This window comes from Furipterus horrens, unplaced genomic scaffold, assembly GCF_987537825.1.
Source record: "Furipterus horrens unplaced genomic scaffold, mFurHor1.1.pri manual_scaffold_5, whole genome shotgun sequence".
Taxonomy (NCBI): Eukaryota; Metazoa; Chordata; class Mammalia; order Chiroptera; family Furipteridae; genus Furipterus; species Furipterus horrens.
In genome coordinates this window covers 43919354-43974004 of record NW_028327175.1, presented here as the reverse complement: position 1 = coordinate 43974004, position 54651 = coordinate 43919354, and the positions used below count along the sequence as shown (strand labels likewise).

The following is a 54651-nucleotide window of genomic DNA, read 5'->3' as shown; positions in this document are numbered from 1 at the left end:
AATAAGCAGCTGAGAGAAGAGGCAAGAGAAGCAAGAATTACACGAGGCGCCACGGACAGGAACTCGAACCTATGTTCTGCCCAGACAATGATTCCGAAGCCTCACCAAAGACAGGTCTCACAAGTCAAACCTGATTACTGCCAGGAGACCAGAGACCTATTGTTGCCACAACAGTGATGGTAAATATTAGACTCTCACTAAAGGTTCTGCTCAGCTCTGAAAGCGCTGATTATTTCCTCACCATTTGAAGTTCAAATATCAAGCTTCTAAAATCACCTAAAAATTACCATAAAATTTAAACATACATATAATTTTCAATCATGAATCTCCCCAAATCATGGCCCAGCTCCTTGCTGTTCTCCCCTACCTAGTATCTGTGTAAATATATATTTACATACATGTATACACATTGATTACCATCTCAGGGTGATACTGAAGTTACCTCTGAAGAGGGACTAGAAGACAAAGGCAGGTGGAGGAGACTTCACAGTATATATAGCCTTTTGTACTTTTTTCTGTTTTGTGCTGTGTACATTTATTGACAATAAAAAGTAATATGTAATTAAAATAAATCAGATAATGATATGTCTATCATTGTTATTCTTATAAACTTAATTTTTTGTTTTTATAGGTAATTCATACAGTGTTCTTTAACAGGTAAGTGCTTTTTCCTCTATTTTGTGTTTATGTCGAGATCCATATCAGTATATAAAGCTGTCTTGTTTTTAACAGCTGCAGGATATTCTTATATATAGATGTATGTCATATTTAATTAAGCTTTTATGGATCAAAGTTTAGGTTGTTTGCAATTGTTTGCTATTTAATACTATAGTCATTCTTTTACATAATTCTTTTTGTAGATATGTGAATATCTCTAGGATTATCTAAATAAATATAATTAGAATCTAGAATTTCAGTCTGGAATTACAACTGCTGGATTGAAAAGATATGCATTTATAATTTTAATAGATTTTTGTTAAATTGCTCTAAGACATTATATTAATTTATATTGTATTTCCACCAACATTGTTTGAGAGTTCCTATTTCCCAGTCTAGCCAATAATTTACCAAACTTTCAGGTCTTTGTCAGTCTAATAGTTGAAAATGATTGTCTCATTGTATTTATAATTATTTTGTGAAGTTTAGCACCTTATGTGTTTAAGAGCTATGTGTCTTGTCTTTTCTGAAAAGTTGATGAACATCACCTTGGCCCTCTTTTCAACTTGGATATGTGTTTTTTCTTTTGATTTGCAATAATTCTTAAATGTTATAGTAATCATCCCTTTGTGATATAACTGTAGATACTTTTTTCCTCATTTCTGTCATTTCATTTGACCTTGCTAATAGTGATAGACAGTTTTTATTTGAGAGAAATGTTTGCTTTTTATGTAATCAAATTGCTTTATTTTTATGTAATCAGATTCATTCCTTTTCTTATAGTTTTTGGGTTTTCTTCTAATGTTTCTGTTGTTTAATTTTTTTCTGTATCTGTATTGTTATTTCCCCATTATTTTAGGTATTTGTGTTTCATCTTTTTTTAATTTTTGCTGATAAAATTTTATCTACTGTAAATCCTCCTTATTCATAGATTCTGTACTTGCAAATTTGCCTACTTACTAAAATTTATCGGTAACCCCAGAGTCAGTATTCGTGGCACTTTATGGATAGGTACAAAAAGGGGACACAGATATTCCCAGCTCAGGCTGAGCAATGCTGTTTTCTTGTTGCAGCTCTCATACTACAAACACGTGTCCTTTTCACAACCTCAGGGCCACATTTTTGCACCTTTGGATTTCGCTCTTAAAATGGCCCTCAAGCATTGTGCTGAAGTGCTGTCTAGTGTGCCCAAGTACAAGAAGGCAGTGATGTGCCTTATAGAGAAAATACACGTGTTAGATAAGTTTTATTCAGGCATGAGTTATAGTGCTCTTGGCTGTGAGTTCAGTGTTAATGAAACAACAATGTATATTTAAGTAACGTGTCTTTCAACAGAAACACATAAAACAAGGTTATGTATCAGTTGATAAAAATGTGATCAGAGGCTTGCAGAAACAGCTCCGTGTTTCTTCTAGGAGTGACATCTTAATATTTGTAAATTCGGTGTTTTTAGAATATAACTGCTGTGAATAACGAGAATCAACTATTTCTTTTTAATTCATTTTACGAACAGTATATAGAAGCATAGATTGTGAAAATAACTTTGTTAGCAATTTTAATGAGAATTCAAATATAGCAAAGCCATTTTTTTCATATTTTCCTAGTTTTGAATTTATACACACACACACACACACACATACATTTTCATCCCAAATGTATAATGTTCTTTGAGTGCACCTAACTGCATATTTAGCCGTAATGCGTGAACCTGGAATATATTTATCTTATAAATACTGATACTAGATTTCAAATGCATCTGTACTACTATGTTGTGGCTTTAGCATTTTTTTATTGTTCATGCACTTTATTAAAACACAATACTTTGAAAATTTAATGGCTCATAATTTTGTTGATAGATGATAGCTATCGATGCAAAACAGCAAAACCTGTCGTTTTTTACATTTATAGACACCAGTTAGAATGATCAGTCAGTCCAATTATTGTGTTTTATTTCTGTATCATCTGTTACCTTCCAATTACTTTGTATATACATCTCTCTTCCACATTTGTCCACTTACAAAGTGTGTCAAATAAATTTTGGTGCACAAGCATCATAAAGGATGAAAGAATACTGTCACGTGTTTGAGCAAAATTCGATTGAGTGTGTGATTCAGTAGAGAATGAGCAACACCATCTCACTCCTATAACTTAGTCTCTGAATCACACATCATCACTTTCAGCTTTTCTATTATTTAGAAGTTCAGTCCATCCTGCAGTCAACTGGAGGGGATTGATTGCACAAGGGTGTGCATAGTAGGAGGCAGGAATCACTGAAGTCCTCAAGTCACAATAAACTAAATCCTGGGAAGAAGAATAACAATGTTTCAAGAGAAGAGATAATAAAAAACATTCAGATTCTATATTTTAGATTTATGAGAGTTTAGTAGAGTTACAGCATAATTACAACATAGGAGTTTTATTACTTTTTGAAGTAAGTAAATCTTCTCTTTGTTCTTTGGCAGATCTCTAAGAAACTGAGTTATGAATCTTACAAATAGGGCTGCTTGAAAAAGAAACTCAAAATCTAAAATTGGGTTCAGTAGACCCAGATGATATCTGAAGGGTTAATTTCTTCTTTCTACTTTTTAAATAAGTTTTAAAAAATTCCTTCTTATCTATTATTTATTTAAAAGGCTATTTTAAGACCACAAACTTTCCTCTGAACAGTGTGTTAGTTGTATTCTTTAGAGTCCACTGTGTAGAATTATAATTTTTCAGATATTCCAAAAGTTTATTTCAAACTCTAGAAATGTTTAATGCTTTAATGGCTAGGTAGTTAGGAATAATTTTTAGTTTTATTGTATAGTTGGAGAATGTTATTTGTATTGTTGTAATCACTATTATTTTTTACACATGATTTTGATCATTGTTTTGTAAAAAAGACCAAATACTGGTGGTCCTTAAATTAAAAAAAAAAAATTATTCTTGCCCACTTACTCTCCCAAATGAATTTCACAATTAATTTTTCTATTTAACTATTCCATAAAGATTGAACTTAGTTTTATGTTAAGTAATTATCAGATTTGTATTCTCTCTCTATGATTTTTATAAGAAAACAGGTTTTTAGAATTTCATGATTATATCTGGACTTTTTTTATTTCAAATTAAGGTGCAGCTCTCTCCCAAAGAGAAGAGAGTATTTCGATGCGCCCTGGTCGATGTGAACGGTTTTCATCATTTTCTTCCTGAACCCTTGGCTGAGAGGCATGAGCATCTGCATCTGCCCTTGCCATGTGTGACTCGTTCTTAAGTAATTAGCCAGGTGTTTCTAGGGAATAACCAGTTGGAATAACTGAACAGTGGAAATGTGAGTAATTAAAAGAAATTCAAGGTCACATGTAATGCAGAAAAGTCTTATCTTAACACATTTGTATATTGTAACTTTTTTGTAAGTATGTTAAGCTTTTTATTAATGCCTTTAAAAATAAATGACAAATGTTTTTAAATCTTGACTAGCTGAATGTTTTTCTTTGGAATATATGGTGAGGTAGTCTGTAGAAAGAAAACTACTCTGGTTAAAGGGGTAGTATTGTAAATATACAACCACTTGTAAAACAGTGTTGCTGATAATCTGTGGTTAAGAAACAAGGCCCAGCTGCAGCCGACTGCCACCAGGGCTGGACCTGGCCAGTCAGGAACCAAGGCTGCACTGTTTCTTGAAAGGCATGTGGTCATTTTCCTCCCTTCTCTGGCCTCATGTGGATGCCCAGGCCGTTCCCTTCATCACTGCCTTGTTCCAAAGTCTCGGGAGAGGCTGGAGATCATGTTGTTTCAGTTTAGTCTAAGGTTTGGTGTCCATGGCACCTGGGATTCTTCTAGTCCATTTAGCTGCAGGAGAGGAGGTTAATCGTCGGCAGCCGTCCGTCTCGAGAGACGATGGTGTAGCTTCTTAAGAGTCTATCTGCACCGCCAAGAATGGCTGTGCAGTCCGACTCGGGAGTGACACGGTATCTGTCTCCTCCCGTGTTGAATCGACATCTTGTGATGACTCTGGAGTGTCCTCTCCAGTGAAGCTGAAGCTACAGAGCCTGGGCAGGGTGATATGGAGGGTCTGCTGTTGCCCATGCAGCAGACCCCCCTCTCTTCGCAGCTGAAGGGTCCAAGGGAAAGACGGAGTCAATACAGCTTGGCTTCAGGTGCGCCGCAGGAGTTGCCGGTGTTGACTACAACGTCGAACCGCCTTAGGGACTCCGGCTCCGGATTTTCTGTCGGGGTTTACTCCCTTAGCCTTTCCCCTGAAGAGGTATGCCGCAAGGCAGCGGAGGTTTTTTGGAGTCAGAGTTTTCCTTCTCTGATGTGCCCTGACTGGAAGATCGAACCAGCGACACTAGAGGAGGTTAATATGTGTGGGAAAATCAAATATGCCCAGCATATCAGTAGCTGCCCAGTACATGGTTAGAGAATAAATGAATATTCAATGTGTGGTAAGTGCACTTTGCAGAATGGGTTGTTCTATGGCTTAAGCTTTCTAGTACAGGTTAAGTGTATTTTTACCATTTTTCATGACAGCCAGTATTTTATATATTTAGCATATTTTAATTGCCTAAATATGAGCTGGGTTGAATTTAGTTATGAAGGCAGCTTACTTGCTTTCTAAGATATTATTGGATGTTACCTCTCTTAATACCTGCTACAGTTGGGGAGTAGTAATAGGTTAAGGAAGTTACTCAGCAAATCTTACTTTACTTTGTGTGCTGAGCACTATTCTAGTTTCTTTGGAGACAGACAGCAATGAACAAGACATGAAAGTTCCTGCTTGTAGTGGTGTGAACCAGCACTAGTAGTGAGCAAGTGAACTTCACAAGGGGACAGATAGTGATCCATGCTGTACAGAAAAGTGAAGCAGGGGAAGGGGTCAGGCAGAGAGAGATTGGAAGTGGGGATACTTTTCTAAAAAGAAAGGCCAGGAAACTCATTGAAGTGACATTTGAGCAAAGATCTGTAGGAAATGAGAGCCATTCACATAGGTAGAAGGTGAACCTCCCAGGCAAAGGAAATGAGAAGTGCAAAGGCTCTAAGATGAGCAAAGAAACCAGTGTGGCTGAGTGGAAGTGAGCTAAGAAGAGAGATTAAAGAGACAGAGGTAAGAGAGGTAGCCAGGGGTCGGGCCATTTGTAGGCCATGGTAAGGTCTTCGGCATTTACTTGGAGCTGGGAATTCATTGAAGGGTTTTGAACCAAAAGTATAGCATGATCTGACTGCTGGGTTGAAAAGAGATCAACCCTGGCTGGACAGCTTAGTTGGTTGCAGAGTCATTCCAAACACTGAAAGGTTGTAGGTTCGATTCCCAGTCAGGGCACATACCTAGGTTGAGAGTGTGATCACCAGTCAGGGCATGTACAGGAGACAACCCATCAATATTTCTCTCTCACATCAATGTTTCTGTCTCTGTCTCCTCTCCTCTCCTCTCCCTTCCTGTTTCTCTAAAATCAATTTTAAAAAATAGTAAATCCTCGGGTGAGGATTGAATATAAAGAAAATAGGTCATAAGATACAAGAGAAGGAGCAGGCCAACTAGTTAGGACTAGTGGATAGTAGTGGTTGGATCTGAGTGTATTTTGCAAGTGGAGCTCAGGACTTGTCAATAGATTATATGTGGAGAATGAAAGAGAGGAGTCAGGGTGACTCAACGTTTTTGACCTAAGCAAGTGGAATAATAAATAATAAAGCGGGAATTTAATGAGATGGAGAAATCTGAATCAAGAGTACTTTGGTAGGAAGGAAGATGGATTTGGACATATGAAATTTGAGCTGCCCTTAATAGGAGTCGGATATGAGTAAAGAGTCTAAGGAGAGATCTGGACTAGAGATAAAAATTCAGAAGTTAGCATAGATACTGAGTTTAAAGCCATATTCAACAGGATGAGATCGCCAAGGAAGTGCATTTAAATAGAGATGTCAGAGAAGAACTCAGGTATACTCCTGATGTTCAGAGATCAGTTATAAGGAGAAGCAATAAAGGAAACAGAACTCATTTAATGAGTTAGGAGGAAAGCCTTGTTTTTTTTAAGTATTTTTAATAGTACATATACATGATACAGAATTCAGATTGTACAAAAGGATATGCAGGAGAGAAGAAAAGCAACTTTCCTCCCTCTCCTGTCCACTAGCTATCCTGGTCTCCCTGAAGTCAGTCATCATTACCAGTTTCTTACATATTTAAGTTTTCAGTGCATATATAAACATGCATGTGGCACATATCCTATCAGTCCATCTTAATATATTTAATGAAGTTCTTTCTGTTTATATATGAGCAATAGATCTGGACCCAGTAAATACCTCTCCCATCAGCAGGCACAATGTAAAGCTTGTCATTAGAGGGTGCTGGTGAGCACAAGAGGATCAAGGGAACTTTCTTTCCTGGTTAGTTTCCCCTTCCAGCAGTTCCCTGACATAAGTGGCTTCCCCTGACACCTGCAAGGCACCTGCTCAGCAGAGTACCCCAAGCTTGCACCTCCTCAGGCTGCACTTCTGCAGCCTCAGTAAACTGTTGTCCTCTCCTTCGAGGTCTGGATCGCAGCCCTGGGGTTCCTTTTGTAGGTGCTCTGTCTCAGGCTAAGGTGAAGAGTGTACAAGCTGTTCCCTGTATCTGCTTAGAGGTTTCTTAATTCCTGTTACAGTCAATAACTTCATAGTAAATTTGCCCATTCAAATTAGTGTGTGGTTTCTGTCTCGTGATTGGACTCTGTTAAGTACTTAAAGCTTTTCTGATTACAAAAGTATTACACATAAAATCAGATAAGCAAGACGATAACCCATCTCACCCTTCCAGTAATCTCACCCTCCCAGAGGTATGTAAACTCCTCTTAATATTGTAAACTAGTTTATTTTATTTTAAATATAAAAATAGTACAGGCAGTTGTAAAACTGACCATAGAAAAAGGGAGAAAGCAGAAAGAATGCCATCCAGTCCCACTTCAGAGTTAACCACTATCAATATTTTATTGTATAGTCTTCCAGAAAAATGTTTTTCAATTACAGTTTACCAGTATTATTTTGTATTAGTTTCAGGTGTACAGCAAGTGGTTAGACAATCGTATACTTCACAAAGTGTTCCCCCTGATAGTTCCAGCACCCACCTGGCACCGCACGTAGTTAAGCACAATATTATTGACTATACTCCCTATGCTGTGTTTTACATCCCCAAGACTACTTTGTAACTAACAATTTGTACTTCTTAATCCTTTCACTTTTTTCACTCAGTCCCCTAACCCCCCTCCCCTCTGGCAACCATCAGTCTGCTCTCTGTGTCTATGAGTCTTATTTTGTTTGTTCATTTATATTCTTTAGGTTCCACATATAAGAAAATCACAGAAATTCTTAGTGCATCTAGAAACATGAGAGTATTTATTTTAAATAAATGGGGTCATACCATACATACTGTCCCTATGTTTCATACTTGGGGTGGGAGGGAAGGATTGGGTTTTTCCTTGATAGAAATAAAGATAAGGGTTAAAGACTGATTGTTTTCCAACTTACACTAGCATCATGGATTGTGAATGGTCTTCTGGCCATTCTGAAAATTCTCCTTAACTAGTAGGACTGAAATTTTGGAGACAGACAGACATGTAGACATTCACATCAAATTTAATACCTTGAGCCATGTGAAGTCACTAAAGAGACAATATATGCTCCCTGAGTAGAGTGGATTATAAGAAAATCCTAAGGCCATTATAGCATATGTTGAACTCTTAAACACTGTCTAAAAAAGCATTGATAATCAATTTTCTGGAAAACAAATTTAGCTAATGTTCAGTAATGCTAAATTCTGCTTTTTTGCTTATACAGTAATGTTGAATCAAAAGCCTCTAGAATTAAAAGTATTTTCCCCTAAATCCTATTTCTTCTTCCCATTGGCAATGGATAAATAAACTCAGCTACACCAAAGTTAAATATACAGAACAGACCCTACAAGGATTAAGGAATATCTTTGGCCCACAAAAGATATATCTGCACCCTCTGTTAAAGTGAACTCTTGTTTCACCCATGTGTGAAACTGATTCAATCTTTAAGTTAGTCATTTCATATATAACCTGAATTCTTCCATATTGTAGCTTTAAGATAGATCAGTGGACCTTCCTCAACACCCTCCCTGTGGCTTTGTTATTCTTTACCATAATTAGCTTGAAAACCTGATGCAGATGCCAGATGATGGAGGGTTAGATGCATAACTAGTTAGGAGGATCATTCAGAGACTTCAAAGGTACTGATGATAATGTTTATTTTTTTAATTTGTTTCTTAAGCTCAGTGATGTGCATGCAGGGTTATTGTTGTCTACATGCCTTTATATGTTTTATAAATTTTTTATGCAATATTTAATAAAATGTTTTTGGATAATTAGGTTTTTAGAATTTTTAACCAAAATTTTCTTGATTCAACAGTTTTTAGCTAAACTATTTCTCAATGATTGGACTGAATGGCAATATCCATTTCCAGTGGATAGTTAAGTGTTCAGATTGAGGATGTTTTTCTTTCACAGAAGTAAGCAGTGTGACATCTTCTGTATCCAGGAGCCAACTCAACATGTTAATTCTGGTGAGGCTTGGCAGCCGTAACATACATTGACTCAGAGACTTGACTGTTGCGGCCTGAGCTCTGATACAGTCAGTGAAGTACCTGGAAATAGTCAACTCTTGCAAATTTGGCAAGTTGTCCAGTGCTTGAAAGAAATTTCTGTATCCTTCCTCCGTGATCTTGTGATTCATTGGAAGATATAATTTCTCAAGTTTCTGGAAACCTCTATTGAGTGCTACTTTGGCTATAAAAGCAAAATATGAAATCAGAATTATAATGACTTTTAATTTCAATAATGGTATACTAGGTTATTTGAACCAGCCTGTTCTCCCATCACCACCACCACCACTGAAAGTAGAAAATACCAATAAAATGTTTTCAGAATATCTTCCTAAAGGTCCCAAAGAGCTAACAAGTTAATAAAGAACTGGCCAAAACTCCAAGGAAAAGCAGAAACCAGAGGAGTAAGGCGAAGCCACTTTTGCTGCAAGAGTTTTGTCATTCTGTGCTTATTTGGGCTTCTCTTTTGGTCTCCCCAGAGGACAGATGTCAAAGCGTAACACAGCTTAAGTTATATGGGACATGAGAGATTGTGGCAACCCCATCATCTTCCTTTTCACAGAGAGTAAGATTTGACATTCCTCAAACCATGTCTTCTCACCATCTACTGCCATCCACTGCACCCATTGCTCTGAGGGGACCCTTCTGGTATTGAGGGTTCTGAAGAATATGGGAGCGTAGCACAGAGTAAGTTCTCAATGTAGGTTGACTTCCCTTTGGAAGTGGATACCTAGCAAGGTTTTTGTTTTGTTTTTAATCACTAAATCTCTTTTTCCTAATTTGGGCAAAGTGTAGGTTTGGTTTCACTCTAGAATCCATGGCTGTAGCGTGACTAACTTTAGAGACTGAGGTACTGAGAAAATGAAAATTCACTGAACTTTGCACTTATGATTTGTGTACTTCTCTGTATCTGTATTATTATTCAATTTTTTTTTAATACTGGAAAAAGAAGCATAAGGAAGGTATGTGGCCAGGTGTCTAAAGCTCTAGGTGTAAAGAACACAGACTTGAAGGCCTGTATGGTCTCAAGTGGGAGGACATCTTTATTTCCAACTCTGACCAGAATGAACCTAAATCGACAGAACATAAGAGGGAATGATGATGGTGAAAATGAGGAAGCGGGTTGAGCATTTTTAGACAAAAGATTTTATAGACATTTTGCAGCAGAAAACTTGATTAATATCACTGGCTTCATGCAAGGTGAAACTATTTGAGGGTAACTCACCGATTTCCATGACACTGACATCATTTAAAGTCTTGGGGAATGAGAGCACTCGCAGATGTGGAAGATGCTGACACTGCTGGATGATCAGATTGGCCACTTGATGAATCCCATCTCCAGTAGGAAGGAACAGTTCTTCCAGGTTATTAAGAGACCCTAAAGTGTGGGCTATTGGAAGAGACAAGAAAAAACCTCCTTTTCATACTATGTTCCCAAACAGTAGTTTCTAGCTTCAAAATCATGCACAGCCCAGGAGGTCCCAGGTAGCATAAAGACTGTTCCTCTTCCTCTCCAAGGAAAGGGGTCAGCCTACACCTTGATCCTCGTTGCTGCTTGCAGACAACCATTTTTCATCCTCCCCAATCAATCTTTCCTGCACTGGAGTTCAGAATACCTACCACTCACCCATTTCCTCTTTTAGACTGTATCTTCCTTCTACTGGCATCCTGGATCCTCTCCTAGCTCAAGGCCTTCATCCCCCTTCTCTTCAGTCCGACCTCCTGCTCCTACCTCTGATTTCTACCTCCACCTCACAGCACTAAAGCTTCACAATCCACCACTCTTGTCTTTCGATTCCTCCATAACATGGTACATTACAGATCACTTGATCCCTAAAAAGTTCTCCACTCCTGAAGCCTCACACCTGGAGATGTTTTGAACACGTTCAAGCATAACGTAATGTTTCAGGCTTATTTTTCACTTTCTCTGTCCCTGTTCTTGTATCAGCCATTTCTCCAAGAACTTTGGTTTCTTTCAGGGAAGCCAGTATTTAAAAGTCAAGATCTGGGCATTTGGTGCACTCATTGCTATTAAGGTGCTTTCTAGTCTCTCAGTTGACTGAGCTTAGAAATATTGGGCTGACCAAAAAGTTAATTCAGTTTTCCCCATAAAATGGCTTTAGTAGTGCTTGGTTGTCTTTTAATTTCATTTGAAACAATATTGTTGGGATTGTATTGAGACAGCTTTCATATCAGCGTGCATTTAAAAAAAAAATTCAAAATTGGTGAATTTTTTTGTAGGCATTTTAATATTGAAGATGGAAGAAAATATGCAACATTTTTGGCATATTATGCTTTGTTATTTTAAGAAAGGTAAAAACACAACTGAAATGCAAAAATAGATTTGTGCAGTGTATGGAGAAGGTGCTGTGACTGATCAAACGTGTCAAAAATGGTTTGCGAAGTTTTGTGCTGGCGATTTCTCACTGGGCAATACTCCACAGTGATGTAGACCAGTTGAAGTTGATGGCGATCAAATTGAGACATTAATTGAGAATAGTTAATGTATACCATGTGGGAAATAGCATACTCAAAATATCCAATAAAGTTATTTGTAAAAATGAAAAATGTGTCTTTTATTTTATGCAAAAACTAAACAGATTTTTGGCCCACCCAATATATATGTGTTTGTATATAGAGCTACATAGATAAATGTATATATCTGTGTGTATTTTGATCTGTTTATGTAACTAGGTTAAAAACCATGAGTCCACACCAATATTTCTGATTCTAACTTAATACCTCAGAGCTCTTCCTAACCTCCCCTTTCAATATTTATAATTTCCTTCTCTTAACAGTGAGGAAACTTGGCTCTCATTGTACTGAATGTATTTGCTTAATCAACCTGTTGTATGTACCAGGCACTTCCTTGACCTGTGATTCTGCCTCTGCCCCTTAAGCCTCCTTCTCCTTCCCCACCCACTCAGCTGCTTCCTAAGAAGAAAAAGGGAAGAGGAGTTCCAGGTGATCCTTAAGCACACTAAAGTTTAAGAGGCACTAACTGCTCAACACTCACTATCTCCATTCACCTTATATTTTCCTGTGTTAAAAATAAAAATGAAACATAAGCCCCAAATGGAGTCACTTATGCTAAGCCCCACGCCACCAAACCAAAACTTAGACTTTGAACTCTCTCAGAAATGGAATCTTAATCCAGTCTCTCGGGAATCAGCTGATCAGCACTAGTTAGGGAATCTGCCTGATAGACCCCTGTCATCCCCTGAAGGGAAGTAACCTTGCAATCACCAGCCTACTTTTTTGCCTCATAAAACTTCCTTGTTCCTGCTCCCACCTGCCTGTGAAAGTCATTCTGTATAGCTCCTCAGTGCTTCTTTCTGTCTCCTAAACTGGATGCTGCGCAATTCAAACCCATTTTTGCTCAAATCAACTCTTAAAATTTTTATCATGCCTCAGTTTATCTTTTTTCCCCGATGGGCATACATTAATTTTGTAATCATAAAAAAAATGAAAAAGTATTAAAGCTCTTTCTATAGCGAATCATTAAATCTGGGTTTTCACATACTGAGTTTTCCTATACTTAAAAGATAGTTTTACCTATATTCCAGAAACACCTTAAACAATACAGACTTAACTGTTTGGAATGGGTGGGTACCTGCCAATGAAATTGCATCGTGCTATAATGAGCAACTATGTATTCCAAGAAATAAGGCACTCAGAACATTCGAGGCATTTGAGGGTAAAAGTTGAACAGCACTGTTTTCCTCCTAATTAGCTAGGGTAGTTAATACCATGACTTGTGGTAGCTAATGCAAAAGAGATGAAGGATTTTAGGGGGAAGAGAATAAAGAAATTAAAAGGCACAGTTTTCTAAACATACCAAATTTTTCAGATGTTTCTTTATCAGGAAACTGTTGATATTCAAGATTTAATATCTTCAGAGAAATAAAATTTGGCAAAATGGTGACTATAAAAGGGAAAATAAAAATTAGTTCTGTCAGCTACAACTCATGACAAAAAGTAATACAATAATTCAGATAGAATCAATTATGACTAAGTAGATAAATCTTCACTCAGGAAATAATTATAACTAGAAATATTTAAGTTTCTACAATCAAGTACAACTTATTTGATATCTCATTTAAGATCATCTGTCTATTACAATAGTTCTTTTACATCAATTGCATGTTTAAAATGTGGCTATTTTTTAAAAGTATTAACATGACTGTCCACAGAAGCATCTTAAACCAAAATTTTACAGTTGTATCACTTACCAAATGGGATGGCGTTAAAAAATGTTCCAGAAAACTTAATTTCTTTGAGTTTCTTACAGGAAGCAAGTACAGTCATAAGAGATTCAAAATCCGAAAACACATTACATTGCAAATGGAAAACATGAAGGTTTGGAGAATTCTGAATTAATTTAACTGTAAAATATAAAAGATTTAAGAAATTAGAGAAAATTTCAAATTTCTATCAGGATTAGCCACCTAATTTGTTATTTTGGTTCGACAATATTGAATTAAAGCACCACGATGTAATGATCCAAGAATCAGGCCACTGTGGACTTCGGTTCAGGCTCTGCAACTAACTAGTGAGCTATGTGAACTGGGACATTTAGTTATTGACCCTCTCTGGGTATCAGTTTTCTAATAAGGGTGTTGACTCAGTAAAGTCAAATTCAGCTTTAGCATCGTAATGTTTTTAAGTTTGCACATGACATTTACACAATAGGAGTACTATACAAAGAAATAAAAGTAATGACAACTCAAACAAAACCTACATTTGATGCAAAGATGGCTAACAAAAAAACTACTTTCAGCCTCAGCTCAATGAACTCTTGCGTGCACCTCTGCATGTCAGTTTCATAGAGATTTACATTTCCTCAGTGCTTAACGTTCAATCTTTACCAAACTAAGGAATCAATGGTGCCTAAGTTGTTTTGCTAAGTGATTTATTTAAGAAAAGTGGCCGCACAAGCCGTCCATTAGCCATTAGGGTAGGATAGTGAGAAAGAAAGGGAAATGCATATTTCTTCCACCTAATCTGGCAGATCTGTAACTTGAAAACAAAATAAAAGAACTCTAGAAATTAATTTGGAGAGGCAGTATACCAGTGTTTAAAGCTCAGACTTTGTGCTACTCAGAATTCCTGTGTGTAAATCACAGATCTACCATTTCTTTAGCTGAGTAACCTTGAAAAAATTACTTAATCTCTTTACATCTCAATTTCCCAGCTGTAAAATGAGCATAATAATAGTTCTTTACGTCACAAAACTGGTACAAAAGTTAAGTGAGTTAATATTTGTAAAAGTACTTATAACAATTTCCTAGCATGTAGTAATAGGACAAAAGCCCCCCCCCCTCCCTTTTAGGTCCTCTTTGCCAGAGCTAGCTTGACTAACTCTTGTTTTATGAGCCTCTATCCTCAAGACTAGAAGACTGACTTCCAGCCAAGATGGAGGCATAGACACACGCGGTGCATCTCCCTCCACAACTAAGAAGGAATGCAACTACCTCAAAATTAGAAACAACCATTAGTTCCAGAAAATCAAACTGCATGGAAGTCGAACAAATAAAGATATAAAGAAGAAATACTCATCCAGACAGGTAGGAGGGATGCAGCCGGGGTGAAGAGAATGTAATGTGGTGGTGGCAGCAGTGGCAGGCCAGAGGAAAGCACAGTTACACGTTTTAAAAAGTCAGAAGGGACACTTGCGGAGCATTCCCAGCTCCTCACTGGACCTCGCAGCTCACGGTCCCAGCACTGGGGAAAATCAAGCCTCATTGCTTCTGACCATGCAAACCAGTGGGGGTTGGGGTGGAGGCAGAAACTACTCGTGTCTCAGCAGAGTCTGCTTGTTTAAAGGGCCCCCACAGTCCTAGAACATCTGCAGACCCATCCACTCTGGGAACGACAGCCAGGGCAACAGCTAGAGAAGCACCAGTCCCATACGGAAGAGAGAGATGTGCCTGGAAAAGGGGCGAGTGCTGGGCGAGTGCTGGGCAAGCGCTGGGCAAGCGGCAATGTTCCCTCTCAGACCCCTCCCCCACACACAGCGCCATAACATGGGGAAACATGTCTCCCTGTATTGATGAATACCTAAGGCTTTGCCTCTTACAATGTAACAGGACCGACAGCTCTACCTAAGACACAGAGGCAAACAAACAGGAGCGTGTCACGATGAGGAGACAGAGAAGTATGGCCCCAAAGAAGGAACGGATCAAGGTTTCAGTGGGAGAACTAAGTGATGAGGAGATAGCCAACCTCACAGACGAGGAGATAGCCAACCTTACAGATGCAGAATTCCAAACACTGGTGATAAAGATGCTCACAGCCTTGACAGATATGCTTGAGTACAGCAAACACATAAGAGAAGAAGTAAAGGCTATGCTCAGTGAAACAAAGGAAAATCCACACAAAACCAATGGTGAAGGGAAAAAACTGGGATTCAAATCAATGATTTGGAACATAAGGAAGAAAAAAACAGTCAACCAGTACAGAATGAGGAAACTAGAATTGAAGAAAATGAGGAGAGGCTTAAGAACCTCTCAGATAACTTTAAACGTGCCAACATCCGAATCATAGGGGTGCCAGAAGGAGTAGAGGAAGAGCAAGAAATTGAAATGTGAAAAAATAATGGAGGAAAATTTCCCAAATTTGGCGAAGGAAATAGATATACAAGCCCAGGAAGCACGGAGAGTCCCAGGCAAGCTGGATCCAGAGGGGACCACACCAAGATACGTCATGATTAAAATGCCAAAGGTGAAAGAAAATCGTAAAAGCAGCAAGAGAGAAGGGGAGAGTTGCCTACAAAGGGGTGCCTATAAAGCTATCAGCTGATTTCTTAAAACACTTTGCAGGCAAGGAGGGACTAGCAAGAAGTATTCAATGTGATGAAAAGCAAGGACCTACAACCAAGATTACTCTATTCAGCAAAATTATCACTTAGAATGGAAGGGCAGATGAAGTGCTTCCCAGACAAGGTAAAGCTAAAAGAGTTCATCATCACCAAGCCATTATTATATGAAATGTTAAAGGGACTTACTTAAGAAAAAGAAGATCAAAACTATGAACACTAATATGACAACAAACTCAAAGCTTTCAACAACTGAATCTAAAAAATAAAAACAAAATCCAACTAAGCAAACCAGAATAGGAACAGAATCATAGTTATGAGGATCATTTGGAGGGTTATCAGCTGGGAGGGGGGAGGGGGAGAAATTGGGAAATGGTGGAGGGATTAAGCATAATCGGTTGGTACAAAATAGGGGGAAGTTAAGAATAATATAGGAAAGGGTGAATCCAAAGAACTTATATGCATGACCCATGGACATGAACTAAGGGGGGTGGGGTGGGATTGCTGGAGGGAAGGGGGGTACTGGGCAGAGGGGAGCGAAGGGGAAAAAATTTGAGCTACCGTAACAACATAATCAATAAAATATACTTAAAAAATGAAAGAAAAACAAAATAAGACATGAAGATTACTGGAAGCATCCTGAAGGCACAGAGGCTCTGAGAACTGACAAAACTGGATGCTGGACTGCAGGGACAGGACCCTGTGTGCACCCAAAGATAACACTGAACAAAGCTGCAGCCTATACAAGACCAACTGAAACATCCTGCTCCACAGCCACTCCGATTCCCCGACTACCCGATAAAAGCTCAACACCCCCACCCCTCAGTGCTGGTGTCCCTCTCCACACCAAGCCCCTCTCCAGTCTTGGAAAGTGAATAAAAAACTTTAATCTCTGCACTTTCTTCTCTCTGTGAATTCTTTCACAGCTCACATCATCAACCACCCTAACATGCATAAGGGCTCAATAATTACAAATAGCTCTCTGCTTTCTTAATTGGCTATACCCACAGATCCACAGAAGCTTTACCTCAAACAGATCATTGGCCAAGTGATGTAAAAACAAGTAAATCAAAGTGCCATTCTTACCTATTTTGGAAGGACTATACTCAGCTGAAATTTGGATCAGTAATTTCTCCATATGGTGGAGATTAAGGAATTTTTCAGGAATGACTGAAAAAATATTTTTTTTATCTATATTCAGAGACAATTCTTTCAGGTACAGGAACTTGTCCAAATTAGTTAAGAGTTGATCTAGAAAGAAGCATACAGATTTTCATTATTAATCTGAAGAGTTCTAAATGGAAATATTAAAACTATAATTTTGATTTATCAAGCTATTATTACATAAAAACTTCTCACATACCATAAAACATTCTTTTCTAGAAAGTTCCTATATGAAGATACTGCTTTATGCAGCATTTATTGATTATCTACTACTGTGTGGGAAGCCTTGTACTACTGTCTGGACTCACAGAAATCAGACCTCGTCTCAACAAATACTGCTGGGAAAACTGGATTTCTACATGCGAAAGAATGAAGTCTGACCCCCTACCTCACACCATATACAAAATGAATTCAAAGTGGATCAACAACTAAATATAAGAACCAAACCATACAACTCTTAGAAGAAATCCTAGGGGTAAAATCTTTATGACTTTCGATTTATCAATGGATTCTTAGATATGCTACCAAAAGCACTAGCAACAACAAAAAGTTGAATTTCATCAAAATTTAAAACTTAGCACATTGAAGGAAATCATGGAGACACTGAAAAGACAATCTACAGCCCTGGGTGGTGTGGCTTAGAGGGTTAAGTGTCATTCTTGCAAACTGAAAGGTCACCAGTTCAATTCCCACTCAGGGCACATGCCTGAGTTTCAGCCCAGGTTCCCAGGTTGGGGGCGTGTGAGAGGCAACCAAAGTTGCTCTTACACATTGATGTTTCTCTCCCTCTCTTTCTCCCTTCCCCTCTTTAAAAATAAATAAATAAGATCTTTTAAAAAGAGAGAAAATCTACAGAATAGGAGAAAATATTTTCAAACCATATGTCCAATAAGGATTTAATATCCAGAATATACAAAGAACTACAACTTAGAACAAAAAGACAACGCAATTTAAAACTGGGCAAAAAACTTAATAGACATGCCTTCAAAAAAAAGGCACAAACAGCCAATAAATAAGCACATGAATACATGCTCAAATCATTAGTCATTAGGGAAATGCAAATCAAAACCACAATGAAATACCACTTCACATCTACTAGGATGTTTTCTGATTAAAAAAACAACAAGCAAGCATTGATGAGGACATGGAGAGCACCTGGAGCCCATGTAAGTTGCCCGTGGAAATGTTAAATGGTGCAGCCACTGTGGAAAAAAGTTTAGAGATTCCTTAAAAAATAAATAAAATTACTATTATTAATATTATGCAGCAATTCCACTTCTCAGTATATATATAAAAGAACTGAAAGCGTGCACACATATATACATACAATGGAATATTATTCAGCTATAAAAGGAATGAAGTTCTGATTCACGTTACACCATGGATGAACCTTGAACACACTAAGTGAAATAAACCAGACACAAAGGACAAGGTATTGTATGATTCCATTTATCTGACATATCTAGACTAGAAAATTCAAAGAGACATAAAGTAGAATAGGCATTATCAGCAGCTGAGGAGAGGAAGGAGTTACTGTTTAACAGTTACAGAATTTCTGTTGGGGATGATGAAAAGTTTTTGGAAATGGATACTGGTGATGGTTGCACAACATTGTAAATGTATTTAATGCCATTGAATTATAGAGTTAAATAGTTTAAATTGTCCATTTTATGTGAATTTTACTATAATAAAGGAAATATTGAAAACAGGAAGCAAAAATTTTAATAAATTTGATGATAAATAACTCACAGATCCAAAAATGTTAAGTAACCCTCAAGCAAGACAAATACCAGGCAAAGCACACCAAGGCATATAACTGTTGAAAAACCAAAGCCATAGCAGCAACAACTAGAAAATGAAAAAATATATATATATTGTTTATACAAGTATCAAAAAACACAAGTACCTAGGAATAAATTTAATGAAAGAAATATAAAGCTCACACTGAAAACTTTCAAACATTACTTAAAGAAGTGAAAGGATAAATGGGAGATATTACTTCTCATTTATTTATTTCCCATAAGGTATAAGCCCTTCTTCCCATTAAGCGGGTAGGGTGGGGGTAATCTTCAAGCATCATTTTTACATATAGCTCATTATTTACTAATAACAAGCAACTTGCGTGTTTATTAATATTTTTATTATTTTATGTTTATTGATTTTAGAGAGAAACATCGAGGTGAGAGAGAAGTATCAGTTGGTTGCCTCCCATATGTGCCCTGACTGGGGATCAAACCCACAACCTAGGTATGTGCCCTGACTGGGAATCGAATCCAACCATTTGGTGTATGGGATAACACTCCAACCAACTGAGCCACACCAGCCTGGGCAATATTTTATTATTTCTTATCAGAGGTGTTTGAAAAGTTAATTTTTATTAATTTTTTATCTGAATTGTTTGAAAATCATTCTGTTTAGAGGCCTTTCACTAATTCATACTACTGACAAAAATAAATTAGTGACGGTTTATTTTGTATCTATTCTACCAGCAAACATTTATGATCTCATGCTTTCAGAAGTTTTACCCACCTAAAACTAAGAGTGAACAAATAAAATTACTGTCAGAATAGCCAGCTAAAATATATTCAGGTATACCTTGTACCCGGGTTGTTCCCGAGACTTCAAGAGATTCCAGGAAAGGCAGGTTTAGAAGCAATTCCTGTTCTACAGCATTCAGCTCAGATTCACTTAGGGAGCACTTGGTGAAAGAAGCCTTATACTGCTCAAGAGCTGGGCGAAGTCTTTCAATAAAGCCTCTGCTGTCCCTTAAATGAAGCTCAATGTGCTGTGATGCTGAGAAAACTACCATCAGAACCCTGAGCATGTTTTGGTCCACACCATCCATACCAGTCACATGGACTTCCAGAAGGGGAATCTTGTACGGTTTTGGAGAAAGTTTCCAATAACCAGTGCTGATGCCTGGTGGTGCATTGACTTTCATACTCAGAAATGTCATTATGTTTTGTTGTTTTTCAGCTAAATTCCACTCCCATTCCTTCATTGGTTCAAAGGCAGAAGCACAGTCCTGATGTATAGTTGGTGCCTGTGATTTGTCCCAACATGTTTCCAGGACTGAACTATCTGTTATGGGTGTCCTGATATTTACTTTTCCTCTTATGGAGATTTGGATGCTCTTCAACAACAACAGGCTTTCGGGGTGGTCAAAAAAATACTGTAGCTCAAGCACATCCACATCCAGTGTTTTCCCTTGAAGGAATTGCAAAATAAATGAAGAACATGCAGCAACACTGTTGCTTTGATAAGCAATTTCTATGGCAAGACTCAGTAAACGTTTTGAAACCATTGAAAAGCAATATTGTGGAGATGATTGCATCAACACCCTAATTAACTCAACTGTCTCCAAAACATTCGAATGGTGCTTCAGATTGTCATCTTTTTCAGATATATTCTCCAATGACTCCTTATTATCCAACAAATGAAGCAAATGAGATACAATTTTTGGCCCTGCCTTTGTTGAAGGGTAGCAGGAGATGTACCTCATAAAATTGTTCTTGGGTCTTTTAATCACCATGGGTAAGTTAATTTGTTTTAAATAATAGAGTCCCAAATTTTGATCTTCTTGCCTATCTGAACCCAGGAGTACAATCAGCCTCATCCCAGCAAGAAATTCTTGGAAGGTAGGATCTAAAAACCGATAAATTGGTTTTAGTCTCTGGGCTGTGAATTTACTCATCAGGCACATGGTGAGATCTTCATCTTCATCAACTCCTGCTTCTCTAAGGTCATCATCACTAAACTCGAAGCAAGATGAAAAAAAACCTTTCAAAGCTAGTTTACCACAGGAGGACACAGTTTCTTTGAGAAGTTCAGCTGACATTTTGTGCTTTAAGAAAAGGCATTCCATATAGGACTTGAAAATAGTGACATCATTCAAGGACTGGTCAAAAGGATACTGAAACCAATTAGCACAGACTGCTGCTACAAAAAGAGGAGTTTTCTGAATTCCCTGCATATTTGAATTCACTCTAAAATCAACCATAAACTTTCGCAGACGAGTGATATCATGAGAAAAGAACCTCCGTAATATGTAGACAGCATTATGGAAGGGAAATGCTTTGATCTCTAGAATCATGTCTAGGTATTGGCGGATGCTCCTGGCCCTGTTTGTACGGACAGCAATCAATAAACAGGTCCTTGATGAGTGGTTTTTTTGAATCAGCTTTTTTATGACTTGAGGGACAGAGCACATTTCTTTGTAGTCATCCAAAAGGAATAACACCTGATTCTTTAACTGCTGGATGATATTCCTCAGGCATGTTTCAGTAACAGATCCTTCTGTCTCTGGGAGTTGGTCACAAATGATGTTGGCCAGCCCCTGGTCCAATCTGGTGGAGCTGAGGGAGAGATAGAAGACCAGCTGGAACCTGTTTAACAAGGGGCAGCATCCTGATGCCCATAGAAGAGCTATTTTCTTCAGGAGGACTGTCTTTCCACTACCAGCCTCACCCTCCACACACATGACAGAGTTCAAGTTGGTAAAGACATCAGACAACAGCACAGGCTGTTGCACAGGACTGCTGATGTGTTTTGAAGCAAGGGATGGGTCACAACCCAGCAAGTCGTCTGTGGCTAGGCGGGAAGAGACCTCAAGCAAACACATACGGCGGAAACTGGCATTGATGTAGGCTTCTCTCAGTCGCTGGTTCAGAAGCTTTGCCTCCAGAAACCACTGCGCTTCACTCTGGGCCATCTCTGTGGAGAGAAGAAAGGAGGCACAATTACAAACCCTCTCGCTTTGAAAAATCCCCTAATATAAATATTTGTACACATATATGAGAGGGGACCCCCAAAAAAGGAATTTATTTATAAACATTGTATATTTATTTTTAAACATCAGTCACCTTCAAAGTACTCTCCATGTGATGCAATACACCTATCGAGACTTCTGTCTCAACAGTTTTTGAACTCGTTGATTTTGATGCCTTTTAGTGCTTCTGCCATTTTTTGTTTTGCCTCTTCCACATGGTCAAAATGTTTCCATTTGAGGACATTTTTTCACCCAGGTGAACTTTAAAAAAGTCACTTGGGGTGAGATCAGGGAATAGGGAGGGTGAGGCATGGGGGCTAATAGGACAAAAGCCTCTTTTTCAGGCCCTCTTTCCCAGAGCTAGCTGGACCCCATAAAGCATGACTGACCCTAATTGTTTTATGCGCCTTTATCTCAGGACTAGAAAATTTCTGGAAGTGCCCTGAAAGTGCAGAGGCTCTGGACTGACCGTGATAACTTGGACCGGACCCTGCACCCTGCACCCTGCACCCAAAGATAACAAAACACGTTGCCGCCCAACTGAAACATCCTGCTCTACAACCACCCCATTACCTGACTGAAGTCCAAAGCCATAACCCTTTGGGGCTGGTGCATTTCTCCACAGCACCTAACTGTTTCCCTCCCTTGGGAAAATCAAAATAAAAGCTTTTACTCTCTGGACGTTCTCCTCTTTGTGAATTCTTTCACAGCCACATCACTGACCACCCTAGCAGGGGTCATGCCATTTTTTTGGTCAAAAACTGCTGAACGCTCAGCACAGTGTGCGCAGGTGCACTCATAAATCACCTACCATGAAATGGGCAAAAACGCTGAAAGAGTCTTCAAAAATAATTTGCTGACATGGCTGGTGTGGCTCAGTAGATTTGAGTGTTGACCTGAGAACCAAAGTGTCACCAGTTTGATTCCCAGTCAGGCAGGACTGCAGGCCAGGTCCCTGATTGGGGGTGTGCAAGAGGCAGCCACACATTGATGTTTCTCTTCCTCTCTTTCTCCCTCCCTTCCCCTTGCTCTAAAATAAATAAAATAAAATAAAGTATTAACTCAAAAAAAATTCACTGAAGCCGAATGCAGCCTCTCATAACAATGCAGCTGGTACACTGATACAGATGGGTTCCTAGAACACTCTCTTAGTGGAGGAAGCCTGTACTACAAGGGGCCTGCCCTCCAGAAGATAATTCCATGTTTTTTGGGGTCCCCCCCTTATATATAATCCCATGAGCTACTTCAAATTCTTACCTGGCACTATAGAACTAGCTGCTGCTGAATCTTCAGGATTGCTTTCACTTGCAGTTTCCTTTGAAAATAAAATCTTCTATTAAATCAAAATGTGTATAAGAGGCTCTGGCCAGGTAGCACAGTGGGTTGCAGCATTGTCCCCAATACAGCAAGATTGAGGTTTCAATTCCCAGTCAGGGCACATACAAGAATTAATCAATTAATGCAATACTAAGTAAAACAACAAACTGATATTTCTCTCTCTCCTTTCCTCTCGCTCCAACCAATCAATCAATATTTTAAAATTTGTATAAGAGAGTGAGAAGACATCATATTATAATTGGGAACTGAACATCACCTAAACACAGCCCATCCTCATATACATACTTATGCCAGTTGATGGGAAGTGTGCGACAGGTATGGAGTAATACATGATCTGCAAACATCTTAAGTATGTGCTCTTAGGTGGTGGACATGGGTGAGTGAAGCAGGATTACTGTCCAGGTAATCAGAATCATATCATCTAGAGCAAGACGACCCTCCAAAAGTCAGTAAATACAGTTATTGACCCTCGTTGTTAACGTGTTTAATATTACATACCTGGAGTGCAGGAAGGTTATGTTTCTTCCTTAAAAAATAAGCTATTTATATATCCTCAATCTTTTTTTCCCTTCAATTTTATTTTCAGCTCACAAATATAAACTTGAATCAAATGAATAGCCTGTTATTTTTTTTTCTGGGGGATGACAAAATAATATACCTAATATACAGCCTCAGATATGGGGTGTGTATGTGTGTAAAATTGATAGTGGCTTATATCCCAGAGAAAGATGAGGGATTTCTCAGGTTAAAGGGGTCAACCTATTATCTGGGTTTATGATTTGGTTGGTCATTTGCTTTTGTAAAAGAAACATCTTTCCAGCCCTGAGAATGGCCAAGTAGCAAGTCAGACCTTACAATCCTCCAAATGAAGATTGCCGATGGAATCCAGGTAGCCGGATGCTAATCACCTCTAAGTCTAAAGGAATCTGGGCCCCAACAAAGAAGGGACTGGATTCTACATTTAATGAAGCTATGTATCATGCTTTAGTTGTTTACTGTAGTGTCCCCATCTGCACCTAGCACATCATAGGTGCTTAGCAGATGTTTGTAGAAGTTGTTCATTTATTTATTTAGGAAAGCAGTTTCTGTTCAAAAAGAGCCTTCAACCATGGACTGCTAAAATAAACAAAATGGTTTATTCATTACCATTAATTCAGCAAGTTCATCACGGCTCTGAAGGTCTGGAGTCACTTCTGCAGAGGCCTTCATATTTTGGAGAAACAGACAACTAGGCACAAAAGTTAAAGGTTACAAAATTAGTCGTAGGCAAGTAAGTGTTTGCATTAGATTTTTAAAAACAATGTTAAGAGTTTTAATGGAAAATATTAAATATAAAATTAACATTTCCAGTGACTTGTTCTGTCAGTGTCCTCATCAAACAAGGCATTTAGACTATGGCTCTCAGCAATAGAAGTATAAGTGGTTTATAAAGTAATGGTGGGAATAATCAGTGAATTTGGGGGAATGAAATATACATTTAACACTCAGACATGAAACCAACTAAAATGAACCTAAAGACTCAAAAATAGAGAAGAAATCTTTATCTGTGGATTCTGGGGAAAAAAAAAAAAAGACAGTAGAAAAACTGGTGAATCCAAATAAAATCTGGAGTTGATAGTAATGTACCAATGCTGGTGCCTTTATTCTGGCAAATGTGCCATAATAAGGGAAAAGATGTTAGTATTAGGGGAAAATGAGTGTGGGACTATAGACATTCTGTATTATCTCTGTACCTTTTCTCTAAATCTAAAATTATTCCCACAGCCCTGGCCGGGTAGGTCAGTTGGTTAGTGTTGTCCATATAAGCAAGAGTAGCAGGTTTAATCTCCAGTCAGGGCACATACGAGAAGCAACCAATGAATGCATAAGTAAGTGAAACAACAAATCTCTCTCTCTCTCTCTCATCAATAAATGAAAAAGATTTTAATTATTCCCAAATAAAAGGTTTATTTTTAAAAGCCTCCATCAATATGAAGACTAAAAAAAGGCCGCAAACATACTCTCTAAAAACAATTTGCCAGACCCTGGCCAGGTGGCTCAGTTGGTTGAAGCATCATCCCATACACCAAAAGGTTATGGGTTCCATTCCCAGTCAGGGCACATACCGAAGTTGCAGGTTCAATCCCCAGTCAGGGTACATACAGGAGGCAACCAATCGATGTTTCTCTCTCATACCAATGTTTCTCTCTCTCATCAATGTTTCTTTCTCTCTCTCTCTCTCTCAAATCAATAAACATATCCTCAAGTGAGGATTAAAAACTATTTGCTAGGCATCATGAAGCTGGGACAGAAATACTCTCTAAATGCAGGTAGGATGTCTGCCTGAACAACCAAGGGAGAAAATTCTAAAGAGCTCTGCATCACATGTTTTAACTTGGGTGGGTAAGAATGATGAATGTGAGTAGGTAAATGACAAAAGTAGAAACAACTAATTGGCTTAGGCTCATTTTCATGCTGCAGAATCAACAGGACACCAGGAGAAAAAGCAACAGGACACTCATTTTTTAAATTTCCCTAGATGTCTTGGAGATGAACCTAGGAATACAAGGGTTGCTGCAGGAAAACAGCAAGCAGGACTTGCAATGTTTCTGTCCAAAGTCATTATGCAGATAGACTCATCAAGAAAAAGGACTCTGAAGGAAGGGAAAATACAGACTTCTACACACAAACAAAGGCAGTGCAGTTAGTTGCCAGCAGACCTGCACTACAAGAAATGTTAAAGGATGTTCTTCAGTTAAAAACAAAATTATAAGAGAAGGAACTCCACTTGGTTCTACCCAAAGGAATGAAGAGTGCCAGGGAGGGTAAATAAGTGGGTAAATATAAAAGACATTTTTTTTCTCTTTTAAAAATGTATTTGAAAGGTAAATACTATATTGTGAGATTTATAGTATATATGGAAGTATAATATATGATAATAGCATGAAGGATAGGGGAGAAATGGAAGTATACTGTTACATAATTCATACATCATGTCAAGTGTTATAATACTTAAAGGTGACTAAAATGTTAAACATGCACATTGTAAAAATAAGACATATATGTACAGCTAATAAATCAACAATAGAGATAAAACAGAATACTAAAAAATACTCAAACTGAAAGAAGTCAGGAAAAGAAGAAAAATAAAGAAGAGATGGGATAAATAGAAGCAAATAGCAAATTAGTCTATTTGAATCCAACCATATCAATAACCATATTAATAAATGTACATGTTCCAAACACTCCCATTGGAAAGTAGATATTGTCAGAGTTAAAAAACAAGACCCAACTATGTTGCCTACAAGAAACCCACTTGAAATATAAAGTCATAGGTAGATTAAAAGTATAATAATGTCATAAAAAGATATCACGTAGCCTTGGTCAGATGGCTCAGTTGGTTGGAGCATCATCCCATACACCAAAAGGTTGCAGTTTTGATTCCCAATTAGGGCACATACCTAGGTTGCCAATTCAGTCACCAACTGAGATGCATGCAGGAGGCAACCAATCAATGTTTCTCTCTTACATCAATGTTTCTCTCTCTCTCTCACTCCCCCTCTTACTTACACTCTCTAAAGTCAATAAACATATCCTTGGGTGAGGATTAAAAAATTTTTTTAGAAGAGATGTAAAACCTAATTATAGAAAAGCCAGAATGGCTATATTAATTTCAGAAAAAGACATATGAATAAGGAATACTATGAGGGATAAAGAGGGGGGCAAAAGGGGGAAAATTGGGACAACTGTAATAGCATAATCAATAAAACATACTTTAAAATTTGGACAATACCAAAGTAATAAGGAAGCAGATCGAAGAAAATTCAGCTATGCTAGTGCAAATGTAAGTCAGTACAACCACTTTGAAAAAAGTTTGCACAATCTTGTAAAGTTGAATATGTACAAATCCTATGACTCTGCAATTCCCTGTTTTATTATGTATCCTAGAGAAACACATGCTTACAGAGAAATATGCACAAGAATATTCATAGCAGCATTATTTTAATTTGCAATGCTCTAAAAACAACCCAGATATTGAAATAATATTGGAACAGATAAATTATAATATATTCATAAAATAATACACTATATACAGTGAAAACAACTCGACACATAATTAAGAATGAGTCTCAAAAACAATGTGCAGCAAAATGTCAATCACAGAAGAACCATACAGTATGCTTCCATTTATTTGAACTTCAAGAATAGGCCAAGTTCAATATATTTAAGGCTGCAAATGTAGTTGGTAAAACCCTAAAGAGAAGCAAAGGAATAACTAACCCAAAATTCAGGATCATGTTTACCTCTGAATTGGAGGAACAAAGGTATAATTGGAATTAGGGAGGGTGGGCATACAGTAGCCTTCTAAGGCATTAGTAATGTTCAATTTATTTCTTTTTTAAATTATTTTTTAAAACTTGTATTTTTTCCATTACCATTTAACCCGCTTATAAGCCCTTCCCTTGCAATCACCACGCTGTTGTCCATGTCCATGAGTCCTTTTCCCTTTTTTTCTTTTTTTTAAATACTCACTCCAGGACATTTTTTTCATTGCTTTAGAGAGAGAGGAAGAGAAGCATCCATGTGAAGAGAGAAACATTGGTTGCCTTCTTGTACACAATCCGATCACAACCTGAAACCTGGGTATGTGTCCTGACTAGGAATTGAACCTGTGAACTTTTGGTCTACAGGATGATGCTCCAACCAACTTAGCCACACCAGCCAGGACTATTCAATTCCTTAACTTTTGTGGTGAATGCATTGATTTCTTATTGTCCTTTAAATAACAATAATTACTTTAGGTATCCCTTGGGAGACATGGTAGTTTTCAAATTTAAAAAAAAAAAAAAAAAGAGGCAGAGGAAGAGTAAAAGGCCACACACACAAAAAGTTGCTAGATCCCAGAAAAAGAGTTCTAAATAAAATTAAATTGCATCATAGCTCATCTTTCCAAGAATTAAGGAGACTGTCCCCATGGTCCTCAACAATACACTAAATACTAAATCCAAATTAGAAAGAAAAAAAAGCAACTACCTTTGTCAAAACTCCTTCAAAGCAGCATCCTCTTTAGAATCTTAGAATTAGGTGGGAGCATTTGTTTTAAGATCTGTATGTAACAGTACTCAGGAAAACTCTTACAAATTACAAAGTGAAAACAACAAATTTCTTCTTGCAACTTAACATTTCTGAAGAGCTTGGTGGGTGAAAAATAAATAAGCCAAAAAAAGTTTAAAGATTCACATAAAAAAATATCAAAGTAATAGACATTCAGGAAATTTTAGAACACTGGGGACAAATAGGAAATCCTAAAAGCTTCCAGAAGGGGTGAAAAATAGTTTGCAACCAAAGGATTAAGAACCAAAATCAATAGGAACAATGGAAGATATAAGATAACGTAGTAATGCCTCTACAATTAAGAATTAGAATGACTGCCAACCTAGAACTCTATACCCAGATACATTACCAAACAAACGTGAGACTATATTCAGATATAGATACAAAAGCTAGAAACATGAATCTCTTGTGCAATCTTACCAGGAACTGTGGAGGAGTGCTCCACCAAAACGAGGGAATACCAAGAGGAGGATGACATTAGATCCAGGACACAGGAACGAGCCAATAGTCATCCCTAGGATCCTAAGGGCGACTGCAGAATAAGTAGTTCATGTTGGAGAAAAACTTCAAAAAAATGAAAATGATGGGATATCTCATAGGTCCAAATGACTGGAGAAGAGATTTAAATACTTGGGAGAATTTGAAGATGAATTGGTTCTAAAAACATTTAAAAAACACTAAACAAATGGCTGTAACTTTTTTATTGTTGCTATTGTTTTATTTAAGAGAGAAAAAAATATCAGTGTGTTGTTCCACTTATTTATGCATTCATTGGTTGTTTCTTGTATGTGTTCTGACCAGGGATTGAACCCACAACCTTGGTGTATCAGACGACACTCTAACCAACTGAACTACCTGGCCGGGGCCAGCTGTAGTTTAAAAAAAAAAAAAAGTATTGGTAAGAATATGGACAAATATATATAACTCCGCCATAAAAAAGAATAAAGAACTGATACATGCTACAACATGGATAAACCTCAATACATTATGCTAATTGAAAGAAACCAAATACCAAAAGTCATATTGTATATTTCGATTTATGAAATATCCAGAACAGATAAATCTATAGAAGCAGAAAGCAGATTGTTAGCTCTAGGGAGCTAGGGTGGGATGGGGTGGGAGATAGAGAGTGACTGCTTACTGGGCACAGAGTTTCCTTTGGGGGTAATAAAAATGGAATTAGATCAAGGAGGTGGTTGGACAACATTGTGAATGTACTAAATGCCACTGGACTGTACACTTTAAAATACTTAATATATGAATTTATTTCAAAAAAATTAAGCAAACATTAACAAGACAATTATTACTTTCTACAAAACTTAAAACTTGTACAGAAAGGGAAAATAAATCACAATTACTATAGGTTCAGCTCTGCATAGCTTTTATGAAGTCATGATAAATAAACATATCACATAAAAACTGTGCTCTAACTATAATGAGGGAAAGGCTAATTGGAAAGGGTGTCATGAGAGCAAGGGGATGAAAGAGATCAAGACTCATCCTTCAGAGTGAATCAGAAGAAGGAGCAAAGATTTAATAAGAAAATGAAGATGAGGACAAGGGACAAATTGAACACCCAAGTTCACAGACATTGGGCATTTATTCCACTCACTTAGGAAAATATTTGGTGTGATCTTGTAATGGGTCATCGCCTTCCACCCAGTTCTTCAAACATCCTCCACAGGAAAAACACTGGACGGTGTCCTCTATACCTGGATGGGAGGAAATTCAGTCAGTGCTACTGGCATGTGTATTTGTCAAGTGACAAAGGTAATAACCACCAGGCATTTATCAGCAAACGTTATTTGCATTTCCAATCAGATTTTGTGACAAAGTCAGAACTTGGGTCCCCAGTGAGGCAATATTCCAAATAGGATCAATGGGGTAATGAGCAAATAGTCATGGATGCTCCGAGGTACCATGCGCTTGGATACACACCCTCTCCTTGTCCCATATTCCTTCTATGCAGCAAGAGATTTGTAAATCTGAGTGTGGAGTTAAAGCTCCGTGAAGAAGATATTTTTGTCTCTTTTGCTCACCGATAAATCTCATGGACCTAGAAGAGTGCCTAGCACTTACTAGGCACTGTGTGAATATTTGTTTAGTGACTAAATCAGAAAGAATATATTTAGAGTTCAGGGGGGAAAATGTATGAGCAAATGTTGCAGCCTTTGTGTAAGTTCAAGCAGAATCAAATGCCTCTTACTACATTATTACCAAATTTATTCCACTAAAAGAGGGATCAAGTCTCCTTATGAGACTATATGTCTTTGGAAGGAAATGAGCATTTGAATCTACCAGCGGGCTGAACTAGGGATGGAACATCCACCATCTTCCTAGGCACTGCAAAGCTAGGGCAGAGGAGAACCTCCCTGTGTGTCTGCATGAAAATATAAGGTCCTAGAGCTTGCAAGGCCCTAAGAGGGTCAGATGATTAGGATTTGTGGGGAGAGGTGGAGGTTCCAAAAGGAAGAGGGTGCGAACACTGGGCACAGGGGGAAAGAATAGGGCGAGGAGGGACACTCTTTCCAAATGCTTAAGATAGTGAACCATTAAGATTTGTTGTGCCAATGGAACATTTGTTAGACAAAGCAACCACTACATTCCCCTACTCTGTGCTGCTGTGATTTTTTGATAGTTACCTGGCCTCTCGGTACAAGATCTGCATGGACCTCCACTGTAATTTAGTTTGTGTGTTTGGTCTGAAGGCCAGCAAGGTACCAAGGAAGGGTATACTTTCTCTGTTCCTTATTGTACCTCAGGCAGAGAGTTAGCTGAAGGGAAGCAGCCTACACTCTGGATTACAGAGTAGAACTTCCAGATGACCGGAAGCTAAAGAGAATACTATGAACTGGTGGAAGGAAGATTCTTCATTTTAAAAAGTATTTCCTGATCTTCTCTTCTTGGACAGTGTGTCAAAGACGGCTTCTCCACACTCCCAGTATTGCTCATTCTTCCATAGTAACAGAAACCCAAATTTTTAGCTGGGTACATTGCCATTCAGGAAAAAGATTAAATATACCAGTTTCTCTAATGGCTAGGTATGGCCATCTGACTACTAAGTTCTGGTTAAAGAGATAGAAGCAGAAGGGTCACGTGACAGTTTTATGGCACTTTGCTTTAATGCTCTTCACAGATATTACTTTTCTTTTACAAATTGAAGGTAAGACCCTCCATCAGCAAATAGATTATGGCTCACTTATTTGATAGTGGCTTTACTGCAGTGGTCTGGATCCCAACCGCAATATCTTGGAGGTCTGCCTGTACTAATGTATATAATATGTGTCTTTCATAAAAACAAAGTAGCATAAAGCTAACTTTTGAAAAGTGCAGGTATTCATTGTTAGTCTAGATCTCAAGGCTTCAATTCGGAGCTTCTCTACCCAAGGGAGTGGTAGAAAACTAGGAGAGTAGAGAATGTTGAAACGAGATAAATACAAGTCCAGGATCATGAAGTGTACGTGGGGTCTGAATGAGCAGCAAGGCAGGAGCTTCATGTAAACGACTGACTCTTCGTTTCGTTTCGGCAGCCGTCCGTCTCAAGAGACGATGGTGTAGCTTCTTAAGAGTCTATCTGCACCGCCGAGAATGGCTGTGCAGTCCGACTCGGGAGTGACACGGTATCTGTCTCCTCCCGTGTTGAATCGACATCTTGCGATGACGCTGGAGTGTCCTCTCCAGTGAAGCTGAAGCTACAGAGCCTGGGCAGGGTGATATGGAGGGTCTGCTGTTGCCCATGCAGCAGACCCCACGACGACTGACTCACCTGTGTAGAAAAGACCTGCTTTAGCCAGAGCTGCAACTCCCTCAGGATGTGCGTGAGGCCAGTTCTTAAAAGAGTCCAGTCGTAATTCTTCATTAGCAAAGATGCTGTCATTACAATAAGCTTGAATAAAAGGCAAATGGTGAGACCAGAAAGTTTTGAGGTTGCAAGTATCACTGTTCAAGTTCTCACTTCATACTTACAGAGAGAATGATACGATGTTTGGAGCTGGCTTCAGTAAAATCGGAGGAAGGGTTAAAAAGAAGAAGGGGGTTTAGATGAAGCAAGACTGATCAAGTGTTAAATTGTTGAAGCAGAATGGTGGATATATGGTTGTTACAGAAACAGGGGAGTCCAAAAACAAACCCCAGAGTTTGCGGCTGGGAGATAGGGAAAAGGAAGCAGTTTTCAGGATACCTTTGCATGCCTGGGGCTAGTGGCTGGAAACTTTGTTGCACAAAGATCCGCTTTGAAACTCCCAAGGCTCAGGAAGATGGGAGGGGTCTTGGACTGTGGGACGGTTCGGAAGGAGCCTACAGAGCCTGTGTAGGGTTCTGTGAATGGTCAGAACTGTTGCAACACCCACTGTGTCAGAGGACGCAGTCAGGGATATATAAGCAGCTGCAGACATTTTTAGGGGGTGTGCTCCCTCCATGTGGCTTGGAGCAGGGGTCTCCAGGCGGCTTTAAGAAGAGGCTCTCGCCATGCGGTTTTGAGAAGGAGAGGAGATCCATGCGGTTTGCAGGAAGAAGGCAGTTTACAAGGAGGCTGAGAATCCAGGCGGTTCTTCATTGAGAGCTGGAGGGCACCACAGCACAGAAAGGACCTCCCCAATCAGAATTGAGTGATTGGCAGCTACTGGTAAAGCTGAACTGTGCCTAGGAAGTAGGGAAACGGTGTTTCTGACTTTCCTAAGCCTGGCCAGGTCTGGGACGGGAGGCAGAACTATGTGCAAATAAACAATTCTTTTTCTTTTCACTAAACTCTGGTATTGAGAGTTATAATTCTGGTGGCGGGCAATCGGGCCCCTAACTAAAGAGCCCGTGGGTTCTGTTTCAATCAGAGCAGCCCAGGGGTTCTGTTACATGGTGAGTATATACTATTATTTTATTTTTGTAAATGTTCAAATTTTTCTATGATAAAACCTTTAAAAATTATCTCTTCATCACCTACCATCAAAATAAACAAAAAAGCTAAAGGAGGTTGAAGACAAATTTTCCTTGTAGCTCCCTTAAGAGCAGACAGATTTATTTCTTGCCCTTTGGGGTGTCCACTCTATGGAATGGTCTCCATTAGACTTCCCACCTTGGGTGGGTTCTAGGGTTTGGTTCCTGTCATCTGTACCCTGTAAGGACTTGAAAATTAAACTTACGTTAGCTTGGTTCTGCAAATTTTCTAAAGATGAAAGCTTCCTTCAACGCTCCACTTAACCCCAGGATTCCTGCCAGCACTTCCTTTTTAATCTGCATATACTTAATGTACTGGAAAAATCTCAGTCTTTTCCTCCTGTGTGTCTCCTTTACACTCTCACACTACACAACACCTCCGATACCAGAGGTGTGATGGTTTTCCCCTCCAACCAATTCTCTGACACCAACAGGGTGTCCTGCAGCTTAACTCAATTCTGACACCGTCTACGTGGAGAGAGCATCAGCTCCCACAGGTTAAGGGCTCAGTCCCACAAGACTGCCCCCACTTCACTTCCTTTACTAGAGTGGCTCACAGGACTCAGAGAAACACTTATGTTCACTAGTTCATTAAAGGATGTAAAAGAAACAGCTAAACAGCTGGATGAAGAGACAAGGTGAGGCCTGGGAGGGGCCCTAGAATGGGACCTCCTGTCCCCATGGAGTTGGGGTATGTCACCTACCTGGAAGCTCTCTGAACACTGTGCTACTGGGATTTTTATGGAGGCTTCATGACGTAGGCATGCTATCATTAACCCTATTTCCAGCCACTCTCCCCTCTCTGCAGAATGAGGGAAGTGACTGAAAATTCTAAGCTTCTACTCATGGCTTGGTCTTTCTGGTGCCCAGCCCCCATTCGGAGTCATCCAGGAGCCCAGCCAGAGTTACCGCATTAGAATAAAAGATGCCCCTAGTGCTCTTATCACTTAGGAATTTGTCAGGGATGGGGTCAAAGACCAAATTTTAGAATAAGAGGCACTCCTAGTGCTCTCTCACTTGGGGAATTATGAGAGTGTTAGGAACCCTGTACCAGGAAAGAAGGACAGACACCAAAATATATATAAAATCTCACGCTTCATATCTTAACGGACACGAATTCATTTAAGAATATTTTCAAGACCATTTTATTCAGAAATTTTAATTGTTTCAGGGCAAGTGTCAGCCATGAACCCAGCCCCATGATAGTTCCCTCTGCTCATTTATGCCAAAAAATGAAGTCACTTTGGAAGACCAGAAATCTTACGGGGGAAAAAAAATTTTAATGACTATGGCACTATCAAATGAGGAAGAAAAAGGAAGTGTTAAAAAAAGAAAAGGATGAGGACAAAAGAAAAACAAAAGAAGAAATAAATAAGCAAAGCCTTTGGAATATGTCTGAATATTTACCTGATGCCATTGGTAAATCTCTCTTGATCCAGGAATTCATAAAATGTTCTCCCTTAATAAAATTAAAAATTTTGACTTAGAATATCTATGAATAAAAATTGAAAGAACTCCCCCCTTCTCCAAATGAAGAGTTTCATTGGACTGAATGGCAGGGTTGTTGGAAATCATTTTTTAATTTTCACTTCTGTTAATAGTGGAATTTTCAATGCAGTGCAAAAACAAAACAAAAAGAACCGTGAATGTTTGTTTATACCTAACAGGAAGCCTTGTGGGGCCACTGTTTCCAGAGATCTAGCTCCACAGCTGATTTACATGTAGATATCACTAATGTACTTTGACTAATGAGGAACTATGAGCCATAGGAAGGCAACTGGATTCAGAGGGGTATTAGGTATTGAGCAACTGATCCCTCTCTGATAACTGCACCAGATTTCTTTCTCAGGAAACATTTCTCCCCCACTTTCAGGTCAAGTTCTCACTGCAGGGTTCTCATCTTCTGAGTCATGTTAGCCAGTAAATCATTCCTTTTGTGCTTAAGCCGATTTGGGTTGGGTTTTCCATCACCTACCACTGGAGAATCCTTACTAATAGTTATAAAGTCACCAGCTAGGAGAGAGTAACTCTGGGCCCTCTGTGTATAATGGTGCCATGGTCCCAGGATCTTACACAGGCATTCAGATGGGGTCAATAAAGGGACCCTAGGGGAGGTAGACAGACCAAACCAAAACCAGCCATGGAAAACGGATTTTAAGGGCTCTAGGTTAGCAAGACAATGTGATTTTGTTCCTTCTGCCAGATGGGAAGTAGGAATAAGAAAGAAGGAAATAAGAAAGAAGTGGAGCCCTGGCTGGTGTGGCTCAGTGAATTGAATGCTGGCCTGCACACCAAAGGGTTGCCAAATCAATCCCCAGTCAGGACACATGTATGGGGTGTAGGCCAGGTCCCCAGTTGGGGGCGCTCAAGAGTCAACCACACATTGATGTTTCCCTCCTCTTTCTCCCTCCCTTCCCCTCTCTAAAAGTAAATAAATAAAGTCTTGAAGGAAGGAAGGAAGGAAGGAAGGAAGGAAGGAAGGAAGGAAGGAAAGAAGGAAAAGAGAAAAAGAAAGTAGAGTGCATGACCAAAAAAAATAAAAAGCCCACCCCTTCTAATTCAGGCATTATTAGGTAATCAAAAGCCAACTTGAAGGAAAAAAATGCTCTTGTAAATTACCGTGACACCAACAAATCCCTTGTAGCTTTCAATATACTGGGCAATTTCCTCTGATGATTTCTTACTTTGAAGAAACTCACATCTATAATTGATAAACATAATTAAAATTTACCTTGATACTGTGATAGAGATGTCTTATATCTCTATTATTGTGATGATGATTACACAATGAACATTGTTAGAACTTATTGAATTGTATATTTAAAGTTGGTGAATTTTATTAAACTTCAAATAATACTGTAAAAGATTTATCCCAAAACTTATTCAAGAGAATCACCATTATTTTTACATAATTATTCTTTATTTCTATTAGTGACAACATGAGTAATTTAAAATTAAATATTTAGATTATCTTTTCCCTTCAAACAAAACATATAATACAGTCAAAGAGACTGATTTACAGTAATATATATGTTAGGGCTTTTGTTTGATAAATTAAACTATGATGAATAAAGCTAGTTCCTGTGGTTATATGAAAGTTACTGAGTAAGATTGGTTGGGTCTATTCTGATTGGTCAAGGAGCCAGAGTACCATTTGAATTATTTAGCAATTTGGCTTCAGGCATCCTATAATTGTCTCATCTACTTGTCAGGAAGAGCTTTCTTCTCCCTCCCCATCCCCATCTCTCTCTCCACCTCATTCTCTTCTTCTCCTTTGTTGCTTTCTCCCTTCCACCTCCCTCACTTTTTCTTTTCAACTTCCAAAGTAATACACATTTGTTTATAAAAATTTGAACAAAATAGAAGTGAACAAAGTAACATATGAAAATCTCTCTCTACTTCATCTCCTGACAAACTCAAAGCCAGACAGATCTATTGTTTAGGTCATATATTTTCATAGCCTTTTCTGTATATTTTCAAACAAGTCTGTATAGAAGTTGAGTGGCTTTACATGTTTTTAAGGGCTTACACCACACATGTTATTTTGCATATTGCTTTTTTCACTTATCATAGACATCCTTCTATTTTTGTGAGCATGGCTGTCCACATGCAAGGTGACTTTTAAATATAAATTAACTGTCCAGTATTTTGTGGCTGACTTTTGATCCAACCAATAACTTCTTTGCATGTAGTAGGTGTGTGAGATATATTTGTTAAAGAAATGGAATATGAGCCTGATCACACTGCTAGATCTAAGTATTAGGTCATAGGAAATTTAGGAAGTAGAAAAACACATTCATAACACCACAGAAACAGAAACAGATTCAGCCAAACCTAAAGTGTAGGGAATTTTACAGGAAAGATTACATTGTTTCTTTAATAAGTAAATGACGAGAATTAGGAAAGGAGGAAATCTATAAATTAAAAATCTTAAGAGGCATATCAACTAAATGTAATATGTAGACTTTGTTTGGATCCTGATTCGAATTAACCAACAGTAAAGAAAGAGAGGGAAGTGGGGTGATGTGGACATTGAACACTGACTCAGATATTTGATAATATGTATTGAGGAATTAACGTTAATCCCTGTTTAGGAGAGATAATAATATTGTGGTTTTGTTTCTTAAAGATGTTTTCATTATAACTCTAAAATATAAGAATATCAACAACTGACATTATAAGATGTCTTGAATTGACTTTAATATAATCTGGTTATAATTATTATTATGTCTGGGGAGAGGTGGGTGAGAGACGGATGGAATATAATTTGCCCATGTGTTAATAAGTTATTTATTATACTATTCACTCTACCTCTGAAATTGTCAATAATGAAAGTTTTAAAAATTGTAAAGGAAATGAATATGCATTTGGTAGATACAAAGTCATATAGAAAATACTAGTAAATATAGTCCTGACTGGGTGACTCAGTGGCTTGAATGCCACTGTGGGAACTAAAAGGTTGCCAGTTCGATTCCCAGTCAGGGCACATGCCTGGGTTGTGGGCCAGGTCCCTGTTTAGGGGCATATGAGAGGCAACCAATCAATGTTTCTCTCTCACATAGATGTTTGTCTCCCTCTCCTTCTCCCTCCTTCTCCCTCTCTCTAGAAATATATAAAATGTTTTAAAAATAAATTAAAAGACAATAGTAGTAAATATAGCATTAAAAATAATTAAAAAGCACTTAATTTTCTAAGCAGGGAACTAAAGACCATTGCAACAATCAAAACTCTGAATTTTTAAAATAAAATGTTTTTGTTTGGTATGTAATCAGCAGTATATGAAACCATTTGTAATAAAGCCTTAAATATTGTTTTAATTTCCAACTTCCTTTATACACTGTTTTACATCATCCCTATGTGAATTATTCTTATTTATCAATTAGGGCTGATCCTGAAACTTCTACTTGGTAAAATGTGTCTTGGTATTTAGGAAAATAAAACATTAAGAAATTATTTTAAAATTATGATTCAAAATGTTCATGATGTAATCAGGCCTTTCTTGCTTGAATAAATTCTGGAATGTTCCAGTTTCGGATAGGATAAAAATCAAACCTGAAGATACTACTCCAAGAAGGTGACTCTTGTCTTTAGTTTTGTTTCATCTTTTTTTTAAAAGAGACATATTTCTCTACTTACTTAGAGAACCACTTGGCATGTTCCTTCCAAGGATCATCTCCATCCTCCCAATTTCCTAAACATCCACCACAGGAAAAACACTGCACAGTATCCCATTTCCCTACATATGAAGGAAAACATTTAGATTGCTCAGCACTGAAATGGCACCATGGGATCAATCAGAAGGTGTGTCTGGGAGCTGACTGCTCTGTGTGGGAGTAAGACATGTTTCAGCACGTCTGTCCACTCACACTGTCATCTGTCTAAATCTCCATCCACAGCCCCACTGCCCTAGGACCTCACCCCTCAGCCATGGTCATACTTCACATACAGAACTCTAAACTGTTTAACTCAGTATTCCCACATGGTGTTCCCAGAGCTGGTGTTTTGCTCTTTGAGCTCTCAGAGACAAAGTAGCGAGGAAGCAGAGAAACCCTAGGACTCATGAAGTAAAGCACCATTAGAAAACCGAAGCTGTAGCTTTGCAATGCAATTTCTGTGGACACTTAGGCATGTTTTTAAACTCTTTGAGCCTCAGTGAACTCAACTGTGAAATGGTGGGAACGGAAAAATTTGTTGGATTAGAATTAGTGCTTAATCCGATGCTAGCTCGCATCAAGTAGGTACTCAGTAAATGAGAGCTGTTATTGTCACTACAGTTCTCATTCACATCTGTCATAACATCTACAGCATGCCTAGAACAATGCAAACAAAGCCTAGTTTTCTTAAATGCAATTTGCCCTATGTATTAGAGTTAGCCCTAAGATTAAAACCAACCATCCAACAACCAAAAAGCCCCTCCAATACTGCCGCAATTAAAAGAATCAAAGGAAGATCTTATGGGAGCAGCAAAAGGAAGATGGGTGAGGAATTAGGGGTCGTCTGACCTCATGATTTATTTTAAGGACCTTAAGAATGTTGTCAAGGCTTCCGTCCAAGATAGAGGCCTATACAGACACACTGGGTGTCCCTTCACAACTAAGAAGGAAGACAACTACCTCAAAACTAGGAACAACCAGAAGTTCCAGAAAATCAAGCTGCATAGAAGTCCAACAAACAAAGATATAAAGAAGAAATACTCATCCAGACAGGTAGGATGGGCGTAGTCGTGGTGGAGAGGACGCAGTGTGGTGGCAGCAGCAGTGGCAGTGGCAGGCCGGCGGAAAGCAGTTACGGCAGCAGGCCCGCAGAAAGCACAGTTACATGTTTTAAAAAGTCAGGAGGGACACCTCGGGAGTATTCCCAGCTCCTCACCAGACCTACCAGCTCACGGTCCCAGCACTGGGGAAAAGCAAGCCTCATTGCTTCTGACGGTGCAGACCAGTGGGGGTTGGGGTGGAGGCTGAAACTGCCGGTCTCAGCAGAGTCTGCTTGTTTAAAGGGCCCACATGGTCCTAGAACATCCACGGACCCACACACTCTGGGAATGATGGCCAGGACAGCAGCTAGAAGGGCGCCAGTCCAGTGTGGAAGTGGGAGAGGTGCCTGGAAAGGGGGCAAATGCTGGGCAGATGGCATTGTTCCCTCTTAGACCCCTCCCACACATAACGCACCACAACATGGTGAAAGGGGTCGCTCTGTACTGATGAATACCTAAGGCTCCACCCCTTACAACATAACAGGAGCAGCAGCTCTACCTAAGACACAGAGGCAAACAAACACAGGAGCCTGTGAAGATGAGGAGAAAGAGAAGTAGGGCCCAAAAGGCGGAACGGATCAAGGTTCCAGTGGGAGAACTAAGTGGCGAGGAGATAGCCAACCTAACAGATAGAGAATTCTAAACACTGGTGATAAAGATGCTCACAGTCTTGACAGATATGCTTGAGTACAGCAAACGCATAAGGGAAGATGTGAACCCTATGCTAAGTGAAACGAAGGAAAATCCACACAAAACCAATGGTGAAGGGAAGGAAACCAGGGTTCAAATCAATGATTTGGAACCTAAGGAAGAAAAAAAACAGTCAACCAGTACAGAATGAGGAAACAAGAATTGAAGGAAATGAGGAGAGCCTTGGGAACCTCTGGGACAACTTTAAACGTGCCAACATCCAAATCATAGGGATGCCAAAAGGAGAAGAGGAAGAACAAGAAATTGAAAACTTACGTGAAAAATAATGGAGGAAAACTTCCCAAATTTTGCAAAGGAAATAGACATACAAGTTCAGGAAGCACAGAGATTCACAAACAAGCTAGACCCAAAAAGGACCACACCAAGACACATCATAATTAAAATACCAAAAGTGAAAGATGAAAGGAGAATCTTAAAAGCAGCAAGAGAAAAGCAGAGAGTTGCCTACAAAGGGGTGCCTATAAGACTATCAGCTGATTTCTCAAAAAAAAAACTTTGCAGGCAAGAAGGGACTGGTAAGAAGTATTCAATGTAATGAAAAGCAAGGACTTACAACCAAGATTACTCTATCCAGCAAAGCTATCATTTAAAATAGAAGGGCAGATGAAGTGCTTCCCAGACAAGGTAAAGCTAAAAGAGTTCATCATCACCAAGCCATTATTATATGAAATGTTAAAGGGACTTACTTAAGAAAAAGAAGATCAAAACTATGAACACTAAAATGACAACAAACTCACAACTATCAACAACTGAATCTAAAAAATAAAAACAAAATCCAGCTAAGCAAACCAGAATAGGAACAGAGTCATAGGTATGGGAATCATGTGGAGAGTTATCAGCTGGGATGGGGGAGGGGTAGAAATGGGGAAATGGTGCAGAGATTAAGAAGCATAGTCGGTTTGTACAAAATAGACAGGGGGAAGTTAAGAATAATATAGGAAAGGGTGAAGCCAAAGAACTTACATGCACGACCCATGGACATGAACTAATGGGGGGAGGGGAGAATTGCTGGAGGGAAGTGGGTTACTGAGCAGAGGGGAGCAAAGGGGAAAAAATATTGGAATACTGTACATAATCTATAAAATATACTTTTAAAGAAAAGAATGTTGTCAGGATTGTCTAAGGTCCAAACTTAAGGGAAAGTAACATCTAATTTTATATATATTAGACAAATTAATATGTACAAAACATAAAGCTAAAGTAAAATTACTGAAGTTGAATGTTAATAAAATAGACCTTATACCTAATAAAATACATTTAACAAGTGAGGAATAATTCACAAAATTGTGCAACTGAACTATGAAACCTAAACTTAAAACTCCAGAGAAATACTTCAGAAAATGATTTTTTAATTACCTGTAAAAACAAAACCAGCCGCTGAGAGCTCCCGTGGAGATGTCCCTTGGGCATAAAATGGCCAATCTTTGAAGGATTCAAGCCTGGCCTCCTCTTCTTGGTACTTTGCCTTATCTCCTCTCAGCTTTTTCTCTGGAGTCTTAACTCTTATGTCGTACTTGGCAATGTTACCAACATCTCTGCCCAAAAGGAATTCACAATGTGGACGAAACTTCTTGTGGTCTCCTATGGGGGTTTTCTGGAGGCCGGTTTGAAACAGGATTAAGCTGCAGCAGAAACACTGCACCCCGGATTTTACGCCTGTGAAATAGAACCCGGCCGCCGCCATCTCCTGGGGGGTCCATGATCTGTCGGAGTCAAAGGTCACAAAAGTCTTTAATCTTTTTGCTTCACTGCGCATTTCTGAGTTAAAGCCTTTCTGCATCTTTTCTCGATCTTTCTGTTGCTTTTCCTCCATTTCCTTTACAAATTGAAAAGCATCAATTCTTAGAAGAGCAGACAGCTCCAGGAGGGAAGCGAAGTCACTCTGGGAAGTCCTCTCTTCGGTGGCCCCCTCCTGAGCAGCCATCTTCTGAGAAGGGAAAGAAAAGCAGGTTAACAGACCTTACCACTTGATTGACTAGTCCTGAGGTTGTCTTCCACCCTTTTATTTGGACTGTTTCATTTCTTCTGAATTATACTGAGCTTCTGATCATCGCTCAGCCCAGATCGGAGTAAATATGCTAGTAGGTCAGCCTCTCTCTCTCCCATCATCCTACCCTCCCACCAGGAAGGTCCTCTTTTCACAGCATCAATCATCACTCTAGTCAAAGGCATAAAATAGGGGGCACCTTGGTATAGTCACATAACAAGTCCAAAGATGCTTGCTTGCATCCTCAACACTTCAGAAACCTCAGGAGTATGCTGTTTAATACCCACAGGTGGAATTAAATAGTTCTGCTTCACAAGGGGTGTTTTATGTGCCCCTGCCTTTATCCATCTCAGCTGATTTGCAATTTGCCCATCTACCCACATTTCTGCAAAAGTGGCAGCCAACAGAAGATCTTGATTAAGAGCAAGCATGCCCTGCATTTCGCAGTAACTAAGGCAAGAAAAAGCACTCCTTTGTCAATAATGAATTAAATCTATTTCAGTAGTGTTTCCTCAAGAAGCTCTCTTCATCAGTCAACAGGGTTACTTAGCTTTTTTATTTTCTTTCTTTTTTTATTTTCACCTGAGGACACTTTTTTCATTGCTTTTTAGAGAGAAACATTGATGTGAGAAAGAAACATTGATTGGTTTCCTCCCATACACATTCAGACCAGGGATCAGACCCACAGCCTAGGCATGTACCCTGACTGGGAATTGAACCTGCAACCCTTCGGCTATGGTGCGACTTAGCTTTTTGATTGAATAGCTCCTCTATTTCAGTTCTCTTCACACCCATTCCCTGTAGAGCCTTGTTAGTGGTTCTCTATCAGATGAGGGTCTCATTATGACCAGAAGAAATACCTGCCCACCTCTCCTTTGGCCTTCTGTTCCTTTCCTTCACAGAAGGATCTGGTCAAAACTTGGTGGTCTTGGCAGCCTAAGGCTTTTCCTAGTTACCTTCATTTTTGCCAAAGCAGCCCAAACCAGCCAAGGTATAGTATTCTTGGCTGACTTCCTCTCTATATGAATTTCTGTTTCAATCCACTTAGCTATTGCCTCTGGCTCTGGATTGACCACTTTTAAATTTCATTGCTGTCTTTCCTTCCCATTAGTAGTTATAGTACTTGAATGAATTCAGACCAGGAATTCCTCACCACCATGAATGGTTCTAAATCTTTCTCCCACTTTTCATCTTTCTTTCTGCCAAACAAAGCCTTAGCCATTATTTAAATTATAAAGCCAAAAACTGTTTCAATTTTCCCATTTGCAGTGCTGTCTTCAGCAATTACACAGGGTTGGGTAACTGAAAAAACTCGCGTGATTCTACGTAGCAGAGTTACATAAAACTTTAATACAGGTAAAGCATAAAATACAAAAATTAAAATTTAAAAAAACAGGCAAACATCAGAGAGGTCTCAGATTCAAAGCCCAGTTCCTGGAGGCCTTACTGGTTTGCACCAGCTCTGTTGCATTTTAGGTAATGAACAACCCAGGTACTTGCAAGATACCTGGTCTCAGGAAACTACAATCTCTTCTGAGGAGGCGTCTTTTATGCTCCTCTAGTCATTTGCCCAAAACTAGGCTGCATGACCAGTTTCAAAAACAGAGAAGCTGTACAGGCTGCCTCTGTGCTGTCTCAGACCCTAGCATAGGACTGCGTTAGTCACTGGTCAGCACATTCCATTCAGATTTGGTCAAGAGACAGGACCGGCGCCAACCCTCCCTGAAGGTAAGTACATACAGGGTTGCAACAGATCAGCTGGATTAATTTTGCTGGTTTTGTGGTCAATTTTGCTGATCTGGAGGCCATTTCTGGTGGGGAGAGATCTCCAAGTCCCTCTCCAAACTTCATGTCCTTTGGCTACTAGAGCTTAGAGTGCCAACTGAGGCGACTCTGTGGTGGATCTAGAATTTAAACCCAAATCTGTGTGACAACAGTACCTGTCTTCTTGCCTCCAGAAAAATAAAAGTAAGGGAAGTAAGAGGGCCATAACTTTAGCTGTGGAAGAAAAGCACCTTTTGCCAGAGATAGTAATTTACTTACCTCGAGGTTTATCCAGAATCTCAGTTAAATGGAAGCAGGATGGGTGGCCTGAGTACCAGTGCTCAATGTTTGTCCTTTTAATGGGAAGCAATGAAAATATATTTGAGGGACTAAAATTCAAAACAAATTGCAGTTTACTGGGGATTTACCAGTAAGTGCTCTCATGTTTTAAGTCAAAAGGACTTAGTCAGGACCCAAAACGAATAACAAAACCTACCAAGTCCCACAACAGGAAGTATTGTGTTCTACAGTTAAGATTGGCTAATGCTTACAGTGCTAGAAGTCTTATTCCTTTTATGGTGATAGTTTATCTTTCTGGTATCTTTTAGGATTTTTTCTTTTATTCTTGGGGTTATAAACTTTCAAAATGTGTATACATTTGGATCTGTCTACATTCATTGCACTGGGCACTTGGTGGACCTTTTCAATCTGAACACATGGGTGTCCCATCAGCCCTAGGACATTCATTATTTTCTATAATTTTCTTTGATAATTTCCTACTGTCTGCTATTCTCTTTTCACTCTTACTAGTATTCCCATTATTTAGGTGGGGATTTAATTGATCTGAAATGTTGATTGTGATCCCGGACGGGGAGATAATTCCAGCAAGCAGAATGAAAAAGACGATCGGGGGGCTACAGCACTCTCTGGCAGTCAGCAAAGAGCAAGAAGCCTCACCGTCATTTTATTAGGATTTCAAAAGTTACTAAAAATAGAACAGGGGGTGTGAGCTTTACAGCCAACAATAAAAGAATTTTTACAAGTGAAAGAATTTTTACAATGTATCATTAATGTGTAAAATACAGCCAGGGTAACTTATGGTTTAGATAGCACCTATCAAGGATACAAAGCAGACCCACTAATCCTCAGGGTCGGTTCCAATTAAGACTTTATCTACAAGAAGGCAGATGGAGTACTTAACAGACCTCTTTGTTCTCAGGATTCCATGACCCAGTGGCCTGAAAAGCCTAAAGCCGCAGGCGGAGACAAGACCAGCTCATCTCCTGAGCCACAGAACACCTGGACGGAGGGGCATGGGAACATGCCCCTACCCAGAGATCTGAGTTCCTGCAACCTTGACCTCCAAAATTCTTATTTTTTTTTCCCTCATATATTGTCTCTTAGTGCTTTTTCTCTACTTTCTGTGAAACTTCCTATCTATTGTCTTCCAACTTTCCAACAGTAATTCTTTTTTTTTTTTAATGTGTTTTATTGATTACAGTGTTACATTTGTTCCAATTTCCCTTCCCTCTGCTCCCCTCCACCCGGTGGCCCCCCTCCCTCCCCTTGTCCTCCCCTTTTAGTCCATGTCCATTGGTTGTACATATAGTTCTTCTCAACCTCTCTCTGTCTATTCCATTCCCTCCTACGATGTTTCTTAATTCCTATACCATCTCCCTCCCTCTCCCCCTTCCCCTTCCCTGCTGACCTCCCCCCCAATATGTTCCCCATACCTATAGTTCTTTTTCCACTCTCATTGCCTATTTAGTTTGCCTTTGCTTCAATTCCCTAGCTTCTGTTGTTGTTTCTTGTGATGCAGTTTTCATTTCAGTGTTCATAGTTTTGATCCTCCTTTTTCTAAACCAGTCCTTTTAACATCTCATATAACAGTGGTTTGGATCTAATGAACTCTTTCAGTTTTATTTTGTCCTGGAAACACTTTCTCTGCCCTTCTATTCTGAATGACAGCTTCACTGGATAAAGTATTCGTGGTTATAGGTTTTGGATTTTCATTGCTTTGAATATTTCTTGCCAGTCCCTTCTTGCCTGCAGGGTTTCCCTTGAGAAGTCAGCTGATAGTCTAATTGGGACCCCTTTGTACATGATTCTTTTCTTCTCTCTTGCTGCTTTTAAGATTCTCTCTTTATCTTTAACTTTTGACATTTTGATTATAATGTGTCTTGGAGTGGTTCTCCCTGGGTCCAGTTTTTTTGGAACTCTCTGTGCTTCCTGGACCTGTAAGTCTATTTCCTTCCCCAAGTTTGGGAAGTTCTGCTTTATTATATTTTCACTTAATTTTTCAATTTCTAGTTCTTCTTCTTCACCCTCTGGCAATCCTATGATCCGTATATTCGATCTCTTATAGCTGTCCCAGAGGTTTCTGATCCTCTCATCCTTGCTTCCCATTTCCTCTCTCTGCACTGGTTGACTGTTTGTTCCTTCTCTATGTTCTGGTTTGTTGATTTGAACTCTGGATTTTATTTCCTCACCATCTGTCTCGTATGAGGTTTTGTTCCTTTCAGTATGAGTGTTTTTCAATTCTTTCTCATCTTTTTCCAGATCTTTTGTTAATTCTGTAAGCCACCTGATAACAATGGCCCTGAACTGAGCCTCTGACAGGTTTCTTATTTGTTCATCTGTCAGGTTCTTCATCTGTTGCCTGGTGAGCTGTGCCACCGGGATTTCTATAGTTGTCTGCCTCATTTTGACAGATGCGTTTTGCTTTCTTGGGCCGGCTATAGGAGGCAGTGCCTGTGTACTCATCACAACCCAGTGACCGGCGGCAATCCGCTCCAACAGTAATTCTTAATTGCAGCAATTATACTTTTTAATTTCCCATAGCTCTTTCTTGTTCTCTGACTGTTCTTTATTTTCATGATACTTTTTTTTTTCTTTTTAACCAACACAATCTTTTTATGATACTGTCAAATGACAAAAAGTCAGAGTTCTGGCCAAGATGGAGGCCTAGACAAACACGCTGCGTCTCCCTCAACAACTAAGAAGAAATAAAACTACCTCAAAACTATAGATAACCAGAAGTTCCAGAAAACTGAGCTGCATGGAAGTCCAACAAACAAAGATATAAAGAAGAAATACTCATCCAGACAGGTAGGAGGGCCGGAGCTAGGGCGGAGAGGACACGATGTGGTGTTGGCAGCAATGGTGGCAGTGGCAGGCTGGCAGAAAGCACAGTCACACATTTTAAATAGTCGGGAGGGACACCTGGGGAGCGCTCTCAGCACTAGACCAGATCGCATAGCTCATGGTCCCAGCCCCGGGAAAATAAAGCCTCATTGCTTCTGACTGTGCAAACCAGTGGGGGTTGAGGCAGAGGAAGAAACTGCTGGTCTCTCAGCAGAGTTCACTTGTTTAAAGGGCCCCCACAGTCCTAGAACCTCTACAGACCCATCCACTCTGGGAACAACAGCGAGGGCAACAGCTAGAGAGGCACCAGTCCCATACAAAAGTGAAAGAAGTACCTGGAAAAGGGGTGAGTGCTGAGCAAGTGACATTGTTCCCTCTCAGACCCTCCCCCACATACAGCTCCACAAGATGGTGAAACGAGTCTCCCTGTTCTGACGAACACCTAAGGCTCCGCCCCTTACAATGTAACAGGTGCGACAGCTCTACCTAAGACAGAGAGGCAAACAAACACAGGAGCCTGTCAAGTTGAGGAGACAGAAAAGTATGGCCCAAAAGGCAGAACGCATCAAGGTTCCAGTGGGAGAACTAAGCGGTGAGGAGATAGCCAACCTAACAAATTAGGAGAGAGCCAACCTAACAGATACAAAGTTCAAAACACTGGTGATAAAGATGCTCACAGGTTTGGTAGATATGGTTAAGTATGGCAAACACATAAGGGAAGAAGTGAAGGCTCTGCTAAGTGACACGAAGGAAAATTCACATAAAACCAATGGTGAAGGGAAGGAAACCGGGGTTCAAATCAATGATTTGGAACATAAGGAAGAGAAAAACAATCAACCAGTACAGAATGAGGAAACAAGAATTGAAAAATATGAGGAGAGGCTTAGGAAACTCTGGGACAACTTTAAACTGAAAATATTTGAACCATAGGGGTGCCAGAAGGAGAAAAGAAAGAACAAGTGCAAGAAATTGAAAACTTATGTGAGAAAATAATGATGGAAAACTCCCCAAATTTGGTGAAGGAAATAGAAAAGGAAGCACAGAGAGACCCAAAAAGGACCACACCAAGACACATCATAATTAAAATGCCAACGGTGATAGATAAAGAGAGAATCTTAAAAGCAGCAAGAGAAAAGCAGAGAGCTACCTACGAAGGGGTGCCTATAAGACTTTCAGCTGATTTCCCAAAAGAAACTTTGCAAGCAAGAACGGACTGGCAAGCAGTATTCAATGTGATGAAAAGCAAGGACCTACAACCAAGATTACTCTATCCAGCAAAGCTATCATTTAGAATGGAAGGGTAGATAAAGTGCTTCCCAGACATGGTAAAGCTTAAGGAACTCATCACCACCAAACTATTATTATATGAAATGTCAAAGGGACTTACTTAAGAAAAAGAAGATCAAAACTATGAACACTAGAATGACAACAAACTCACAACTATCAACAACTGAATCTAAAAAATAAAAACAAAATCCAACTAAGCAAACCAGAAAAGGATCAGAATCATAGGTATGGGGATCATTTGGAGGGTTAGCAGCTGGGAAGGGGAAGGGGTAGAAATGGGGAAATGGTGCAGGGATTAAGAAGCATAATTGGCTGGTACAAAATAGACATAGGAAATTTATGAATAATATAGGAAAGGGTGAAGCCAAAGAACTTATATGCACAACCCATGGACATGAACTAAAGGAGGGTGGGATTGCTGGATGGAAGGGGGGTACTGGGCAGAGGGGAGCAAAGGGAAAAAAATTGAGATACTGTAACAACATAATCAATAAAATATACACTTAAAGAATGACAAAACTAAGACAAGTTAATAATGAGTATGATGTCCTTGATTCATGGGAAAACAACCCATGGATGGGGGAGCACAGTGCCTCATGAGCTGTAGAGCCTGTTTTATGGAGAAGAGGCAATAGGGAACAGGGCAGGACTGGCTAGGAGGGTGGGGATTTACTTATAGGACTTCCATCCTATTTCCTAGGGGAAGGTAGATGAATTAAAGCTGAGTTGGAAGATTGTGATTAGTGTATGTTAGGTTTCTGTGACAGATGTGTCCCGTAAGTGCAGGCTGACTTGGGTTTAGATCTGGGACTTGGGCCAGGCCAGTAGGATGGCTCCATTTTGTGGGTCCTGATAAATTAACTTTACAATACAAATGTTCAATTTATCTACCTCCTAAATTATCTGTTACTTTTTCACATTACCAGCCATCCTGAAATGTATACTGATCCTCAGTTTTCAATTTATGTTTAGAAGTAGGCCATTTAGCCCTGACTGGGTAGTTCAGTAGGTTAGAACGTTGTCCCAAAATGCCAAGGTTATAGGTTGAATCTCCTGTTAGGGCACATACAAGAAGCAATTAATGAATGCATAAGTAAGTGGAATAACAAATTGATGTTTCTTTCTCTCTAAAAAAAAATCAATCAATAAAAATATTTTTTAAGGCAGGCCATCTAAAAGCTGATTGGTCAAAATTATGGTTAAAAATCTAGTTAAAAGCCACATAACTGTAACTTGAACCTAAGCCCTTTGCATTATGGAGGCCAGATTGGGGAGCCAGGATTTACCCTGAAGAAGCCCTAAATGTCAGAGGAACACCTCAGAAAATTATTTCAAGTTACCTATAAAGAGAGAGCTAGCAGCTGAAAGCACACTTGGGAAGTTCTTTGAGCATAACGATCAGTTCTTTTTATTTATTTATTTATTTATTTATTTATTTATTTTTAGAGAGAGGGGAAGGGAAGGAGAAAGAGAGGGAGAGAAACATCAATGTACAAGGGATACATCAAGTGGTTGCCTATTGCATGCCCCCAAGCAGGGACCTGGCCCACAGCCCAGGCAGGTGTCCTCATGGGGAATGGAACCAGTGCCCTTTTGGTTTCTAGGATGATGCCCAACACACTGAGCTACATCAGTCAGGGAAATGACCAGTTCTTGAAGCACTCCTTGTTTGCGTGTGCCAATGCCCACTCTAGCTCTTTGAAGTCAGCTGGAACACTTTATTTGATTTTTAAAAAAAGATAATCATCTAATTTTTTTTTGCCTCAGGTTTAAAATCTATCAAATAATGTGATCATGGAGAGGAGGGAGCCAAATGTTCCATACACAGATTTTTAAATTAGTCCCTTGATTTCCTGCCCTTCTTACCTGGCATGCAGAGTCCCCAGCTGCTCCAGGGTTCTCTGCAGGGTAAATAAGTCTCCCACAAGTTGTGTATTCAGGCAGTGGTTTCCTTTGGCCTACTCCATTGGTTACCACTATTCCACTTGAGTTTCCACCTTCCAAAAATTTGTTAAAATGTTCTATGTGCTGATGGGCCCCTCCTGGTTTCTTAACTTTCTGGGTATATACTTCTATTTTTATTTATTTATTTATTTATTTATTATTATCCTCACCTGAGGACTTTATATTTTTCATTGCTTTTAGAGAGAGAGGAAGGGAGAGAAACATTGAGGTGAAATAGAAACATTGATTGGTTGCCTCCTGTATACGCCTGGACTGGGACTGTACGCATCCAGACCTAGGATCAAACCTACAACCTGGGCATGAGCCCTGACCAGGAATTGAACCTTTGTCTTTTCGATAACGGGACAATGTTCCAACTAACTGAGCCACACTGGCCAGGGCTCTGGGTTTATACTTTGAAAAAAACCTTCCAATATTGTGTATTTATTATCAAAAATAAGAACAAAAATTAATTTAGAGACTACTACTAGCCAGACAAGTTCTAAGCACTTTAGATATGTCCATGTAATTCCTTCAATAGTCTAAACAAAGAAGCTGTTGTTATTTCCATTTTATAGATGAGGAAACCCAGGCATATAGGGCTCAGATTAACCAGGCTGGCTACAGAGTCTGCACTTTTAACCACTCTGTTATGCTGCCATAAAAGCTAGATTTTAAGAAAAGGGAAACCCAGGTGTCCCACAAAGCTCATTCCCTCCCCATTTTGGTACTTGAGAAAAATGCTGAGTTAGCAATGCTTCTAGGTATTACCAGCAGCCCTGGCACGTGACCTCCTCTGGCTAAGCTCTGGTGCAACAAGGTCCTTTACCCAGTCAAGAAGCAGTTGGTATTAAATAGTTGGCCAGGTGTTCACTGGCCCTTCTGAATTTTTGTATTAACATGTATAATGCTACAGGGATAGCGTTCTTTTGAAGCATTTTCAATGGTGCATCCATCTGCAACATCTCCACACTGCTGACCCTTCTGCCTAGCAATAAACATCCCTTTTCATTTATAATGTTGCTGTGTGCATCTCTGCCCAATGCACATTACATTTGTTGTTGTACTTTGTAAATTTTGCTGCCCTTATGACTTGGATTTTTTTTTATTAATATTCTATTTTCTAAATATTTATTGACGATACATAAGACTCCTTCTAGTCTATTTTTAATGATTATAAATCCTCTTAAATTTCCTAAGTAGATATTTGTATTATCTGAATATTAAGGCAGTTTCATCTTTTACAGTCATTTTATTTTCTTATTTTGTTGCACTGATTTAATATAATGTTGCTTAATAAGGTGGTAATAAGTATCCTATCTTATTCTTGACTTTGGTGGGAATTCTTCTGAAGTTTGACCACTAAGTATGATATTTATTGTAGGTTTTTAGTGGGTACCCTTTATCAGTTGAAAGAACTTCCCTTTTACTCCTAGTGACACTGAAAACTTCTGCACAGCCTTAATCAGAAAAAGATCCAAATATCACCTCTATGTGGCAGGAAGGGGAAAAAATTTCCCAAAGGAAGTGAATTAAAATACTGAGTAGCTGAAAACAAAGATGCAAAGGCACACATAGTTTGTGGGAGTTTAAAACGGTACAATGCTTTGGAAAAACAGCTGGGCAGCAACACATAAAGTATATATTTAGCATTCAACATAGCAATTCCATTCCTACATATGAAAACATATGAACACACAAAAACTTATAATGGAGTATCATAGTAGCTTTATTCATAACAACCAAGAAACCAGAAACCATCTCAGTGTTCACTGAGAATAAATAAATGACAAATTATCCATGCAATGGAATACTAATATGCAGTATAAAGGAACAAAGTATTGATACAGATAACATGGACGAATTTCAAAAACATTATGGTAAGCAAAAGCAGCCACACATGCTGTATGATTCAATTTGTTAGAAATCGTACAATAGCCAAAGCTGATCTCCAGTGATAGAAAACAGATCAGCGGTAGCTGGTGCTGGAAGCCCTGGCAAATACTGACCTCAAAGGGGCCAGTTGGGAGGATGATGTTCACTTGATTGTGGAGGTCACTGCATGGGTATATACATTTGCTAGATGGTATCAAACCATCCACTTAAAATGGGAGCATTTTATTGTATGTTAATTATAATTCAATTTGATTTTTAAAAAGTTCTAAGTGTACCTACAAATCCACTGATGTTTAGGGAGCATCTTAAAAAATGAAAAAGCAATTCCATATTTGGGACTTGTTTTCTGTAAAGTTACCTGAGTTATTTTTTTAAGTTCAGTAGAATTCTATTGTCAGGACCTTTTTAAAAAACAAAGATTTTATTTATTTATTTTTATGGAGAGGAGAAGGAAGAGAGAAGGAGAAGGAAAGAAATATAAACATGTGGTTGCCTTTCACATGTCCCCAACCCCAAGAGGGATATATCCCAGGAAAGCCTGACACCTAAAAATTAAGATTATCTGCCCTGATGATAAAGAATAGAGAAGAGATCGGCTGGGCCCAAGTTTGTAAACTGGTGGCCTGTGATAAGCTTTAGTTAACATGCATGGTTTTTAAAAATTAGATGCCAGCATTTAAAACAGGAGAATTCACTTAAAAATCCAATTTTTCAGTTTCTCCCTTTTTAAAAATGTTTATTGATTTTAGAGAGAGAGGAAGGGAGACAGAAACATGGATGTGAGAGAGAAACATCCTTTGACTACCTCCCATAAGTGCTCCAACCAGGGACCCCAAACACTCAACCCAGGCATGTGCCCTGACCAGGAATCCAACTCCCAACCCTCTGGTGCATAGGACAATGCTCCAAGGAACTGAGCCATATCGGCCAGGGCCAGTTTCTCTTTAAATATTCCTAGAAGGAAAAAATAAGCAGGGCCCGAGTAATGGTTCCTCTTTTAAAAACTTTAGTTTTTGCTAAGTAACAAATGCACATGTATAACATTCAAAAGGTACAAAAGGATAATAGCGAAAACTACATCTCTCTTCTAACCCAGAGCCCAGCATCTAGTGTCTGCCTCTTTTAGATGGAACCAGTGCTTTCCAGAGACCACCACTTGGCAGCATCCTGGACCCTTTTCACTTACCTGCATTATCTGCCTGGCCCCCTGAAGCACTGAATTTGCTTCTAAGCCCATTTTACAGCTCCCCTTCTGCATGCCCACAGCACTTGGCATATTATTCACACCTTCACACTGACTTCTTTAGAGGTCTCCCTTCTAGGCTGGAAGGTTCACAGATCCATGAGGGTAGGGTTCATGTCCTCTTTTTGGTGTCTATTCTATTGCCTAGCGTCCTGTCAGATAGATAGCAGATGTACAGGTTTGTGGAGTGAATTAATAAATGAACAAGCTGTGTATTATTTTCAGGGCCCTGCCCTGAGGTGTGACTCAAATAGCAATTTAGTCGGGTGGAATCAGGAACTTAAATCCCTAAAGGATCCCATCAAAAGCCCCCGTCCGCCCTGTAATAGGTGTCTCCAGCATTAAAGAACATGGAAAGAAAATAATGAATCTTTTCTTCTGAAAGAACAGGACAGTCCTAAGTCTGCTTATTGAGAAGTGTGACAATCTCCTGGGCCCTTTTCTTCCTTCCCATAGGCCCCGCGAACTCAAACTTCTCGCCCTTCCTAAACTCTCCTGCCTGCTGAAGGCCTGCAATTCGACCACCCACTTCCTGACAACTGGCTGCACCCTTCCTTTCTCACCACTTGGAATCATGTCTTATGATGAATTTACCAATCATTACAGAGAAACAAACTGCTGAACATAGTGACCGGGAACATGAAGAAGTTACAACATATTGAGAAATCTTACAAAATGTTTACCGTTCTTCTTTCCTACAGTCATTCTGGGCAGAAGTCCTACTGTTCCTGTCCCCTCACTGTTTTGAAATTTGTTCATGTTTTGATTATGCAGGTCAGATGTGGTTCTTAAATATAAGACTTACATGTTTTTAATCTGATCACCTTTCCTCTGCCTTTTGAAGGAGCGAGGAACTTCCAAGACATGATGGTGGCTGTGACCTATGGGTTGGCCCTGGGCCAGGAGATTGCTTCCAGATAACCTGACCTGGAGACTGTCTGACCATAATCAATGCTCCTTTTGACATAAACAAGTACTCCTTCCTGCCTCCACTACATGCTGGTTTCTGGAACAGGCCATTGTCCTGACCTGGTGAATTACATAAAGCATTTGCCTGTACCTGGTCACGTACAAGTACTG

General features: G+C 39.1%; 1 protein-coding gene and 1 long non-coding RNA gene across 2 annotated transcripts; one reads left to right on the top strand and one right to left on the bottom strand.

The window, feature by feature from the left end:
- Positions 1-377: 377 nt before the first annotated feature.
- Positions 378-4109, top strand: LOC150008488 (uncharacterized). The gene is made up of 3 exons (XR_016511315.1): positions 378-472; positions 632-657; positions 3767-4109. It is a non-coding gene; the product is annotated as an uncharacterized LOC150008488 (long non-coding RNA).
- Positions 4110-8914: 4805 nt separating this feature from the next.
- Positions 8915-42230, bottom strand: NAIP (NLR family apoptosis inhibitory protein). Its single transcript, XM_090276364.1, has 14 exons — positions 41663-42230; positions 38479-38578; positions 35962-36043; positions 34750-34801; positions 32180-32299; positions 30026-30125; positions 24466-24547; positions 23239-23296; positions 19809-21926; positions 17136-17300; positions 13465-13617; positions 13071-13157; positions 10458-10622; positions 8915-9416 (listed from the first exon to the last, which is right to left on the bottom strand). Exons 1-14 carry the CDS (start codon positions 42228-42230, stop codon positions 9052-9054), a joined length of 4215 nt encoding a protein of 1404 aa, XP_090132490.1. The 3' UTR covers positions 8915-9051.
- Positions 42231-54651: the final 12421 nt, after the last annotated feature.

Coding starts and splice junctions, on each gene's coding strand:
- NAIP (XM_090276364.1), bottom strand. CDS start 42,230: ATGGCTGCTCAGGAGGGGGCCACCGAAGAGAGGACTTCCCAGAGTGAC. Junction 32,300..34,749: donor AGATTTACCAATGGCATCAG/GTAAATATTCAG, acceptor CTTTTATTCAAG/CTTATTGTAATGACAGCATC. Junction 21,927..23,238: donor AGCTAGTTCTATAGTGCCAG/GTAAGAATTTGA, acceptor TTCTCTCCACAG/AGATGGCCCAGAGTGAAGCG.